This window comes from Helianthus annuus, chromosome 5 (genome assembly GCF_002127325.2).
Source record: "Helianthus annuus cultivar XRQ/B chromosome 5, HanXRQr2.0-SUNRISE, whole genome shotgun sequence".
NCBI lineage: Eukaryota > Viridiplantae > Streptophyta > Magnoliopsida > Asterales > Asteraceae > Helianthus > Helianthus annuus.
In genome coordinates this window covers 102,128,592-102,200,680 of record NC_035437.2, presented here as the reverse complement: position 1 = coordinate 102,200,680, position 72,089 = coordinate 102,128,592, and the positions used below count along the sequence as shown (strand labels likewise).

The 72,089-nt window shown below is 41.2% G+C and overlaps 2 protein-coding genes across 2 annotated transcripts; both read left to right on the top strand.

The window, feature by feature from the left end:
• Nucleotides 1-46,534: 46,534 nt before the first annotated feature.
• On the top strand, nucleotides 46,535-48,156 carry LOC110943500 (uncharacterized mitochondrial protein AtMg00810-like). The gene is made up of 2 exons (XM_022185246.1): nucleotides 46,535-47,074; nucleotides 47,944-48,156. Exons 1-2 carry the CDS (start codon nucleotides 46,535-46,537, stop codon nucleotides 48,154-48,156), a joined length of 753 nt encoding a protein of 250 aa, XP_022040938.1.
• A 2,376-nt stretch (nucleotides 48,157-50,532) lies between these two features.
• On the top strand, nucleotides 50,533-53,064 carry LOC110941086 (annexin D2). The gene is made up of 5 exons (XM_022182701.2): nucleotides 50,533-51,207; nucleotides 51,567-51,712; nucleotides 51,803-52,021; nucleotides 52,281-52,493; nucleotides 52,563-53,064. The coding sequence occupies exons 1-5, from the start codon at nucleotides 51,132-51,134 to the stop codon at nucleotides 52,857-52,859; spliced, it is 951 nt and encodes a 316-aa protein (XP_022038393.1). The 5' UTR covers nucleotides 50,533-51,131; the 3' UTR covers nucleotides 52,860-53,064.
• The last annotated feature ends 19,025 nt before the right edge of the window (nucleotides 53,065-72,089 follow it).

Here is a 72,089-nt window from a genome sequence, read left to right as displayed (position 1 = left end):
ATTTGACCCTGAAAATACAAAAGGAAGACAAAAGCACACTTTTTCCAACATTAGTACTAAAAAAAGGTTAGTTTTATGCCACAATTGATGTAATTTGTATGTTGAATTTTGTGCACATCAAAGGTTACAAATATTTTTTTACTGTTGTTGATGATTTCTCTAGGTCTATTTGGTGTTATCTTCTTAGAAATAAAATGGAAGTGTTTGAAAATCTTAAGGTTGTTTATGAAATAATCCTAACTCAGTTTAAAAGGAAGGTAAAAGTGTTTAGGAGTGACAACGGAACTGAATTTATGAATAATCAAATTAATTTATTTTGTAAAACAAAAGATATTATTCATCAAACGACCTGTTCATATACCCCACAACAAAATGCGGTTGTTGAAAGGAAACATAGGCATCTTTTAAACATAGCCAGAGCATTAAGGTTTCAAGGTGGTCTACCACTGAGGTTTTGGAGTGATTGTGTACTAACTGTTGTTTATATTATTAACAGGCTGCCATCTTCTGTTTTAGTTGGAAAGAGTCCATATGAACTTGTCTTTGGTTTTAAGCCCTCGTTGTCCCATTTAAGAAATTTTGGGTGTCTTTGTTTTAGTACAATTTTAAATGATCCTGACAAGTTTACTTATCTTGCTGATAAGTGTGTTTTGTTAGGATATTCAAATGTGAAAAAAGGGTATAAACTTTGGAGTTTAGATGAAAAAAAGGTTTTCTTTTCTAGAGATGTAAAATTTTATGAGCATGTATACCCTTTTAAGTCTGAACAAATTAAAGAGGTTTTTGATAAAAGCTTAAATCTGCTAAATTTTTTTGATCAACATGAGACAAATACACCTGAAATTTCTTCAACTCCCGATGATGAAGAGGGTATAACTGGATCTCATGTCACTGTCAGTGATGATCAGCAGTCAGTTCCCTCTACATCTGCCACTCCTGGACCAAGTAATTCTGAGTCTAGTGTAGAAAGTAGTGTTAGGGAGGAGTCTGGCAGGGCAGAGGACACTGTTGTGTTAGATGCTGAGATCAACCCATCTGAGGGAAACCTTGTTGATCTTAGAATATCTTCAAGGAATGTTTCTATTCCAAAACGGTTTCAAGATTATGTTTTGTCTAGTAGTGTAAAATATGACATAAACAAAGTTGTTAGTTATGCTTGTTTGACTACTGATGCTATGTGCTTTATAAGTAGTTTAACTAAAGCTGTTGAGCCTAATAGTTATAGTGAAGCATCGAAAGATCCTAAGTGGGTCGAAGCGATGAATGTTGAAATGGAAGCTTTGCTTCGAAATAAAACCGGGGAACTTGTTGATTTACCTGTTGATAGAAAACCCATAGGATGTAAATGGATTTATAAGGTTAAATATAAAGCAAATGGTGAAATAGAAAGATATAAAGCAAGGCTGGTTGCTAAAGGATATAACCAGCGGGAAGGGTTAGATTTTGGTGAAACATTTCACCGGTGGTGAAAATGGTAACTGTTAGGTGTGTTTTAAGTCTAGCTATTAAAAGTGGATGGACTTTGTTTCAGCTTGATGTTAACAATGCATTCTTATATGGTTCAATATCTGAGAATGTGTACATATCTCTTCCTGAAGGTTATTATTCTAAAAATGAAACCAAGGTTTGCAAACTTGTTAAGTCGTTATATGGGTTAAAACAAGCGCCTAGAAAATGGAATGAAAAACTTACTGATGTTCTTGTTAATGTTGGTTTTATGCAAAGTTGTTGTGATCATTCTTTCTATATTTTGTCTAAAGAATCTGTGTTTATTATCCTTCTTGTATATGTTGACGATATTGTAATAACTGGAAATAATGATAGTGAAATAAGTAGAATTAAACAACTCCTACGTGATAACTTCCAGATCAAAGACTTAGGTATTCTTAGGTTTTTCTTGGGTTGGAAGTGGTTTATAATGATGAGGGTATTTACCTAAATCAAAGGAAGTACTGTTTCGAGTTGTTATCTGAGTTCGGTTACCTAGGGTATAAACCGGTTAACACTCCGATTGAATTAAGTCATGTTATAAATAAGAAGGTTAGTGAGGAAACGGATTGTTTAGAAAATATTACGTGTTCTCAAAAACTAATCGGTAAACTTATTTATTTGTCATTAACTCGTCCTGATATCAGTTACACAGTCCAGTATTTGAGTCAATTCATGCATAAACCATTGGTTATTCATCTTAAAATTGCCTTAAGACTCTTGAGGTGTTTAAAGCTGAGTCCTAGAAAAGGTGTAATGTTTAAGAAAAGTAGCAATTTAGAATTGACTTGTTATACTGATTCTGACTGGGCAAAGTGTCCAGATTCTAGAAAGTCAGTTACCGGGTTTTGCATATTTTTAGGAGACTGTCATGTTTCTTGGAAAAGCAAGAAACAAAGTACGGTTTCTCGTTCAAGAGGAGAGGCTGAATATAGAGCAATGTGCTCAGCCACCTGTGAGTTAGTTTGGAAAGTGAATGTGCTTAATGAATTACTTGTTACTTGTAAACTGCCCATTAGGCTGTTTTGTGATAGTTCTGCTGCTATATCAATAGCGGCTAATCCGATCTTTCATGAGAGGACCAAACATTTATTTTTTGAGAGAAAAGGTTGCTACTGGTTTCATAAAAACAGAAAAAGTTGATTATGAGAATCAACTGGCAGATTGGTTCACTAAAGGGTTGAGTGTTACTCAACTTGATTTTTTCTGCAACAAACTTGGATTGATCAATTTGTTTAAACCCAATGAATGAAGGGGGACTGTTGAAATTATGTATTTGGGTTATTGGGCTCGGTTCATTCATTTGGTTTTATGGGTTATAAGTTGGGCTTATTATTTTGGGCTTGTTTGTTATTCAGGTTGTTATGTTGTTACAACTGATTGTACAGGATGGAATCTTTGAGGGTGTAAAGTGTATTATTCCAGGGGTCGCGATCATCTTCAGTGATACTTTTGGGGCAAAGTGTAACTTGTGCTGCGCAATCATATAAGAGGGCTGGTTCAGCCATTTCTTCATTATTCACCCCTCAATTTCTTTTGTTACTTTCTCTGTATAGTGTTAGGGTTTCTGGGCAATTGTAGCAGCCGTTCATTGTATCGTTGGAATCTCTCATCTGTGTTGAGAGATCGTTGTAGCAGTTTGGTAGATGATCATCTGTTGATGATCATTGGGACTTTTTCTGTACTTTGTATTGTTTAGATCTTACTGTTGTAAGATCATTTGGGATATTGGGGGGTAATCGTTTTGGTTTGGGTTAATAAGAGTTTGTCACCTGATTTTTGTCGCTAAATCTTGTTTTTGTTGTTCTTATTCTCTGTGTTGGTTGTTTAGATTGATCATTATACCGTATATTTCAACAACATCAAGAATAACTCAACACACGTATTTATTCCACAAGCGAAGTAAACATCATACAATATCATCTTGACACGTTATATTCATTTGAACAAAACAACATAATCCTTGTTTAATGCGTAACCCAAATGGGTCAAATCATCCATCTACTGTCACTTAAATAAAAATTATATTTTTAGTGTTGCATTTTTGATGGGGTATGGTATTAGACCCGACCCGAGCGGTCGGATATTCCCGTTACTTATTGCTTTTATTATAATATTTATTATTATTATTGCGTACTAACCCGCGAAGCCAAGCGCGTTGTAGTTTACGCTACACTAGGTTGTGGGCTTGTAGAGATAACCCCTAACTGGGCCTGGCCCATTGAGGTTAGGGGAGACCCATATCTCCTATATAAAGAGGTGTTCACCTCATTATTAGGGCGGAGGATATGTAGCCGCCACACTTTTTGTTACTGGAAACAGGGGATTTTTTCCCCTACCGGTCATCTCTACAGCTCAACTCTCTTCTTTTCTCCATTGCAGATCTAGGTTCAAGAGGAAGAACAAGGTGTGATGTGACACCCGGCTTTTCATGCCGTACCGTACAATTGTAACATGTGTTGTGAATAGATAAAAGGCCATATTTGACTAATTATGATGTTTATATGTGAAATTTAATGAGTTGGTAAATTTAAACTTTGATAAAAAAAATTATGTTGGCAACACGGAAAAGCCTTGCTCTAAAGGAGCTTGGGGCGGTAAGATAAACGCTTATCGCGTAACGGTTAAAATGCGAAACGAACGTCGGTGACCACCTTAAAATCCTAAAAATAGTCTGTTATGATTTGAATAATAATTTTAATCCTATTCGTGAGGAAAAATAAATTAAAATGCTAAGAAACTCTATTTTTCGAGTTTAAGCACGTACCGCGCGATGCAGCGCGTATACCAACAAAATACTGTCAACACAGCCTGTCAAGACAACTGATAATCATTTTAGTAATAATTTGATGATTTTATCACCTTAGAATGATAAAAATAAATAAAAACGCTTAAATTCCTATTTTTGCGATTTTAAGCACGTACCGCGCAGCACAGCGCGCATACTGCCAAATACCGACAACGTCGCCAGCCCCGGCAAACAAAATATTGTTCAGTAATATTTTGGTGAGTTTATTTTTATAGAGTGTTAAAAATAATTTAAAACGCACTAAAACGGGTTAAAACACTAAATAAAATACCCGGTATCCAGTAAAATACTAGTTTTACTCAATATTACATATGTATATGTATATATAATCGTGTATGGGTGTGTGTGTGTGTAAGAGAGAGAAGGCTGGTTGGCAGCCATGCAACACCCATTCTCTCACCTCTCTCTTCCCCTATTGGTTCTTATGGGTGGTGCAAGATGATGGTGTTCCCTTATAGCATTCCAAGTCTTTCAAAATCCAAGAAAACTCATTCTCAAACAATCAAACTCTCTCTCTCTAAAAATTCAGCCGAAAACACCTTCATCTCTCACATAATTTCGAAATTTTCACTTGTTCATGAAGATCAAAGTTCATTTCAAGAAGGTTTTAAGGTGGTTTGAGTATCCGAAAGTGTTTTCTTGGTGAAACAAGCTTCTAACCATTCATAATTTTAGTGATGATAGAGATATTAGATAGCTTCTCTTGAACTTGGAATGAATCACAAACTTGAATCAAACAAAGAATGATGTTTTAATCAAAGTAAAAATGGGTGTGTATATGTGTGTGCACATGGCCGATTGTGTGTGTATATATGTGTGTAAGTTGTATTTTGGTTTTTGATGAAAAGTTCTTGATTTGTTTGCTTTCTTGAAAAATATAATGATTGAAGGAATTTTTGGTTATCATGCAAGAAGATTCCAAAATGATTAGAGATTTTAAAGTGATATTGAAAAAGTAATTTCTTGGAAGTATGTGTGTATATGTAATCCGTATATATGTATGCATGCATGTAAAAGTGTTGTATAACCTTAAATGTGAAAGATCTAAGTATGAATGAGCATGAATGATTTGAAGGATTTAAGTGTTATGTAAAATATTTGAAAGAAAATGGTGTTAGTGAAGTTTTGATGCATATTGAGGTCACGTTAAGTGATAAAGTTATGATATGAGTGCATTAGATGCACATACATGAACATGCATGATGATATGAAAGCATGAAATGATGATTTAAGCATGATTTGATAAAAATGAGTTTTGATCAGAAAATAAACACTAAAAATATGAGTATTTGAAGTGTTAAAATGATATAAAACTTTGTCATAAGGTTTACTAGCTTTGCATGTTATACATGAGGCTTAGAAACTTGTAAAATAAGTGAAACAATGTGATTTGAGTATGATTTAGTAAAAATCAGTTATGAGCAGATTATAAACACTGAAATAAAGTTATTTTGAAGTGTTTAATGATATATAACTTTGTCCTAATGTTTGCTAGCTTTGCATGTGGTACTTGGTGCATTAAAAGTTGTAAAATACTTGAAATCGCATGATTTATAGGAGTTACACAAAACCTACACTAATCTAATTATAACCACTATTTTAATCAGTAAATAACATGTATTGTGTTAAAATATCAAGTCGTTTCGAGTTGGGATGGTTATAGTAACGTTTAACGCAAAACTATGCGTTAAAACGGTCAAAAATCGGCTTTTCAAGTGATTTTTTTTAAAACTGATTTAGATCAGTAAATAAACTGATGTTTTTAGTTTAAAAACAAGTATTTTAACTAATTTTAAGTTTACTTGGTGTTTGGTTAGTCATACGTGACTTCCGACGCCCGAAAACGTTACCGAATCGCTAAAATACGCATTTTTCAGTACACACAAGTATGGGTAAAGTTTTGGGTAAATCTTATGTGTAAAAATGTGTTATGTGATTTGAACATAAAAATGTAAAAGTATGTTAAGTTATAATATGATATTGGAAGTTTAGACTTTGCATGAATACTTGTACGTTTTGTGCGGTAGAAACGGTAAAATTGCGTTAAATGTATAACTTGTTTGTCGAGCATGAAATTTGATACTTATGAGATGTTTTACGTATAATTGCTTTAAAAATGACAAAATAGATAAGTTAGTAATATTTTGCGTGTTTGGTATTAAATTTTATGAATGTTTATGTATATACTTTACGACGCGCGAATCATAAATATATTGCGTATAAACGGGAGAGTTCATGGATTCACACAATAATGGTCACCAATAAAATCGTTCCAGTTGAAAAAATCATAAAAATATATATATATATGTATATGGACTCATATATATATATATATATATATATATATATATATATTAATGTGCCAACGTAATCAAAAATGACAACTTTTCGAGAAAATCTCAAAGTTATGTGATAATTCTAAGAAACAGAGAAACTTAGGATTTTTGTGTTAAATGTATATTGATTTAGAATTGTTACTATATTAGGACATATATAAAAATCAATCTTTGGGATTGCGGTATTAAAATACGCACCCAAAGGTGAGTGTCACTAAACCCCTCTTTTTACTGTTTTGTATATATTTTGGGGGTAGAACACGTCGTTAAAAGGGTTTAATAATATTTTCGAAATAAAACATACCTTTTAATATAAAATATATATTTTCGCTGAAAATATATGAGATTTGATAAGTTATACGTTTCGAAGTAAAACGTTTTTGATGAATAAATGTGGGACATTGGGATGGTACGGTGTTTCTGAGGCGAAACAAACCGTAAAGTTGGGACGGATGCCGGCCTGAGTTTCGAGTGATGGAGATTCAGGGGATTCGTGCAACTACGTGTATTAAATTATCATATTAGTAGGATATATATATTGTACGTGAGGCAGACATCATATTGTTCTTCGAGAAAGAACCCTGCGCCCATGATGTCGTTTAATCAGTTAAGTATTGTACGCGAGGAATTGTTGGTAGATCTATCGGGTTGACAACCCCGTCGTGACCGGTCGCCCCATGTCAATGTCAAACGACGAATTAATATTCTGATCATTGTTTAGCTTTGATTATCCCTGCATGGTTAATATATAGTTCGTATCGTCTAGCTAACATACGAGTCTGAAAATTGACGCAATAATTTAATATACAAAACCTGGGCAATATATATTACAGTTGTCGGATCGATGAACCGGCGGATGGTCCATGGATTTTTAATAAGGAAATAAAATGGACTTTCTAAAATTTATATGGATGTTTTCAAATAAACACCTAATCAGAAAGTTTTCCTTGAAATAAAATTGGTAGTAAGTGAATACGTGAACTCACCTTCCTTTTTGTTGACACTGGATTTTAACGTGTTGTACAGGTACTTGAGTTCGGCTTCGGGAAATTATGGCGTATCTTGTGTTTGTTGATGCATGTTTTGTCACTTAAATTGTTGGACAGACTTTTAAACTTTCTGGGACTAATGTAATAAGATCCATAAGGATCAAAGCAATTTAACTATGGTGTGATTGTGACGGACTTTAAGACTTCATGTTTTAAAATCTATGTTTTAATTAAATTGAAATGTCCAACATTACGATGCATCGTTCAGCAAAATACAAATGGGCACCAGCTTCCGTCACCACTACGTTTTATATTCTGCTGCGAAGTTTTTGGGGTGTGACATGTGATTCTTGTCACACCCCTTTCTAAGGCAGAAGCACGAGGTGTGATCATGAAGGGTTCTCATTGCATACGAAAGGTAAACATACTACATGCTCGTAAAAATAACTTCAAATACCCATAACATTACGTTACCGAAAACATAGATTAAGTGCTTACATCACGAGACAACATATTGCCTGAAAGTTTACAAATTTATTTAAGGATAAACATAAACAACATCCAGGAGCATGAGTAAGACCGCGCGCACATCCACTTTAGTTACCTGAAATACATGTGAGTTTTTGGAAAAACGTCAACATAATGTTGGTGTGAATTCATGCAGTTTTTGTATTGAACGTTTGTATACTTTGTATGAAAACATGGTATGTATCTTGTATAATTCAAGTATTTCTGTATGTATCTAGGTTGTTAATGGGTTGCAAGGCCATTAACATGTGACACGACATAGGAAGCATCCAAACCATTAGCATTTTTCTAGTTGTCGATTCACGACTGAGACACAAAAGCACTACTTGGTACTAGTTTTCACCAAGAGTGTGGCTGCCCGAAAACCCATTAGATCTAACCTTTTGTTTTGTGGTCTTAGTATGTACACGATTAATGGTGCTTATGGTACCCTATTCGTGACACGATTTCTCGTATCATTCCTCAATTCTTGTATCCATCATACCATTTGTAAACATTGTAACATTTGTAACATGTATTTCACCCCCGAAGTTATAAAACTGAAAACAGTTAAAAGAAAAGGGGGAGCATGAACTCACAACTTTACGTTTTGCGCCGTAAACTTCACTGGGTTTGCTTATATAGCGTCGTGACCTATACGTGTTTTATTAACGTTAGTCACTAGACTTGTATCGCACAAGTACAAGTCACCATCTTTTATGTATTTGTTCTTTGTGTGTTAAAAATAATTTATATTTTTAACTATGTACCTTACTTATATTATTTTCTCAAAAATAATTATAAGTATCTTGTATTTTTCACCCGAATTATGTATCTTGTCCAAAAACTTCATTTCATGTTCACAACTTGTCCAAATTATTTATGCTAGCAGGTAATATATTTTCATAAATATATTCTCTTGTATTTGTCTAAGCACGTTGTATGTGTATTTTTGTATTTTCACTCCTTAGGAGTATTTCGTGCATTTTCAAGTCCTAATACACTATTACATGTAATACATACTACATACACTTAGCACAAAATTTGGTGATCAATAAATATATATATATTTTTCTCAAAAATATACATACTTAATATCAATTTTAATCTTGAAGAAATCATCATTTCTTAACACAAAAATTAGGGAAACCTTGGTAAATATTTTTAGATACATTTTTAGGGAATAAGTTTCTCAAAAACTTATATTTTTCTAAGTGTCAAAATTTATAAAATTTTGACATAGTTTCCCCTAAAAATGGAGGTTTCCCATGTTTTCAAAACATGTGTTTATTTTCTTTTAAATCACCATCAAACATCAACAACTCATTCAACACATACCGAGTGTCAAAATCAAGTAAATTTCAGTACATCATGAACTTGAAATTTTTGTAAAAACTTGTAGTAACTTACCATGTTATTTAGTAGGTTTAGTTACCCTTAAAAGTGTGTTTATTCCTTTAAAAATATCATTCTTAAAGAAACTAAGTGTTTACAACTTGTAATCACATTTTACAAAAATGTTTATTTATAGCATCTTCTTGTTTCACTAGTATCCCTACACTTGTTTTTCCACTAAAAATTAGTGTAAGTTTAAGTAAAAGCCATGATCTTTCAAATATCATATTTTGAACTTGGTTTTCTTGGAAAGTCATTTATAAATCTTGGGTCTATAAGTTTACTAGCTCACTTTGTTTATTACTTTTCAAGAAATCATTTTGTTTTCAAGTTCATGTATGTATGAGGATGATCTTCTTGTGTTAACACATAATCATCCTCAAACTTGCTAGATCAAGTGTTCAATCACAATCTAGCAAGCTCCATGTAGTGATCATCATCAATATTTCTAATAATCAACAAGCAAACATCATTCATGTACTAAACAACATCATTTCAACAAGATTTCATCATATTTCATCTTATGTTTCAAGATTCAAGTGTATGTCTTTTATGGTTCTAGTGATTTTCATCATAATATATCTTTTAACCAATCAAAATGGAAGTAAACAAGGTTAATAAGAATCTTACTACTAGCTTCAAGCTAGGGAAGAATAATGATGAAAATCGAGTGGATAAAAGCAAACGAAAGAGGTCCTTGATGATCCACAAGCTCCAAGCTTCGTTAGTGACCTTCTTACACCTCAAGATGAGCTTGAAATGCTTGAACTTGAAATGAAAACAAGGGTGGTGTGTGGGGGTGGCTACGGCCGAGAATAAGAAGGGAGAGGGAGAGAGTTGTGGTGAGTTGAAGTGTGGTGAGATGAGTGGAGTCCATGAGTTCTTATAACCATCATTTGCTATTAACCAATGGATTAAGTGTTCCTTATAGTACTAGCATGATCTTACTAAATCCAAGGAAAGATTAAGAGAATATTTTGTGTGATCTTGCAAGATTTGTAGATGTAGGGTCACATAAGTGACCATGAATTATGAGGGGGGGGGGGGGTAAATAACTTTCAATCTCTAATTACAATAATAAGTTAAGTTTCAAGTATAAAGTTTAAGGATTTAATGTGTTATTGTGTTATAAGGGGTGTTATGGTGTTCGGGGATCATAATTAGCTCAGAAATAAATAAACAATGCTTCTAGCAATATTTTGGTGTTCCGAGTAATGTCCGGTTGTTCGGTTAGATACCGGTTCATTAAAGTGCTAAATTGCACCGTTTAGTGTCCTTTAAGTATCCTTTTGTGCCCCTTTCAATTCCCGACACTTAGGAAAGTATTCAGGACCATTTAGTCATGTTTTTGCATGGCACAATCTTGTTATAATGCTGAATTTTGCTGAAATATATAAAATTCAGCATTTAAAGTGTATTTCGGGTGCTTTTCAGTGTGTATTTTAGCTTCCGGAAAGTCTATATGTTAACCCTTGTATGTACTCTTGGGTTTTAATGTATTCTTGACGTTGGACCTACACCTAGGCTCCAACTCTATTGTTTAACTGCTTTCTGCAGAATTGTTGACACAATGTGTCTTACCGGTGAGTTTACTAGTATTTCTGATGCAACGCTGTTCATTAACGCATAAAGCAATATCTTGCAGTATAAAACGTGCATGAATTCACAAGTATAGCATGTAATCAAACAATGTTGACATTTAAGCACATAATTGCAGTCATTAAATAATAATTAAAGTGTACGAAAATTACCGGTTTGGTGCCAGTTCTCACAATTCTCACCCACTCAGAGAAATCGGTCCAATCATCCCGGCGGTGATTCCGTGTTTCTTCATTGGCGCCCAACAATCTAAACTCTCCACAACAATCACATCTTTCGTTCTACGGTAAAATCTAGGATCTGTATTCTTGAGAAATCTGCACTCGAATCTGTTTCAGATATGAAACTCTATTTTTTTTAGCAATAAAACTCAAATCTGGATCTGAAACTCAAGTTTTATTCACGATAAAACTCAGATCTGATGATATGGTGTTGTTATCTTTTTTATCATAAAACACGAGATACATGGCCGGCATAGTTTTTCGTCAAATCCAGATCTCGAACCTGGAAAGGAGGTTTTTTACATCGAGATCTGTAGTGTGAACAACTATGTTTTTAAATCATATTTCACATTATTCATCTCTCATGTGGTAAAAGCAAGTTTACAAGTGGTAAGGCATGACGTACAAGTGTGGGTTGCACAGTTCTCTTCTGTTTCTCCTCGAAGCACTAAATCCCACCATGATATTGCAATTGTACACCTGCTAGCTAAAGGTACAAGTTATGATGCGTGGTGTACCTACTAGCTAAAGGTACAAGTATTGATGCGCGATGTACAAGCATTTTTTGCATTTGGGAATCACAAACATCCAACATTGGATGTATACAGTTTTAAAGTCAGGGGGTGTTGGACATCAGGGGACCACCATTTATCATATCTTCTCTCCTTCCAACTTTTCTTCTATCCAAGTTTAACGTGGCTGGCTCAAAAAACAAGAAACCAACACCCACCATTTTTTAGCATGCGTGTAAACTACAAGCGTGTAAACTACAAGCTGGGCACTCGACCTTAGACCTCTAAAGCCATGCGCAACATTTGGTCATGCCCCAACCGTCGTGCGCGACCAATCTTACTCCGCACGTCTCCGGTAGACTACCATCTTAGTCACACCACCTTACGCCTCAGCCACCATGCGCAGTGAGACATGACTCCGCCACCACGCGTAACCATCTATTTCTGCCATCTACTAGCGGACAACCAAAATGAAGCCTCGTTGGTCTGCCCAACTAGTTTCTTCGCAGCGTACACAAACAGGAGACATTTGTAAGTCCTAAATATTCTCCTCTAAATGTTGTCATGGAAGTTCTTCATGCGCGGGCACGGTCCCGCCGCGTGAGCAAGTTCTTCATGCGCGGGTGCGGTCCGCCGCCCGAGTAAGTTCTACATGCGCGGACACGCCCGCTGCGTAAGCACTTCTACATGTGCGGACACGTCCACCACGCGAGCAAGTTCTTCATGTGCGGGTACGGTCCCACCGCGTGAGCAAGTTCTACATGCGCGGACACGCCCGCTGCGTAAGCACATCTACATGCGCGGGCACGTCCACCGCGCGAGCAAGTTCTTTATGTGCGGGTACGGTCCCGCTGCGTGAGCGTGGCCGAACAAGATCCACCGCGCGGGCACGTTTCTCCCTTTACTGGACACGCTCTGCTGCGCGGACATGCTTTGTCTGCCATAACGCATTATCAAGCAAGTGTAAACCTTTTCCCGCCAGAAGGCACCACCGCATGCAAGCTAAGTCCCATGCCGCGCATGCATGCTAGTCAGCCATGTCTCGCGGGCGACTATTGCTTCACAATCTAATATACTTGTTTTAATATTCAAGTGAATTTGAGATTGTTTTCTAAAACTCTCGTTTTCTAGAAAGATGAGTAATGGAAATCATTTAATATAATGAAAGGACAATGCTAGTTCTCATGCTTTTTGACTTTAGCAAAATGCTTGTCCATCATGATGTCAGTACCTATTATCCTATACACATTTGGGTTCAAATAAAATTTAATAGTAACTATCTTAAATAAAAGACCGTTAGCAAAAAGGTCCTTTCCTTATCGGGTTTTTTATGACAAAAACGTAACAACGTGCATTATCTCTATGAATTGTGCTCATATTGGTTATGCACAACCAATATTTTAACATAATGCTACTAACATTTTATTTAGTAGCAATAAATAAAAAGCTAGCATAATGTAACACCCTTATGAGGGTCAAAATTGTTTTCACATATTACGGAATAGGGAAACATAGAACAAGCTCCTTATAAGGACAGCGTTTTGGTACAATCCTTTCCATATATCAAACCCGTTGTTACAATCTATCTTGTCAACTTATGCTAACATCAGGCGGGGCGCCTCATAATACACCCGCATTCGATAATGACATTTGCAGATTTGGCCATACATTCAATCGGGAAAACGCGGCAAGCAATCCTCACGCACACCGATGAAGGCTTAAAAAGGTGCAAGACATACGAGCACATAAGTCGCCGGCAGGAGCATGCTCTTCTACATACAAGCACGCCAGTCTCCATACGAGTCTGTTGCTCTACAAACAAGCATCCCAGCCTCTATGCGAGCCTGCTGCTCTACATATGAGCACGTAAGTCACCATCCGTGCATGCTCCTCTATATATGAGCACGTAAGTCGCCAAGCGCGTATGCTCCTTTACTTATGAGCATGTAAGCCGCCACGCGCGCATACTCCTTTACATGCGAGCACGTAAGTCGCCATACGCGCATGCTCCTTTACATATGAGCGAGCATACATGCGCTAGCTGTCGCATGCTCCTCAACATACGAGCACGTAAGTCGCCAAGCGCGCATGCTCCTTTACTTATGAGCACGTAAGCCGCCACGCGCGCATGCTCCTTTACATACGAGCACGTAACTCGCCATACGCGCATGCTCCTTTACATATGAGCGAGCATACATGCGCTAGCTGTCACATGCTCCTCTACATACGAGCACGTAAGTCGCCAAGCGCACATGCTCCTTTACATACGAGCACGTAAGTCGCCATCCGCGCATGCTCCTTTACTTATGAGCACGTAAGCCGCCACGCGTGCATGCTCCTTCACATACGAGCAGGTAAGTCGCCATACGCGCATGCTCCTTTACATACGAGCAAGCATACATGCGCTAACTGTCGCATGCTCCTCTACATATGAGCACGTAAGTCGCCATCCGTGCATGCTCCTCTATATATAAGCACGTAAGTCTCCATACGCGCATGCTCATTTACATACGAGCACGTAAGTCGGCAAGCGCATGCTCCTTTACTTACGAGTGAGCATACATGCGCTAGCTATCGCATGCTCCTCTACATACGAACACGTAAGTCGCCAAGCGCGAATGCTCCTTTACATACGAGCACGTAAGTCGCCATACACGCATGCTCCTTTACATACGAGCACGTAAGTCGCCATACGCGCATGCTCCTTTACATATGAGCGAGCATACTTGCGCTAGCTGTCGCATGCTCCTCTACATACGAGCACGTAAGCCGCCACGCGCGCATGCTCCTTTGCATACGAGCAGGTAAGTCGCCATACGCGCATGCTCCTTTACATACGAGCAAGCATACATGCGCTAGCTGTCGCATGCTCCTCTACATACGAGCACGTAAGTCGCCATCCGCGCATGCTCCTTTACTTATGAGCACGTAAGTCGCCATACGCGCATGCTCCTTTACATACGATCACGTAAGTTGCCATCCGCGCATACTCCTTTACTTATGAGCACGTAAGTCGCCATACACGCATGCTCCTTTATTTATGAGCACGTAAGTCGCTACGCACGCATGCTCCTTTACATACGAGCACGTAAGTCGCTACGCGAGCATGCTCCCTTACATACGAGCACGTAAGTCACCACGCGCGCATGCTCCTTTACATACGAGCACGTAAGTCGCCACGCGCGCATGCTCCTTTACTTACGAGCACGTAAGTGGCCATACGCGCATGCTCTTTTACATACGAGTACGTAAGTCGCCATACGCGCAGGCTCTTTTACATACGAGCACGCAAGTCGCAACGCGCGCATGCTTCTTTGCTTACGAGCGAACACACATGCACGTAAGTCGCCACGCGCGCAGGCTCTTTTACATATGAGCACGCCAGTCTCCAGGCGAGCTTGCTGCTACACATGCAAGCACGCTAATCTCCATGCGGCCCTGCTGCTTTACATACGAGCGTGTGTGTTGCCCGTGCGCGCATGCTTAGCCATATATGAAAACGCTTACAAAACGTAAACTGTGCTACAAATGCACGCACCACTTTGGGTATATGCAAAAACACATTGGCTAAAATAAAGTTTCGATTACACCTACAATTTTCAAGACAAGCCACATCTCCTTGCTTCACGCCACATTGTTGTTGTGGCACACTGGAGGATTAGCGCATGCTCGGGTTTCCACTTCATTATCCTGACGCAACTTTATGCCAATTCTCATTTGCGATAACCTGTTAAAAGTGGATTAACACGTGCAAATATTGTAGACAACAATTTACACAGATTCAAAAACTATATATATACGTATGCTTCATGGCCTAAGACACGCGCACCATGTGAAGTCACCAAAAGGTGAATATTTTAGAGTAGCCACACGACTGTGTGCTCACTGCTAAAGCTGGGCCACACTCAAAAATCATCTGAATGGAAGACACTCATCCAGTCCAGAATTCCACCCACTTGCCTTCCGCGCATGGGAGCAACATTGGACTGGGGACCTGAAGGGGTATGGTCCCAAATACTACATAAGTCATACGCACGTTGGGCCCTAACCACACTCAACCGTCAAAGCTCAGCCAGTTCCAAGACTCGTGCACAAGACCTAACCACGTACGCACACCCTTGACAAGTTCATGGCAATGCGCTAGTACAATTAGAAACTACCCGCAATCAATCAGCATGCGCCAGGTTTGCCAAACCAATTTCCACGATGAACAATTGAGGGATAGTCACTGCTCCATTATCTCTACTCACAGCTAAAGACAGACGCAACAAGCGAGGGAAGCAACTTTCCCGCACCTGGCGACAGGTAAGCCTAAAACCCAATCTTTACTTTCGAGCACTCCTAACAAGTCTAGTACTCCTCCCACGCTTGCACGCAAGAGCAGCACTAGACTGGGGGACTTGATGGGGTATGGTATTAGACCCAACCCGAGCGGTCGGATATTCCCATTACTTATTGCTTTTATTATAATATTTATTATTATTGCGTACTAACCTGCGAAGCCTAGCGCGTTGTAGTTTACACTACACTAGGTTGTGGGCTTGTAGATATAACCCCTAACTGGGCCTGACCCATTGAGGTTAGGGGAGACCCATATCTCCTATATAAAGAGGTGTTCACCTCATTATTAGGGTAGAGGATATGGAGCCGCCACACTTTTTGTTACTGGAAACAGGGGATTTTTTCCCCTACCGGTCATCTCTACAGCTCCACTCTCTTCTTTTTTCCATTGCAGATCTAGGTTCAAGAGGAAGAACAAGGTGTGATTCTCACCCACTTAGAGAAATCGGTCCAATCTTTCCGGCGATGATTCCGTGTTTTTCAATTTTCAATGCAACAACTATTCATGACACATCTTAGTCTATCTATGTTTTTTATTAGTTTTTTTGGTTCAGAGATGGATTGTAGTAGACTAAAAGAACTTTTCAATACGAGAGACACGAGTGTAGAAAACAAAGTGGGGTAAATTTTCTTAAATTGATTGTTTAAAACACTAACAATTTTAACACTTGTTTGAAACTCCATCACACAAACAAACAATAGTGATCAACAAATGCTAGTAAGTAAATAGTTTAAGTGAATGAATGACAAAAATAATTTATAGAGGTTCAATGGATGTTAACTAGTCCTATGTCCGCTCCTTGATCTTTTGGTAAAGAGCTGCTTCACTAGTCGTAGCCCTAAAACGATGGGAATAAGTGGTACACCAACCTCTAACTAAGCTAAGGTAGTGATTACCTTGTACAAACGTCTCAATCTTTCAAAGAAAGTTATTACCTTCTTCGTCTCACTAATTTCAAGTGGTAACGATCACCACTATCTATAATCACTAAACAAGCTTAGTGACATCCATTATACGGCTCCTATATGACAAGATATAATGATTATAATACGATGCTCAATACAAGAATGAATGAGAACTTATTTGTAGAAAAACTCTTCTATTTTGCTATTGATCTTTACTCTCTCTTTGAATTGGTCTTTGAATCGTAAGGAAATCACAAAACATATGATTTATAATGATATTAGAAAGAGTTTAAAGCAAAAAGGGGTGAGTTTGAATGAAATTGGGAGGTCCTATTTATAGCACAACACAAGAAACAAGAAAACAAATTATGAGGACCCAACGATCGATCAAGCGGTCAAAACCATTGGCCGTATGACACTTTGTCCTTGTTTTCATGTTGTTTTGTGTTAGTGTTTTGAACGTTATAAATAGTCTCATCCATTTTTGCAAACCCGTTTTCCCTAGATTTTTTAGTCTTAAGAAAGTCATACTTGACCTTTTGATTTTAAAACAAGTGATAAATGAAAATGGTAAGATTGCTTTTGAGATTTTGTAAATCGTTATGATGATTTCCCAAATTATTTGTCCATAAACTATCCAAAGCATTGTTGTGTTTCTATGTGGATGGGTTTTGGGATAGTGTCTTTGACTTATCGACTTCCCGAAGACTTAAAAGGGCTTCAATGTTACTTGGCATGGAGTTGTCTTTTTAGGCATGATGTAGTGTCCACTAGGAAGGTCGAGGACCATCAAATTCATCCCACTTATGTATTGCTTCGTTCTCTCATGACTCATCAAGTGTGCGCTCAACTCTTAAACACTTCATATGTGTTGTCTCGTCCTCTCATGACTCATCAAGTGTGTGCCTAGCTCTCAATTTTTCGTTTGTTTTTCCTTGGTTTTTATTTCAGATTGTTTTTCCATCTTTTTATTTTTATTTTATATGATAATTATGTTTTGATGTGATTTTTTTTCGCGTGATGAAAATATACCAATATAAAAATTATTCAAGTGGCTCTTTGACGACGGGGGTAACCCAAGGTCAAATAAAATGACTAATATGCAAGAGCTTAAAAGGTAGAAAGGTTCATCGGATAAAAAGCTGTAAAGTAAGAAAAGTGAGGAACAGTAATCAGTCACATCTGAGGACTCATCTCACCAACTCACGCCCACAAACTCAGAGCAGGTCTGCACAAGTACACTCTATTAACCAGGGGTCCAAAGCCTTCAACCCCAAAAGGGGAAACCCTCCATTGCAAACAGGTTTCGCTAGTCTTGTATATGCCATTTCAGGAGATGTCTTCCCCTATAAGAAGACAGCTCATGTTCACTTCTGGGACATTCCGAAACACAGAGATTCCTTAATCTCTGGTCATTCAAAGAGTACTTGATCACTTCTAAGTTACTCTTCATCACATTCAACACACACTCATTCTATTTGCTTTCTTTTCTGGATTCGAGCTTGCCTCGAAGAAGGAACTTCAAAGTAAATAACAATTACATACTAGTGAACCTCCTTCCACGTTTTGCAAACGTGGAGGGACCCCGCGACCTGCGTTAGGCAAAACTGAACCCTTCAGCCCTTTTGCCTAACCAACTCAGCTACCATCCTTGGTCCCGTGTTTGTTGCATCAACAAGTTGGCGCCCACCGTGGGGCTACGCCGCTGTTTCTTCTCAAAAAAGACCTAGTAGTGTAGCTCCTTTCACTCAAAACCACCATGTCAGAAAGTGGATCCCCAGGAGAGGTGAACCAGATCCCTAACACCTCCACCCCGGGTAGTGGCCTAGCTCACACAACTATAACAACACCGTTTTCAACTCCGGGGAGTACACCCGAGTTCCTTACCTTCAACACACCAACCCCATCCAGATCTGGGGCTCCATCTCCCAATGTTGGTGTGTCGGACACCCCGGCACGTGTTGAACTTACCCCTGAGGGGGTCGCTAATAACTTCCTCGAGTTAAGGTCACTTCTTAACCAGCATGTGAATAGAGAAAGGGAAAAGGGGGTAAGGATTCGTCTAGATTACGACGAACCTGAGCCAACGCTGTCTCCTGGGCCACCCCTACCACCCTTTGTTACAAGAGGTGAGGCCGGTCCCAGCAACCCTTCAAACCCTCACCCTTATCTATCCACTATGATGAATCCAACTGTTCATCCTATTCTCTCTTCCCAACCAATTGCTAGTGGCACTCCTCTGGGACACGAGTTAACACTTGATCAACTCCTACAGTCCCCGGTGACCAGCTGTCCTGCTTCTTTAACTACCACGTGGGAACAAGCTCTGTCCGTGCTCCCTTTAGCACGAAGTGCTGTTACTAGCACCCCTCTCGGGGTAAACTGCTCAGTTGGTCCAGGAAGCCTTCAGGGTTTCAATCTTATACCTAACATGATGTCTCAGTTGATGGCCAACTTCCCATGGCAACACTTCATCAACCAAGTGCTTGCCACCCAAGGGAACCATGGCAACAGCAACAATGTAGGTACAAGACCTGAAGAAGACTTGGCTAAACCTTACAAGCCAAGTAACCTTTCATGCTTTTCAAGGCAGATAGCTGATTATGATTTTCAGTCAAAGATCAAGATGCCAGCCCACATCAGAACGTATGATGGGACCGAAGATCCGGAGGATCATCTCCAGATCTTCACTGGTGCCGCTCGAATAGAAAAATGGTCAAATGCTGAATGTTGCCTAATGTTCATGCAGACTCTTGTTGGATCCGCTAGAATCTGGTTCAACGACCTACCTGCTCAAAGCATTCGAAGCTTTGATGATCTCAGTAGGGGTTTTCTGGCAAACTTCTCCCAACAAAGGCGATACGTTAAAGACGCAACTGTAATCTTCCAGATAAAACAACGTGATGATGAAAGCCTTCGGGCATTCATTGAACGGTACAAGAAAGAAGGGCTAACCTATGTAGGGGCTGACGAGAAAATGAGAGTGGCCGGTTTTATGAATGCCATAACTTCCAAATATCTCACACGAGATTTCAACAAATCTCTACCCAAAACCTTGGAAGAAGCCCTTGAAAGGGCCGAAGCTCACATTCGGGGAGAGGAAGCTGTGGATATCAAAGAACAAAGGAAAAGGGGGTCTGGTTGGCGAAGCAGTAGCCCAGCCAGAAAAAGAGGAAACTTTAACTCTTACGACAGACGCCCAAAGGGTTCAGACCCTCGAAGGGTTGAAGGACGAAACCCTTCAGGCAGAGATAAAGGCATGAGTTTCACTCCCCTCACCAAAACCCCTCAAGAAATCCTGGCAACGGAAGAAGTCAAGCAAAACTTTAGACCTCCCAGGCCTCTCCCCAAGAGTCGAAAAAATGAGAACTCCACACAGTTCTGTGAGTTCCATAAGGAAAAGGGACATCACACCAATGATTGCTTCCAACTGAAAAAGAGAATTGAAGAGGCCGTTAAGTCAGGAGAACTCGCTCATTTGGTAAAAGGGGTTCGAGACAAAATGGCTGAAGGCAAAGGGAAGGAAGTAAACATGGTGTATTCTGATGAAAAGGTTCCTTACAAGAAACGACGGTTGGAAGATTGGGAGCTTCAGTGTGTCTGCTTCCCCCCAACAAGGAAGGACCCACTTCCTGGTCCCCTTGTGGTTGAAGCCACCGTGGGCACATTACAAACGTGTAAAGCATACATAGACACGGGAGCAGCCACTGAAATCATGTTTGAGAAATTTTTTAACCAATTAAGCGATGAGGAACGTTCAAGGCTTCAACCCTCCGGAACCTCCATAAAAGGAATCGCCGATATAACCTTGAAGCCTTTGGGGCAGATAACCCTTGATGTTTGTTTTAAGGAGGGATCAAAAGAAAGAACCCGATCACTGACTTTTGTGGTTATCAACATCCCTTCCAACTATGATGTAATCATAGGGAGGCCCGGACAATGTGCATTCTACATGGCGGTGTCCATCGGCCATGGCACAGTCAAATTTCCTACTGAAAGAGGGATTGCAACCCTTCAACCATCTCAGGAAGCTTACCTGATCGAAGGTGAAAGTTCAAATGGTGAGAAAGACAAGCAAGGGTTAGTCATCAACCCTAAATACCCTGAGCAACGAATAAGGGTCAACCCCAACCTTTCCCAAGAGACTCTTTCATACCTTGAAAAGTTGCTGAAGCATCATAGTGATGTGTTCGCCTGGTCTCCTGAAGATATGACTGGGATCCCTCGAAACATTGCTGAACACGAGTTAAGGATACCACCCAATGTCAAGCCGGTGGTTCAAAAGAAAAGAAGCTTGGCACCCGAGAGAAGCCTGACAGCTTGCCAAGAGGTTGAAAAGCTTGTATCAGCCGGCATTCTCCGAGAGGTCAAGTACCAATCATGGATTGCAAATCCTGTTATGGTCAAAAAACCCGACAACTCTTGGAGAATGTGTATAGATTTTAAAGATCTTAACAAGGCTTGTCCCAAAGATTGCTACCCACTCCCGGAAATTGATCTCAAGGTTGATTCTCTCACAGGGTATCCGTTTAAATGTTTTCTCGATGCATACAAAGGTTATCACCAAATCCTCATGAAGAAGGAGGATGAAGAAAAGACAGCCTTCCACACAGACAAGGGCATTTTTTGTTACCAAAAGATGCCTTTTGGCCTCAAAAATGCAGGTGCCACCTATCAGCGACTCGTTGATAAAGCCTTTGAAGACCAAATTGGTAGAAACATGGAGGCATATGTCGATGACTTGGTGATTAAGAGCAAAACGGAGTACCAAATGCTTGATGATATCCAATAAACTTTCAAAAACCTTAGAAAGATCAACATGAAGCTCAACCCGGAAAAATGCTCGTTTGGATTCGATGAAGGAAAATTCCTGGGGCACATCGTTGGAAAGCAAAGTATCAAAGCCAACCCTAACAAGGTAAAAGCTGTCCTTGAAGCTAAACCACCGAGAACCAAGAAAGAGGTTGAAAGCTTAAACGGGAAGCTTGCAGCCTTGAAGCGTTTTACCTCAAAACTGGCCGAAAGGTCTCTACGATTCTACAAAACGCTCAAGAACTGCTCAGATAAAAAAGATTTCAGATGGACCGATGAAGCTGAAGAAGCTTTCAATCAAATGAAGCAGCACTTAGCTTCCCTACCTGATATCGCAGCACCAGAAACTGGGGAGCTCATATCGGTGTACCTTTCAGTTGCCGACGAAGCCATCAGTGCAGTTCTCACTATTGAAAGAGACAAGGCTCAGGTACCCGTTTATTTTTTCAGCAAAACTCTAAAACTAGCTGAAACCAAATATCCTCCCCTTGAAAAACTCTCTCTAGCCCTGGTTCAAACAGCCAGAAGGCTTAGAAGATACTTCCAAGCACATCCTATACAAGTGGTCACTGACCAACCTGTCAAGAATGTGCTCGAAAAACCTGAGAACTCAGGATGGTTGGCAAAATGGGCAGTGGAACTAGGTGAACATAACATCACCTACGTCCCACGAAAAGCCATTAAAGCTCAGGTCCTGGCTGACTTCCTAGTCGAAGTCCCAAGCCAAACAATTGAAGAAGTAAACACCACAACCGTTGAACCCTCCAACCATGAAGCCTGGAAATTATTCACTGACGGGGCTTCAAGCGTTGAAGGGTCAGGAGCCGGTTTAGTCCTAACCAACCCTGAGGGGCTAGAACTCACATATGCTCTCCGTTTTAATTTTCAGACCACCAATAACGAGGCTGAATATGAAGCACTGATCGCTGGTCTACGGCTGGCCAAAGAAATGAAAGTCAAAAAGCTTGAAGTGTTCACTGATTCACTACTAGTATCAAGCCAAGTTAATGACAGCTATGTCGCCAAGGAGCCCAACATGAGAAGATACAAAGAAAAATCTAAGGAGTTAATGAACACCTTCCAGGCATGCAACATCAAACAGATTCCAAGATCCCAAAACAAAAAGGCCGATGCCTTGAGCAAATTGGCATCACTCACGTTCGCCCACCTCACGAAAAAGGTGTTGGTTGAAGTGTTAAAGGCCCGGTCGATTGATGAATTAGAAGTGCAAGATGTGGTCACCGAGGAAGATCCAAATTGGATGACTCCTATCAAAAAATTCCTTCAAGACAATGAACTGCCTAATGATCAAACGGAAGCCGAAAGGGTAAAGATCAAAGCAAGACAATATGTGCTGCAAGGAGAAACTCTCTATAAAAAAGGTTACCTTGCACCATTGCTAAGATGTGTGGGCCCTGAACAAAGCAAGTATTTGGTTAAGGAAGTGCATGAAGGAATATGCGGAGCTCATTTTGGAGCTAGGTCGGTGGTTGCAAAGCTCATGAACCTGGGATACTTCTGGCCGTCAATGCATCGTGACACCGTTGAGCAATTAAAGAAATGTGATGCCTGTCAAATCCATTCCCCAATACCAAAAAGTCCCAAACATGACTTGGTCCCCATAACCTCGGCATGGCCATTCCATAAATGGGGAATGGACATTGTTGGGCCATTCCCTCCAAGCAAAGGGGGAGTAAAATTCCTATTGGTAGCAATTGACTACTTCAGCAAATGGCCAGAGGTTAAACCCCTTGCCAAGATCACAGGAAAGCAAGTCATAGACTTTGTTTGGGAAAATATCATATGCCGTTACGGGCTGCCAGGGGTAATTGTCACTGATAATGGGAAACAATTCGCCGAGAAATCCTTCAGCCTTTGGTGCAAGGAGTACAGGATCAACCAAATCTTCAGCTCAGTGGCTTACCCGCAGTCAAACGGCCAGGTTGAAAGGACCAACAGAAGCATAGTGGAAGGCATCAAAACAAGATTGGGGAGGTATGAAAGTAACTGGCTTGAAGAATTGCCTAGCGTTTTATGGGCAATTAGAACAACAGAAAAAGCAAGTCACAAGAAGACACCTTACAGCTTGGTATTTGGATCCGAGGCCGTAATCCCCGCTGAAATATGAGTTGTAACCCAACGAATTGTCAACATGGATCCCGAGGTAAACAAGCAAGAGACCATGTTGAACTTACAACTCCTAGAGGAGGCCCGAGATCAAGCAGTAATACAGGAAGCCAAATACAAGCAAAAGATGGAAAGCTACTACAACAAGAAGGTCAAGAACGAACGATTCAGGCCAGGGGATCTAGTCCTCAGAAACAACGAAGCTAGCAAAAAAGAAAATCAAGGGAAACTAGGCCCAAAATGGGAAGGTCCATACACCATCCTCGAAGCACACAAAGGAGGGTCCTACAAGCTGGGAGATCTAGAAGGCAAAAGGCTCCCAAGGCACTGGAACGGAAAAACCTTGAGAAAGTTCTATGTTTAGAAAGTTTGGTTTGTATCAAAACAAAAACCTTTTGTAAAAGCAGATATTGCTTGAATGAATGAAGCCATTTTATCAAACTTGTCTTTCTATTCTAATATCAGGTTGAGAACCTAGCAAAAAACTCCATGGCAAGGGCCATGTAAGGGGATGAGCTCCCAGGCCATATCGCTCAATAGGTTCAAGGGTTGAATGGACCTATATAAGGGGTGAGTTCCTAGATCAATGCAACTCCATGAGATTTGTTAAGAAAAAACAATAATGTCTCATAGACAGGTTTGAACAGCCTACACCAATCATTCCTTAAGTCTTAGAAACACAATTAACAAATAGACTTACGAAATCAACTAAAACTACAAAGAAATAAGGAAAAGGATAGATACTACGTCTTGATGTTAATAAACACTAAGGTAAAGTGTATGCAGCACGGAATCCTTCAAAGTGTAAAAAACATAAAGACAAAATAAACAAAGACAAGGCAAGAAAATAAAAATAACTGACAAAAATAAACAAACTTATCAACTAAACATACAAACCAAACCAGAAGCTACCCAAATTTCAAGCCAACAGAAAATAAGCTTGAAAGGTTAAAGGCTTCAACCCATTAACAACTACACAAAAAGGCTTGAAGGGTTGAAACCCCACAAGGCAAACCAAGCAAAATGAGTAAACAAACATAACACCAACAACATAGCAACCATCATACCATAGTTAGGAAGGCCATAAAAGACCTTCAGAAGGAAGTCAAAGCAAGTCCTAGTGACTTGCAAATAAAACTAGTGTTCAATGGCCATACAGGCCTAACCAACCACAGGAACCTTAAGGGTTCCTAAAAACCTAACATTGTTTAAAACATTACAGACATTAAGTGTTTGCTAAGAAAGCTACGAATAAATATCAGTTATCAGAAGGCTTGGAACCTTCAACCTTAGACTTCTTGGCTTTCTTAGCCTTCTTCGCCTTAGCACCTTCATCAACACCAACCGCAGAGGTCTCTAAACCAGCATCTTTTGAAGCATCAGGCAAACTTGAGAGGGTATCATCGCTATCCCCAGAATAAGACCTCTTCCTTGACAGGGAACCCAAAACCTCAGCACAAACTTTCTCATTCAACCCCTCAGGCTTCAATTCCTGTAAAACAGATAAAGGCTTACCAAAGCAAGATGATACTTCATGAACGTAAGGGTAGGTTAGCCTCTCCATCTGCTCAACAGAAGCCTTGAAGATATCAGAAGCCTCGGGGCGAAACATGGGTGACTTCTCCAAGGGTTGTCCGGACTCATGAAGCTTGTAGCCAGCAGTAAGGCCTTGATGTTTCCCCAGGTTCAAAAGCTTAGTGTAAACATCACCAAGGGCAGAGTTAAACTCCTTGGAATGTAAAAGATAAGTGACAACCTGCTGGAAACCATGCTCGATCAACCACTGATTGTCCGCAGTCACTTGGCCAACCGAAGCTTTCAACCCTTCCTTTTCTTCACGAAAAGCTTGCTGCTAGACAGCTAAGGCCTCTCGGTCAGCCTTTAGCTTCAACAAGTTAGCCTCAAAGCTCTTCCTCAGATCACCCATCTCAATATCATGCATCTTTTTCAAATCATTAACCTCCTTCTTCCACGCTGCTTCCTTCTCTGCAAACCCAGCTATTTCCTTCTTCATTGATGCTAGGGAGGATTTCATCTTATCCTTCTTCTTGGAGAAGTCCTCATATTCCCGCATCCTTTGGCGAAAGCGAGTAATCCCTTGGGGAAGCATAGCAGCAAGGTTACAGGTGGTTAAAACCATGCGAGACAACATAAAGTCATCGTCCATCTCAGCAATGGTTTCACGCACAGAAGGAGGAGCAAGATGACTAAGAGCATCCTCACAAACAGCAGCATCCTTGAAGGTGTCATCATTCTTCACTAGCCAAGCAGGCACATAAGTACCTTCAGGGTTCAACCCTTCAACGTCCCTGCTTGAAGATTCCTGAACTGGGACAACCTTCTTGCCTCGAACCTTCTTACCATGAACAACCAACTCCTTGTCCTGTTCAACACCCGCTTCAACTTGATCCTCCGAAACTTCAATATCATCAGTCAAATCCACTGGCTCAGTAGAAGTGGATTGAGGACCAGCTTTCAGCAAACGACGAGAAGATCGGCGAGTTGAAGACTTGGGAGCATTAGACTTCGTAAAACCCTTAACGTTGGCAACACTAGCATAACCCGTACCCTCAAACCTTTGCTCGGAAGTCCTAATCACAACATTCTCACCCGGAACAGACGGGGCATCCTCAAACACAACATCGGACGTATCGTCACTCTTGATAAAATCCAAAGCAGACATAACTGGTAAAAACAAAACAAAGGAAAATAAGGCATAAGCAAAGTAAAATAAGAAAAGGCATAAGGGAAAAAATGCATACCAATGCCATTTCTCATTAACACCGGATCCCGATCGGCTTTTCCCCAAATATTACTAACCCCTAAAAGCACTAACAAATGTTCGGGAAAGGGACGAACCCTCGAAGGGCACCCTCGAATGGCTGAAAGAAAAGCATCGTTCAACTCTGATTCAGAAGGCTCCGGATCATTAAGAACAGCATCCGGATGCCTCCACACCATTTTGAAAGGAACGATAGATTCAGAAACCCAGAAAAATCGATCTTTCCAGGACCCAAGCGTTGTAACCATGGATGAAATAAGACAAGTATCAACCTTTGATGTCTCAAAGGTGAACCAGTCACCATTTTTGGCTAAACGAAAAAACCTCCGAAAGAGCAACAAAGAGGGATCATACCCAAGAGCACGACACAACATTTCAAAGTGCAAAACCCTAGCCATCCCCTTTGGACGAACTTGCCCAAAAGAAACGCGATAATACTCAAGCAAGTTCAAAACGAAAAACGAAAAAGGGTAACGCAGATTAGACCACTGAAAATGACGACAATATAAGGCAATCGAACCAGGGTTTGGTTTGTCAACAGGCACATCGCAAGCAGGGGCAGTTGGGTTAAATTTTTTATCAATACCATACTCCAAACAAAACAAGTCTACTTCCTCTTGTGTCATTCGAGAGAATGACTTTGCTAAATCTTTAAGAGCACCCATTTTGGATGAAAGTAAAAACGAAAATAGAGAAGAAAAACTAACCTGAGGAAGGAAACTGCGAATGATTGTGAGTAAAGTGAAGAAGTTCTACAAGTATAAAATAAATATGATATTAAAGCAGGGGTAATAAAGGTAAATAAATGGTTCCTGCAAAACCGCCGCCTGACACATGTCAATCAAATCAACTGTCAAATCGTTTAAAATTCAAAATTCAAAAAGTAACTGCCTCAAGCCTTTCAAGCCTCCAAGCAACGAACCCTTGAAACCTTTAAAACATATGCATAAAAGTCAGAAGTCTTTGAGCATACTACCCCAAAAACCTCTGACTTGGGGGGCTGACGACGGGGGTAGCCCAAGGTCAAATAAAATGACTAATATGCAAGAGCTTAAAAGGTTGAAAGGTTCATCGGATAAAAAGCTGTAAAGTAAGAAAAGTGAGGAACAGTAATCAGTCACATCTGAGGACTCATCTCACCAACTCACGCCCACAAACTCAGAGCAGGTCTGCACAAGTACACTCTATTAACCAGGGGTCCAAAGCCTTCAACCCCAAAAGGGGAAACCCTCCATTGCAAACAGGTTTCGCTAGTCTTGTATATGCCATTTCAGGAGATGTCTTCCCCTATAAGAAGACAGCTCATGTTCACTTCTGGGACATTCCGAAACACAGAGATTCCTTAATCTCTGGTCATTCAAAGAGTACTTGATCACTTCTAAGTTACTCTTCATCACATTCAACACACACTCATTCTATTTGCTTTCTTTTCTGGATTCGAGCTTGCCTCGAAGAAGGAACTTCAAAGTAAATAACAATTACATACTAGTGAACCTCCTTCCACGTTTTGCAAACGTGGAGGGACCCCGCGACCTGCGTTAGGCAAAACTGAACCCTTCAGCCCTTTTGCCTAACCAACTCAGCTACCATCCTTGGTCCCGTGTGTGCCTAGCTCTCAATTTTTCGTTTGTTTTTCCTTGGTTTTTATTTCAGATTGTTTTTCCATCTTTTTATTTTTATTTTATATGATAATTATGTTTTGATGTGATTTTTTTTCGCGTGATGAAAATATACCAATATAAAAATTATTCAAGTGGCTCTTAAATATAATAACATCCCCGTTTTAATGGGCGAGTTTCAGCCATAAACATATTATATCATTGAGTAAAACACCATTTTCATTCTTGTGGTTTTGGCCAGATTTGCGACTTTTGTCTAGATGTTTGTTTTTCGCATATGGATCCAAAAGGTTTGAAATCTTGCATTTACATTCGGCTCTTTATTTCCAACCATTTTTCTCTGTTAAGTCAGGGGTATTCACGTCTTTTTTGTTAACTTAAAACGGCAAATCGAGCCTTTTCATTTTGTGTAAAAAGATCGAACACCCCTGAAAAAGACTGAATTACCCATTAAGTTAACCAAGTCCCACGTATGGTTTCTTTCCATAGACTCTGACAAACCGCCAACAAAGCAGCCTCTACATAGGTTATAAGTTCTTGGTGATCAACCTCAAGAACATTTACCTCATCATCGACATCATTACCTGTTATATAGTCACGCAAGTAACCAGGGCCGTCTTCGAAAAAGATAAAAAACTTTTGGGCCCCGTGCGAGACAAAAACTTTGGGCCCCTTTCCTATAATATAAACTCATTAATCATATATAAAAAAACCACAATACGATGATAATTATTGTAAAATAAACAAAACAAAAGTAGTGTAGCAAAATGAACAAAATTACTTACTTAAGCGAATCATGAGCCTTTTTTAGCATTTTGAAAGTAAAGTTCTAGATCAAGTATTTATAATTCATGCCATTTCTTCTCTATATTTCAATGTACCATAATTATCCATGTTCATAGAGTGAATGCTAGCATAGATTAAAAACAATAAATCCTAGTTTTATGTTACAAATAAATTAATACACATAACATTAGTTTCAACACTCTCCGGATAAGCAAAAATAACTAACACTTGAATCCTTTACGCAAAAAGAACTGTAATATGTGTAAACATATCCAAACTAATTTTGCAACACAAATCTTTTCATACAAAAAAAAATAATAAATCGAGCAAGATATTGAGTTCTTCTAAGTTTATATTGTAGATGGTTAAATAAGAAATTAGAAACCTACAAATTTAAACAAGAAAACATGTAAAGTTTATTATGTAAATGATTAAATGAGGAGGAAAAAAATTGAAGAAGTTTACAAATTTATTGAGGCCCAAATTTAAATGTCGCTATATGGGGCCTATCCGCTTGTTTTATAATCAGCCCTTAAGGCCAAAGAAAAACATAACATTACATAAGGAAAATAAGAATACAAAAGTGACAAGCGTGGGATTCGAACCCGGGATTGCCGATTCAATAGAAAGTAGCCGCATCCACTGAACCACATGGTTAATTTGTTTATACTTTCTACACTATATTTATATATTTTAAACAATTTTGGGCCTCTAGATATTTTGGGCCCTATGCGGTGGCACCTCCCGCACAGGCCCAAAACCGGCCCTGCAAGTAACTTGGTTCTCTCCTCTGTCTGCCCTCCCTAGCTGATGTAGGGCTTGGACCTGGAACATATTTAGTAACACCACCTTGCATGATAGTGGATCCACTAGTATTCACATTTGGCTCAACATAAGAATTACCTTCATTTTCTTCTGAATTCACTTCACTGTCACGCCTTTTCAGATCTTCATCAACCTTTCCAGCTTGAACTTCAATCTAATTCTACGCCTTAGTTCCTTCAAAGATCACATCTTTACTAACTATTATTATCATAGTTGAATGATTAATAAGTCTGTACCCTTTGGACCATTCACTAATTCCCATTAAGACACAAGTAATGCTTCTCCCATCCAACTTCATGCGTTTCTCTTTGAGCACGTGAACATGAGCTATGCAAACCCTCACCTGAAAGTGCCCAACTGTTGGCTTAGAACCTATGGCCGGCCCTGGGGGCGGGCGGGGAGGACCACCGGCCAGGGCCCGATATTTCGAGGGGCACATTTTTTATGAAAATAACTCGATATGTATATGTAAAATATTTTTTAATAGGGTATACCCATACAAACACCAACATAGGCCCCCTTACAAAACTATTCTTATAGTTTAGATTAGTTATTAACCCCTTTGGCATTAGGTTTAGACCTTTAGTGAGCCCAATACCTAATTTCGTTAAGGCCTAAGGGCACATTTTTTCGAGCTCGAACAGGGTACACGAATTCTCAAGGTCGGCCCTGTTAGAACCATTCCAAGATTCTTGTGGAGTGACGCTTGAAAGACTCTTGGTTGGACACCGATTTAAGACATAGAAGGCCCAAACCATTGCCCCAGCCCGAAACATATTTGGAACTTTTGTGGCAGCCAATATTGTAATCACCGCATTAAAGAATCACGCCATTTTGTCATGGAGTGAACCATGTTGTCCACTGTCGTTCAATCTCATTCTCCATGCAAAACTCATACCTGCCAGAAAGATACTCTCCTTCAGAATCCATTCTAAGACATTTAGTTTTCTTTCACGTTTTTGTTTCAACTTTACTTTTAAACAACTTGAAATACTCAAAGGCTTCAAATTTCTTACTAATCAGGTAGATTAGATTATGACTATAATCATCAATAAAACTTAAGAATACCTATTTCCACTATGAAATATAGGTAAGACTGGACCATAAATGTCCGAGTGAATGAGTTCTAACACCTTTTGCTCTTGAGTTACTAATTTTCAGAATAACCTTCTTTATTTGTTTACATGTGAGATAGTCAGTGCAACCGCAATATCAAGTGGGAATCTTGGTAGATTCCAAACCATGCTACGTTTCTGCAACAATTCTATCTTAGATGGACTTAAGTGGTTATAACTTTTGTGTCATAACCTTGGAAGATTTTCATCATTCAAATACGTGCAACTCTAACTAATAGACGACACATTTATAGAATAGATTGGATTGTATTTTTGTATTGTATTGATTATAATTATCATCTCCTAATATAGGAGATTCTGTTGTAACTATATATTGAATGATTTGTGAATAGAAGAGGCACGGTTTTATCATTATCTTACATGGTATCAACCTTAATTTGATCCTCTTATTGATCCCCGGCTTCCTTCCCTCGTTTCTTTTTCCTGTGTCACCTCCCTCCTTCTGTTTCCATGGCTGATCAAAAGCTCCACCCTGCTGTACCCGTGTCCAACATTAAGACCTTCGTTCCTATCACCTTGGATCACGAAGCCTCGGATTATAACACTTGGTCCGAATTGTTTCGCCTCCACTGCACTGCCTACCTTGTTGCTGATCACCTCTCCCCTCGGACACCACCTGCTGCCGCTGACAAAGATAAAGAAAAAGAGACCACTGGCTCTTCTTCATCTCCGGCCGACTCTTGAGAGCGGCTTGATGCCATCGTCCTTCAGTGGATGTACGGTACTATCTCCCCGGATCTTCTCAAGACGGTTATCAAGACCCGCACCACTGCTTACAATGCCTGGAAGGCCATTGAGTCTTTGTTCCAGGATAACAAAGCCACTCGTGCATTGTTTCTGAAGCAAAAGTTCGCCAACACTCGATTGGAAAAATTTTCCTCCATGGCCGCATACTGTCAAGAACTCAAGGTTCTCTCTGACCAACTGAGCAATGTCGACGCTCCTGTCGATGAACAGACTCTTGTTCTACAGACCATTGCTGGTCTCACGGAACAATATGAAACCGTCGGTACTATCCTCCAGAATACTAAACCCCTACCATCCTTCTTTGACGTCCATTCTCAACTTTGTATGAACGAGACCACCAAAGCTAATCATGCCCTTCACTCCGCCACCCAAGCCTCTACCGCTCTTCTTGCTCAAAGCCGACCCAACCACTCACCTTCCAACCCTCACCACTCTACTGTCTCCCAAAATTCTCGTGACCCCAGCCGGGGCCGAGGTCGCTCTCGCGGCCGAGGCCGGACCTCCACCTCTCAACCCCATCGCTCCCCCAACTCTCCTCAGCCTACCCACCCCTACATTATTTTCCCTAACAATTGGACCCAAAGCCAATGGGCCAATCTTCTAAACCAGGCCCAACAGTTCAACCCTTCTACTTCCTCCCCTCTCGGCCCAGCCCAGTCTACTGCACCATGCCCCTACCCCTCTACCCTCGGCCCAACAACAACCCGGGTATTCTCGGCCCACGCCCAAACCAAGCCTACACCGCCACCTATACACCGACACCTACAGACATTGCTCAAGCTCTATATACTATCTCAATGAGTCGGACAACTAATCCAGTGGGATTTATGGACACCGGTGCCACTGGCCACATGCAGCAACCAGGTAACCATTCTTCGTCTGTTTTTAATTCTAGCACTAATAAACAGATACTTGCTGGAAATGGCATGACCATTCCAGTTATTGGACAAGGCAGCCAAGCTCTCCCACCACCCTTTCCACCCTTCAAATTAAATAACGTTCTTTATGCCCCTAACCTTATTAAAAACCTAATATCGGTTCGTCGTCTCATGACGGACAACTTATTATCTATTGAATTTGACCCGTTTGGTTTTCTTGTGAAGGATCTCAAGACCAAAGCACCTATCCTACGATGCAATAGCTCGGGCGACCTCTATCCGCTCACCACCAATTTTATCTAGTCACCTACCTCACCAAATGCTCTCACTGCTATCACTCAAGATCGTTGGCACCAACGTCTTGGCCACCCGGGATCCAACCTATTGCAATCGTTAAAGTCTTGTTCTTTTATTAACTTTAGTAAACCAAACAACACGCTTTGTCAGTCATGTGTTTTTGGCAAAAGCGTCAAACTTCCCTTTTATGATTCTATCAATAAAACCCATTTGCCTTTCGATATCATTCATAGTGATTTATGGACTTCGCCAGTTTTAAGCACTGGTGAACATCGTTATTATATTTTATTTTTGGATGATTTCACTGATTTTCTTTGGACATATCCTCTCACCAATAAATCTCAAGTTTATACTATCTTTACCCAATTTAATAATTTAATAAGCACCCAATTTGAATGAAAAATTAAGCAATTCCAATGTGACAATGGCACCGAATATACTAATAACAATTTCAAACAATTTTGCCATCTCAATGGAATACACTTTCGTTTTTCGTGCCCCCACACCTCCTCCTAAAATGGCAAGGCAGAACGGACGATTCGTACTATCAATAACATGGTCCGTACACTACTTGCCCAAGCCTCTCTTCCCCCCAACCATTGGCACCATGCGCTTGAAACCGCAACTTATCTTCTTAACATCCTACCCAAAAAATCCCACAACTTTCTTACCCCTACCACCCTCTTATACAACGTCAATCCTACGTATACACATCTTCGTGTATTCGGCTGCCTATGTTATCCCATCCTCCCCTCCAACACATCCCACAAACTTACCGATCGCTCCAAACCTTGTTTTTTTATTGGATATCCGTCAAACCATCGTGGTTATAAATGCTTTGATCTTGCCTCTAATCAAACGTTTATATCCTGACATGTTATATTTGAAGAATCCATTTTCCCATACCTTATTCAATAACCACAAGCTCCCACCAATTATCATTTTCTGTCCCACAATTTATCTCCACTCCTTTGGCCCCACATTCACCACCCACCTGTTACTTCTTTCACACCTCAAATCATCCCTTCCAATTCAGCCCAACCCTCCGGCCCAAACCCTCACACTTCCGGCCCAAACCCTCACACCACCCCTTCCGCCATAGCCCAAACTCCTGGCCCAAACCCTCCCACTTACGGCTCATCCTCTCAGCCGAGCCCAACTCTTACCACCCACTCCGGCCTATAATTCCATCCGACCTCCTCCATTCCCGCCATTTCTCTTTCTGACCCACCAACATCATCCGACCCATTCCAAGCGGCCCAACCCTATAGCCATTCCATCCACCAATCTACCACATCAACTGCCCCAGTCAACCACCCCTCACCACCCACCGATACCGCTCCCATTCGTACCATGCGCACCCGCGCAATGGATGGCATCACTAAGCCAAAACAACACTTCAACCTGAATACCTCATCCATCATCCCGATACCCAAAAACCCACAGGTTGCACTATCCATACCTGAATGGAATACTGCCATGACCAATGAATTTAGTGCTTTAATTAAAAATGAGACCTGGGAATTGGTACCTCGTCGCCCCGACATGAATATTATTCGGTGCATGTGGTTATTTAAACACAAATTTCGTTCGGATGGTACTCTTGAACGATACAAGGCCAGGATGGTTTGTGATGGTCGTAGTCAGCAGGTGGGAATAGATTGTGGTGAAACATTTAGCCCAGTGGTTAAGCCAACTGTAGGTCCCTTTTTGTCGGAGGATGACGAACCTCAAACCTTGTTATACTAACCCACTAGCGAGTGCGGAATCCAAGCTAGCGAGCAAACCGGGATTAAGCAAGTATAAACACAACACACACGGGTTCACCGATTAACACAACTTGTATTAATGCAAATGAAGGTTTCGGTTACAAGCACAATGTTTACAAATCTAACATGTAAACTCTCAAAGTGTGTGTGTGAGTTCCGGACAGAATGCTCTCAAGAAACTCTCTATCTCTCGGTGTCTTTCTGTCTGTGTGTCTCTAACAAGTCTAATGAACTCAACACAATGCATGGGTATTTATACCCATACACAGCAGGTCATGTCCGAAGGATCCGATAGATGGTCCGAAGGATCATCTATCGATGACAAGATGTTCGAATGATCAGCAATGACCTCGAAGGATGATCCTTCGAGGTCTAACAATCGAAGCATATCTTTCGAGTACCTCGAAGGATCAATAGTATCCTTCGAGGAGCTATCCTTCGAGACAGACAACTACTTTCTAACTGTTTGACCAAGTCAAACCGGAGGATGGTTGACTTGGTCAACTTACAGACTTAGAACATCGTTTATATACAGACCGAATACAGACAAAGTACAGACACAGGTGCACCAACAAACTCCCCCTTGGCTGTAGCTTTGTCTTTATCTTCTATAGTTGTAGACTCGTCTCGAACTTCGACGGTCTTTGGTCTTCGAGTTCTCAAAACTCTGATGTCCTTTCAAGTCTTCATTGTCGGAGGATCTTGAAAGTCTTCACGTCTTGAAAGCCGAGAGTGTATCAACAAACTACCCGTATCATGTAGGAAGTGTGTTGACAAACTCCCCCTTAACATAAGCTTCCCCTTGAGTTATGCTCGTGAAAGGACTTTATCTTTATGAAGTGAGATCCTTGTGATGTTGATGATGACCAGCGGCAACTCGATCATCTTCATCTTTTGAGCGCCTTCTCGTCGTGTCTTCATTCCAATGCTTGTCATCGACCATGTTCTCCTAGCCTTTAGAATCTGCACATGCAAGAAATCTAAACGCGTAATGAGAACAACTGCTTGGAATAGTATAAACAAATGACACACGAATGACCATGTCATAATCAAACATCGTCCGACAGTTTGAAAGTTTAATAACTTTATCAATTTTAAATTCTAACTTTCAAAAACTGCAAATTTTGACCGTTTATGAAGATTTAGTCAGTTCGGTTTTCAGTCAGGTTTCAGGTAACGAAGACTTGAGCTCCAACATCGTACGATCGAAAATAAAGCAGAAATAAAATCTTTTTGGCTTTTATAAAGTTTATATTAAAACACGCCTAAAATCTTTTTGGTATTTTTGAAATTAAAAGACAACAATTTAAAATCCTTTGAGTGTTATCAAACGACATCACCGCTAATGCCGTGCTGATATCCACCAAATGACGAAACTGTTTAAAAGAAATAATAAAAGTTAAGCAGTAAATAAATATTTACAGACATTCTTTTTGTGAGTTTCGAGGGTAAGAGAATCATATCAGTGTACGGTCATGCCAAAACACTCTTGTTGTTCAGTTAGTTAACATTAAGATAAGCATCCTATAACAATTATCGGTATTGTTGTCCACTTAAGCTCAACTTATCAGATGTAATCATGGCGAGGGGATACGTTAAGGTATGATTTATACTTACCGACCGGTGTTCATCCACATCACGACACATTCCCGTATCAAGGTATGCACGAGGGTTCATCTTACCGGTGAGTATACCGATTATCATCTGTTTGACCGTATAAATTGTGAGATACTCACTTATTTTGATTTGAAAACAAGCCCTATGTGATATAATCACTTATTGATGAGGAACTTGATTTTCATATGCATGAGGGCACAGGTGCAAGTCCGTGAACAGGTCAGTACTTCCGTACAGCAGAGAGACGAACTTGACACCCGGATAAATGTGATATTTTATCACTTATTTGTTTGGACATGTGATTGTTTATCACTTATTGAGGTCGAATGCAGTATGTATTATGTACACGTATGTATAGTATCATGGAAGATCTAGACTTGCGTCCCCGTTATTTTTCGGTAAAAGATATAACCATGATACCCAGATGATAAGCAGCATAAAGACCGAATATCTCAGAACCTCGGCAATCTATCAAACGAAATTTCGGTACTAAGACCATATGCCAATGAATGGTTCCCACCTGGTCTTCAGTCGATTAAGATTTATATCACCCTGCACACTTTAAAATGATTGTGAGCCTACCGATACATCTTATATAGAGCTGCTTATCATTTTTCATTTAAGGTTTAAAGAGGTTTGGATAGACCACTGATGTACTATCATTTTCTCTTTTGCTCGCCAGGAAACTCATTTTTGTTTTTCTATTGTTTTTGTGTTTTTGAAATTTTTCGATGTTTTTGGATTTTCAGATTTTTGGATTTACTCCCCCTAAAATCAATAAACTAAGACAAATTTAAAACACAAAGGTATTTACAAAAATGATTTTCCGATGTTGGTTTTACTCTTGCTTGACCTTAATGCCGTTTACCAATAATAAAAAGTCAAATCTTGATTTGTCAAATGCTTTGGTAAATAAGTCGGCACGTTGGTCATCGGTGTGGACCTTAACAACATCGATTAGCCTTTTCTCAAAGCAATCACGTATGAAGTGATATTTGATTTCGATGTGTTTGGTCTTTGAGTGTTGCACAGGATTTCTAGTGATATCTAAAGCAGCAGAATTATCAACGTAAATAGGAGTAGTTAGGAATTCAAAACCGTAGTCCCGCATTTGTTGTTGGATCCAAAGAACTTGGGAGCAACAACTTGAGGCAGCAATGTATTCAGCTTCGCAGGTTGATGTAGCAACACACGTCTGCTTCTTGCACTGCCATGTGACTAGGCGATTTCCTAAAAACTGACATCCAGCCGTTGTGGATTTGCCGTCGATTTTACATCCGCCAAAATCAGAATCACTGAAAGCTACCAATTCAAAGTTATTATCCCTAGGGTACCACAGACCGGTGTCAGGGTACGCCTTCAAATAACGAAAAATCCTTTTAACAGCTGCAAGATGAGAGGCCTTCGGGTTAACTTGATATCTGGCAAGCAGGCACGTTGGGTACATTATGTCTGGCCTTGATGCTGTGAGGTACATAAGAGATCCAATCATAGCGCGGTAGTTTGAAGGGCTAACAGCTTCTCCCTTCAAGTCAGGAGTAATTCCGTGATTGGTTGGCAATGGGGTACCAATGGGCGTTGCATCAGACATCTGGAACCGGCTCAAGATGTCACCAACATATTTAGTCTGATGGATGAATATCCCAGACTCTGTTTGTTGAACTTGTAGGCCCAAGAAGAAAGTCATTTCCCCCATAGCACTCATCTCGAATTTATCCTGCATGATGCGCTCGAATTCCCTACACAAGAGATCATTAGTAGAACCAAAAATAATATCATCAACGTATACCTGTACTAGAAGAAGATCTCCATCTTGTTCTTTGATGAAAAGAGTACAGTCGATAAGACCTCTACGAAAACCGTTCTCCAGCAGATAGTGAGATAAGGTTGCATACCAAGCTCGCGGTGCTTGATGAAGACCATAGAGAGCTTTGTTGAGCAACCAAACCCGATCGGGATGGATAGGATCTTCAAAACCTGGAGGCTGTTCGACGTACACCTCTTCTTCAACCACACCATGTAAGAATGCACTTTTCACGTCCATCTGATAGACCTTGAATCCTTTGAAGGATGCATAGGCTAGAAAGATTCGAATTGCTTCGAGACGTGCCACTGGTGCATAGACTTCGTTGTAGTCGATCCCTTCAATCTGATGAAAACCTTGAACGACTAACCGTGCTTTGTTTCGGATAATAACTCCACGGTCATCCTTTTTGCATTTGAAAACCCAACGGGTACCAATCTTCTTGTATCCAGCAGGTTTCTCTACGAGTTTCCAGACACCCAGCTTCTGGAATTGTTGCAGTTCTTCCTGCATTGCTTCAACCCAAGCATTATCCTTCAAGGCTTCTTTCCACGTTCTTGGTTCTTCCTGTGAGACATAACACGCGAAGGACCAGTCGTTTTGTTGCCCGGATTCTCGAATAGCTGCATACAAGCCTGCATTGTTGTTGTTTCGCAACATGTTTCTTGTTTGAACGCCACTTTGCACATTTCCAATGATGTTTTGTTGAGGATGGGTATTATGAATCCTTGTCTCTGGATTATCTGGAACTGGAACATTTATACCCAGGTTGTTGAGGTTAAGATCAACAACCAATTCAAGGCCCGGAATTGACGAAGAGGATGATGCAGTAGCCTCAGCTGTTCTATGGGCATCCACTGGAGGAGTACCCTCTGAAGTACCATGAACTGCTGTTGTAGGAGCTTCCTGATCTGCATCTAGAAATTCATCATCCTCTGAAGATTCGTTCAATTCGTTTGCATCATGAAAATCCTCATTGTTGAGAGTATTATTGTTCACCGAAGAAGATGGTTCTTGATTAACAAGAATTGGACGAACCACCGGTGAAACTGTTGCATTGTCACTCTCGAAAAACATCCTAGCCGCAGCATTTTCTTCAACGGCTTCAACATTGATCGAATTGAAAAAGTCATCGTACTCAAACATCCAAGGTTGACCCGGATTTTTGACTGGCAAGGTGTGCCGTTGTAGTCTGACCTCAGACCATTCCTCGACCCTTTTAGTCTCTAGATTCCAGACTCGTAAGTTAGGGGTGGCATACCCAAGAAAGTATCCATCAATTGCTCTTGCCCCAAACTTTCCATTAGGATCGATGATTGTGCATGGAGCTCCAAACGGTTCTAGATAAGACAAATCTGGTTTCCGTTTTTGGAGAAGCTCAAAGCAGGTCTTGTTGTGCCTTTTGACTGTAAGGACTCTGTTCAATGTATAACATGTAGAGGCCACAGCTTCAGTCCAGAATGGAATGGGTAGCTGCGACTCTACCAACATTGTCCTAGCAGTCTCGATCAATGTGCGGTTCTTACGTTCAGCGACACCATTCTGTTGAGGAGTATAAGCTGCACTAAACTCATGAAGAATACCCTTTGAAGTGCAGAACTCCGTCATGGAAAGATTTTTAAATTCAGTACCATTGTCGCTACGTATCCGCCTAACCTTCAACTTATACAAATTCTCAATCTGAATGATCAAGTTTTTGATAATACCAAAGGTTTCACTCTTGTGTGCCATGAACGCAACCCAAGAAAATCTTGAATAATCATCAGTAACCACGAGGCAGTATTGATCACCCCGAATACTCTTGTGCTTGACAGGACCGAACAAATCCATGTGCAAACGTTCAAGAGGAACTGCCACTGTGTTGATCTTCTTTGTAGGGTGTTTCTTCTTTGTTTGCTTTCCTTTCTGGCACGAAACACAGACGTCTTGAAGATGGAAATTTTTGAGGGGAACACCATTCACCAATTCATTTGAAACCAAATGATTCATTTTTCGTAAGTGAATGTGACCCATTCGTCTGTGCCAAGAGATAGTGTCTTTTTCTGTGGCTTTGGAAACGAAACAAGTTGCTTGTGCAGACGTAGTAATAGCCTGGCTCATGTCAAGGACGTACAAATCATTTATCCTTGGAGCCGACAAGAGAATCCATTCTTTTGGAATTTTGAAGCCGGGTTTCAGCACATAACATCCATTAGCATCAAAGTGTACTGAGAACTGCTTGTCACAGATTTGAGAAACACTAAGAAGATTGTGATCAAGTTGTTGCACAAAGTTGATCTTGTCAAAGCTGACAATCCCGTTAGATATCATTCCTTCACCCGTTATATATCCACCTTTATCTCCAGCAAAAGCAACATAACCTCCTCTAATAGATTTAACGTCGTAGAGAAGCTTCATGTCGCCTGTCATGTGCCTGGATGCCCCACTATCAACAATCCAATGACTACTAATAGTTCCTCCTGGAACACCCTGCACATGAACTCAAATGAATTAGTTGGAGATGGGGACCCAAGCCATTGTGGTCTTGGGTCTTCCATTTTCATCAACGATAATAACTTCTTGTCTTTGATGGTTGGTGAATTGTGATGGTCCCCCTGATTCAGTAACCGATTTAGGTTTCCAAGTCTGTTTTGTTTTACCAGTGTCTTTCTTTAAAATTTTAACTTCTTGATTGTTTGAAGTTGTGGAATTGTCTGGTTTTACAGCAACAGATTGTTTTTGAACCACATCGATTTTAATTGCTTTTTCAATCTTTTTGACCTGTTGGCGTTTCTGTTTCTTTTCCCTTTCTTTTACAAGTCGGGGATCTTGTTTAGTGGAAACAGTTGGCTTACGGTCAGTTTTGCCACGGGGATCATCAACCTTTCCTTTTTTGTTTATGAAGATATGGACAATTACGAATAATATGTCCAATGGTTCCACATTCAAAACATGATCTTCGTTCTACAAACCCCGAAGTATCATGTGATCGCTTAGCCGATGATGTTGAGCTTTGTGAACCCGAGGTACTAGGCTTTGAACTGCTTGGTTCATTTCTTTTCTCAACAAAAGTTTTCTTGACAAAATCTAAGTTAGATTGATTTTCAAACTTTTCAATTTTGTCTGTTCCCGTCGATTTCACAAAGTTAACATTTTTCTTTTTCTTTTGGTTCGGCTTCTTTTGGACTTGAGCCAGTGATTTTCCTTTGGGTTTGGTGTGATTTTGCTGTTTTGGCACTGTTGGTAATTTCTTGTTGCCAAATTGCTTTCGGATTTCAGCTTTTGGAATAGGAGGACACTGTGTAACTGTAACACGTGGTCCTGTCTTTCCCAAAAACTTACTTGTCGAATTTTCAAAGACTTTGCAGATTAAGGATTGATTAACATTCTTAATGGGAAAATCTTTGTCTGAGTAAATTTTATCGTCACCAACTAGAGTGTACAGCAAATTCACACTCTCCGGCTCTTCTGCAGATGAAGACTCAGTTGCAACAGTCTTAGCGGGTTGTACAGGGGGATCACATAGAATGTGATTCTCAAGAGGTATGTCCTCATTTTTGACTACCGCATCAGACTTTGCTGGGACAGTATCATCAGATTCATCATCAGACGAATCAGCATCCTCAATCACAACTGGAGGATCTTGATTCTGTTCAGCACTCACAAATGTATCTGCTGACACATCTGAATCTGAGGATACTTCCTTTTGGTATCCGAGTCCTGCAGCAAACTCCTTAACATCTAGAGGCACAGAAGGTTCAAAGAATACCCTGTCCTCTTCATCAGGCATGGCATCATAATTATGTCTCACTGGTGGTGGACACTTCTTGTACCCTATGCATGTGACATCTCTCTTTTCCTTCTGAACATCAATGATGTGATCTAACACATAGCTAGAGCTCAAATAACTGTCTAGCTTGAGTTGGATCGCATCACTTTCGGTTTTCACACAAGCCATCTCTTTTTGCATAATCTCAAGGCGAGATATATACAAATTAATATCAGTTTGTTTTCTTGAAACCATTTTAGTCAATTCAGTTTTATCTTTCTTTAATGTTTCAATTACTGACTTAAATTCTTTTTCATGGTTTTCATAAAACATGTTGGCTTCTGTGCATTTAGAGAGATCCACAGTCAACTTCTGATTGTGGATGAATGTCACATCATATTTCTCTTGCAAAGCCTCATGCTTGCTTTGCAAGTCACACCAATCAGCACTCAAGGAACTATGTTTGTCTTGCAAGTCAAACAAACTAGCTTGTAAAGCATCATGTTTGGCTTGCAACTCAGACATGTTTCCTTCTAAGTCAGCACACCTAGCATGCAATCTATCACATTCATCACAGTTAATAGCAGTGGGTTCATCGACGCATACCTGACTTGATGAACCGTCGACATTAGCCATAAAGGCTGAATGGAGAGAAGACGAAGAATAAGCAGCTTGATCCACCAGAATAGATCTTCTTTGAGTTTCTGCTGCAGCTTCCTCCAAAAGTTCATCAAAGTCAACATCATCCGAAACATTAGATGTCTCACCCACATGATCATCACCAGAGTTGGATGATTCTTCATCAACACTTCTACTGTATCCAGACGAATCTTCATCTTCAGATGATTCACCACCACTGGCAGAAGATTCTCCACCACTGGTGTGAACTAACTTCTTCACAACCTGAGCAAAACATGCTGTTCCATCGGGAGCATCACCACCCAACTGGATTGACCAGTCACAACCTTCATCCACCTGAACCGCAAGTGCCCGGTTGGTTTGATTGTTGACGGGTACCAATGTACGATCATTGTTTCTGTTCTGCTGGTTGCCTTGGTTTCTGAAGGGGTTTTGATTCCCGTGCTGGGCTGGCTTTGTGCACTCCCTTTTAAAGTGACCCCGTTCACCACAGTTGAAGCACTTAACAGCTTGTTTATCGAACCCATACTTGGTGTCTCGCTTACTTTCCAAGCTGGTTCTTCCAGTACTTTCCATCCAATCCTTTGCTCTTCTCACAGCACTCGCAAAGGCCCACTTGATGTCCATCAAGTCCATCTCCTCTTTATCAATCTGCCTGTAGTCTTCTTGTGTCAGATTAATGTTGCCAATCTGACCTTCTATTAATCCACAGTACGCGCTCACTACAGTGTTAAGCAGCTCCATGTGTTCCTTAGCTACTTCTACACTGATTTTAGAGAAGCTTGACGTGTCGAGCTGTACGGTACCTGACTTTGACTGTTGACCAGCAGATGATGTTCCTCCATAACATGCACGTTGTTGTTGAGCAGGAGGAGGAGGAGGAGGTGGTTCTATTGGATTTCCATACATGTCTGTGGTGGGAGGTGGCTTAACAGGAACTTGCACCGGATTGCCATACATATCAGTGGTTGTGACAAACGCTGTTTGCAAAGGAGCATGTGGACCTGTTCTTGCAGACGAAGTATTGGAAGTTCCACAATACATTTCAGGATTTTGTGGCAATGGAACTCTCTTCGCCTTTAAGGTTTCCTCCTGATCCTTGTTTTCCAGAAGCTGCACGAAGTCGTTGATATTTGTAGTTTTCAACACTCCGTTATACTTCAGGATTTCCAAGAAGCTACTCCATTGTGGAGGCAAAGCATCAGCAAACTTTTTCACCACTTCTGCTTGAGTTGTCGTCACACCAAAATTATTCAGCTCAGTAAGCAAATGATAAAACCGACTTGTCATGTCTCCCAAAGACTCCTTATCTAAGCATGTGAAACAGTCGAATTCTTTCTTGAGCAGATCATGACGCAATTGACGTGTTGCTTCATTTCCTACTCCCCTGGTTTTCAAACCGTCCCATAGCTTCTTTGTAGTCTTGAAGCTGACAAATTGATGATAGATGTCTTTGCTTAACGCCTGAGTGAGAATGGCGTAGGCTTTCTTCTCCAGATCATATATTTTCTTCTGATCCTCTGGAAGATCGGCAAAGCTAGCAGTTGTTGAAGCGGCGACTTCGATAGCTTGATCAAAGTCTGTGGTGAAACGTATCCACAGCTCTGTATTTTGACCCAAAACATATGTACGGAAGCGATCAGCCCAACCTGGATACTCGTTTAAATGCATCAGCTTCGGAGGTCGATTCAAACTTCCTGTTTCGCTTTCGCTCAGTAAGATACTTTGGATACTAGGAGTTTGATTCGAGACTAACGCCCACTGATTTCCCTGAGAAGATGTCGATACCGGAGACTCGGCCCATGAAGGCGATAGACTTGTAGACGTGTATTTTCCACTGTCTGGCGCCGGTGTACCCCACCATGAGGGAGTGACACCAGAACTTGTATATTTGCCGCTGTCGGGGGCCGGATTCCACCAGTTCGGATTCATGATAAATGAGCAAAATAAATGCTAAGTAAGAATTCCGAAAGATCACACGGTCGAAGGATCCTGGTCGAAAGATTAGAAATCACAGAAACTTGTTAGCAATAAACTGACCACAATCGAAAGATTAACTATTGTTCGAAGGATCAACAGTACTCGAAAGATTACTGTTGAATCTCGAACAATAATTTCGAAAGATTCAAGAACTCGAAGGATTCCCTTTTGAAAGATCCTTATCTTTCGAGTTAAATCCCTATCTTTCGGACACTGTCTTTCGAATAGATTCCTTTTGGTCGAAAGATATGTTTCGGACTTCGAAGGATGGGTCGAAGGATGACAATCTTTCGAGCCTTCCTTGATCGAAAGATGGTCTTTCGAGGTCGAAAGATATCTTTCGAGAGATTCTGACACAACTGACGTTGATGTGATAGGTTGGTGAAAAGGTGATGGGTTGGTAATTCAACTTTCGGCAAAAGGGTATGGCAGGCTGACAACTTTCCCACCAACTAAGATTTTGAAAGATAATTTACCCAAAAAGGAAAACCCTATCTGCAAACCAGTCACCGGAATATTGACCGGAATATGGCCGGAAATTACCAACACACTCAAAAACAAGTTTTTAAGTTACCCAACCCAAACTTGAACACTCCCGAAGGTTTAGAACGCGTTTTTATGTAAGAAAAACCAAGAAAAGCACTAAAAAACGGGATCCAAACTAAGTGTCCAAACACACCAAAACTTGAATAACCCGGTTTTAAACAAGGTAAAGAGCCAAGCTCTGATACCACTTGTAGGTCCCTTTTTGTCGGAGGATGACGAACCTCAAACCTTGTTATACTAACCCACTAACGAGTGCGGAATCCAAGCTAGCGAGCAAACCGGGATTAAGCAAGTATAAACACAACACACACGGGTTCACCGATTAACACAACTTGTATTAATGCAAATGAAGGTTTCGGTTACAAGCACAATGTTTACAAATCTAACATGTAAACTCTCAAAGTGTGTGTGTGAGTTCCGGACAGAATGCTCTCAAGAAACTCTCTATCTCTCGGTGTCTTTCTGTCTGTGTGTCTCTAACAAGTCTAATGAACTCAACACAATGCATGGGTATTTATACCCATACACAGCAGGTCATGTCCGAAGGATCCGATAGATGGTCCGAAGGATCATCTATCGATGACAAGATGTTCGAATGATCAGCAATGACCTCGAAGGATGATCCTTCGAGGTCTAACAATCGAAGCATATCTTTCGAGTACCTCGAAGGATCAATAGTATCCTTCGAGGAGCTATCCTTCGAGACAGACAACTACTTTCTAACTGTTTGACCAAGTCAAACCGGAGGATGGTTGACTTGGTCAACTTACAGACTTAGAACATCGTTTATATACAGACCGAATACAGACAAAGTACAGACACAGGTGCACCAACACCAACTACCATTCAGACTGTTTTTACGTTGGCTCTTTCTCAGTCGTGGCCTATTCACCAATTGGATGTGACAAATGCATTTTTTCACGGGCACTTACAGGAAACTGTTTTTATGCATCAACCAATGGGATTTCGTCATCGTGACTATCCAGACCATGTCTGTCGTCTCAAAAAGTCCCTCTATGGTCTCAAACAGGCGCCTCGGGCATGGTACCAAAGGTTTACTGACTTTGTTCTTCAACAAGGATTTTATCGGTGCAAGTCTGACAACTCGATCTTTGTCTATCATCATGGTCAACATGTGGCTTACTTATTACTTTATGTTGACGATATCATTCTTACAACTTCGTCTGACTCTCTTCGCCAACAACTTATGTCCATTCTTGCAGGTGAATTCGCCATGAAAGATTTAGGGCCACTGACATATTTTCTTGGTATTTCGGTCACGCAAAACGGTGACAACTTATTCTTATCTCAGCAAGCTTATGCAAGGGACATTATTCATCGTGCAGGCATGGACTCTTGCAAGCCTGCCGGTAGACACTCAGACAAAATTGGGTGATACATCTGGCCCCCTCTTTGATGATCCCACCACCTACAAAAGTCTTGCAGGTGCTCTTCAATATCTTACATTCACTCGCCCGGATATCACCTATACGGTTCAACAAGTATGCATGCACATGCACTCTCCTGGTCTCGCTCATTGGAATGCTCTTAAACGTATTCTACGATACATTCAAGGAACTGCTGACTTCGGGCTCCATCTTCATGCATCATCTTCTCTCTCCATTCGTGCCTACACGGATGCGGATTGGGCCGGGTGCCCTGATACTCGAAGATCCACGTCTGGTTATTGTGTTTATTTAGGGGATAACCTGGTTTCCTGGTCCTCTAAGCGCCAGTCTACCATCTCCCGTTCTAGTGCTGAAGCCGAATATCGAGGGGTTGCCAACGTCGTAGCTGAAATATGTTGGCTCCTAAATCTTCTTCTTGAACTTCGATGGCCATTGTTTAAGGCTTCTTTGGTATACTGTGACAATATAAGTGCCATCTACTTGTCAGGTAACCCGGTTCAACACCAACGTACTAAACACATCGAACTCGATATACATTTTGTGCGTGATCATGTTCAGAAAGGTCTTGTCCGCATTTTACATGTACCTTCCAGATTTCAAGTTGCTGATATCTTCACGAAGGGATTGCCACGGGTTCTCTTTGATGACTTCCGATCCAGTCTACGCATTCGTTCTCCTACCGCTTCAACTGCGGGGGTGTAATAGATGACACATTTATAGAAAAGATTGGTTTGTATTTTTGTATTGTATTGATTATAATTATCATATCCTGATATAGGATATTCTGTTGTAACTATATATTGAATGATTTGCGAATAGAAGAGGTACGATTTTATCATTATCTTACACTAACCCTTGCTTTCAGCCTTAGATTCCTCACAAAATGGGGAGTGGAATGGGGAGTTGACATGACATGAAATTATTGGCTAGTGGAAAAGTTTGCCACTCCCCATTTGTGGAGCACCCCTTCCACCCTAATCGTACCTTGTTAGTCAATTGGATAAACAAGGGCTGGATGTATAATTGGTGGTGGTGAATGGAAGGTAATTAATGGCAACCTTTTTAGTGCTCATGGAAACAAAAGGGGATCATTGAGCATGGTGGAAGTATCTGCTAAGGGGGTCTATAACCGTCTTTAAGAAAAAGGGTTTGTTGAGTCAAAGTGGAAAAAGAGGGTTCGTTTTGCATAGGCGAAGCCTGGTGAAGAAGTGATTTAAGCTGAACAGGATTAGAGGTCAAAGCTAGGTTTGGGGTTTATTGATAATGGAAACACGACACATGTTCCAGTTACATTTAGAAAACTCTGTTGGGTTTTGTAGATCGATATTCCAATTGAGAAAATCTCTCTTGTGAAACACTTGTTGAATTTGGAGAGTGGTGATGGTCCTCGGTGTATCTTTGGATCCGGTGGAGTGTGCAAGCTAGTTGAGACAAAGGATGGGCTAGTAGCGTGGTTGGTTATGATTGGGTCTGATATGACTATCGGGTTGGAGCTTCAGCCAGCCTTTCAGGTACTTGATGAGAAGTGGTGATTGCAACTAAGGGGATATGAATGGAGTCGTAACCTGTTCTTAAGAACTAGAAGCTTGGAGGACTTGAATGTGAAGATTACTGATGTTACTGATGACGAGTTTACTTAAATGGACTTTGTGGACTGTAGAAAGCCTCTGAGTAGGAGATTGTTGGGTCCGTAGACTTTTGGGCAGCCGACCCTAGTTTGGCCCACTTAGTTAACTTGTTAACTAAGTAGTTAACCATAATTTAGTCTTCTAAATAACCATTATGTAATTGTAATCTTCGAGCACCTAATAAAAGTCATGCCTAGTTGCAACCCATGGACGTAGGTTACTTTGATTGAACCACGTTATATTCTTTTTTTTTTTTAATTTTTAGCTAGTGTGTGTGTTTGTTAGCTTCCATTTGAACCTACTTTGATCCGATACCTAACATATAGAATAATATGGAGTTGGTGTTGGAGATAAGGTTTGCAAGACTATACAGAGCTAGGATAACTCTAGCAATGGTGTAACACAGCCAACCATGTTAAATTCAAGGACATTACAGACAAGTGGGTATGGATTGACGATATCTTCGGTAATTTTTTTGTCCACCCTTTTCGAACAACATCTGAAAGATTAATGTTTAGTCCGGATAACTATACATAATGTTGGATAAATTGGGTCCCTTTAAGTTTTTTTGCCAAGTGACTCTAAAAAGATCCCCACTTTGGATGCATTTAACAATTAACATAAGAGGAATTCAAGTTAGATCAACATCATGTTCAATCTATGGGGCCAAGGCTTATCAGGCATCAACATATCATCTTTTTTTGCTTTATGCCCTTTTGCATCAACAACGGGGCTCCGTATTGGTACATGGATTAATATCAAGTTCAGTGCAGTACACACTACCAAAGAGATCCTAGCAGCCCCCTAATACACACTACTAAAGAGATCTTAGCAACCCCCTAAAGATTTTTTGTACAACCGCCTCATAAGAAGATCTTACAAGCAATTATCACATCTGTGTTGTGGTTTCTTTGGAGAGCTCGCAACGATAAGATGTTTAGTAGTTCAATTGTTACAGTCATGAAGATTTTAGAGGAGATTAGATATAAACACATTTGTGTGGATCAAGAACAGAGCAATATTAGTTTTGTTAGATTGTTATGGTCGTGGATAAAAAAAAAGTTATCTTTGAAAAAGCATATTTATGATTTTCTCATATATATAATTATTAAATAAGTATCTGGTAGTATCACGTGTCATAATTTAATAATTTAATAAGACCACTCTTATATATTTGTGTTCTATAGAAAGAGAATTGGATAACCTATCCAAATGACCCGATATTTTCCAGCTGTTTATATACTATTAATTTGTAACATGTGTATGCATCTTTGGTTGTATATTATGTTTAAATGTTTGTATCTTAATCAAATAGTATGCATCTTTTGTTGTAAATTATGCTTAAATGTTTGTACCTTAATCAAATAGTATGCATCTTTGGTTATAAATTATGCTTAAATGTTTGTATCTTAATCAAATAATTTGTATGCATGTTTGGTTGTAAATTGTACTTAAATGGTTGTATGTTAATCAAATAATGGTTTCATTACCTTATCAAATTCGATTTGTTTTGTATGCATGTATGGTTGTAAATTGTGCTTAAGTGGTTGTGTTCTAATCAAATAATGGTTTCATTATCTTACCATGTTCAATCAGTTTGATCCATTCAAATTTGTGTTGTTTTATTTTTAAATTATTATTATTTATAATAATCTAATTAATTTAGCCAAAATCTTATATAAATATAGTTTGCAACATATGGATGCAATGGTTGTTGTAATATATGCATTATGGTTTGTATAGTGGGAATGATATAATATATATATATATATATATATATAGATTACGATGAACCTGTCAAACGAGATAAAATAGACACGGGTTCATCGCAACGCACGAGTTCTAGATCAACTTAGTTATTTTATTTTATGTTTTACGTTTCAATTAAATTTCTTCGCATTAACACACCCTAACTTCAGTGTCGGTGATCGCTGGCAATAGTGCTCGCTCCCACCGTAACGCAGGGTGCTTAATACTAGTTTTATTTCACTTATCATCTTAACGCTAAATTTTCAGTGGTAACTATTTAATATTTTATTCATGTAAGTAGTGTAATGTAATCTAAGCTAAAATAAAACTTTTGTAAATCCGTCATGTGGATACGCGGCCGGTTCGATTGGGACGCGGATCCCGAGTGTGCGTGTAAAAGATAAAAGCGGAAGTTGAATTATTGGTAAGCCGACACCCATACCATATCCTTCCAAAATATAATAATACATGTCCCATCTTACCTTTGAGACGTGGCGAAATCAGTGGAACTTTTAATATTTGGATAATTATATGTTCATTGAATATTTCTAAATTCTAATAGTTCTTTAAACCTAACCGAAATTCAAATAATCTCTGTCGACACAGTTTTGTACAATACTATATTATAAATATAAATATAAATGTTACTATAAATATATTATAAATGTTACCGACACATAAGGAAAATCTTTATAAATAAAAGAGTTATTTACTGTTTCTATCCTTATAGTTTGTCAAAAATTACTATTTCAGTCTAATAGTTTAAAAGTTATGATTTCAGTCCCTATAGTTTCACTTTTGTAACTATTTCAGTACACCTCGTAACAATTTCAATCCATGTACTTAATAGAATAATGGATTGAAATAGTTACAAAGTGAAAACGCATGGACTGAACTAGTTACGAAAGTGTAACCACAGATACTTAAATCGCAATTTTTAAACTAATGGACCGAAATAATGATTTTTAACAAACCACATAGACCAAAACCGTAATTAAATCTAAATAAAAAAAAGTTACAATGTATTAAATAATAATAATTATTAGGAGCGTTGAATAATAAATAATTTGGTATGTTGATAAATAGAGCAAGCATTTGTAGAAGAAAAGAAATCAGTGAAGAAACAGAAAATGTCGACGATCAGCGTTCCGGCACATGATATCTCCGTCTCCGATGACGTCGAACAGCTCCGTAAAGCCTTCTCAGGTATCTCTCCTCTTCATGTCGGTTACTTCATCTTAGTTAGTGTAATGTAATCTATGGCGTTGAATCAAGTCTGATTCAGTCTTCGATCAAGTATTAATTATGATGAATCTGATCTTGAAAACGCAATCAGTACTGTGATCCGATCGTCTTCTTTTATCTTTTGTTTCAAAGTACAACAACTGTTTGTTAAAATGTCAACTCCATCTCTGTTGTTAGTCTTACTCCCCTGTTTCCTGATCTGTAATTGGGCATCATTTTTTTTAGTTATTGGATTAATCCAAGTTATAATATAAACATAGACATTGATAAGAAAAGATTAGTTTTGACCTGTATTTATTGTTTTATGATCAATCTTGAAGGATGGGGAACAAATGAGGGTTTGATCATTTCGATTTTATCCCACCGAAATGCTGCACAACGCAAGCAAATTCGCGAAACTTATACTTCAACATACAACGAGGATCTCCTTAAATCGCTCGATAAGGAGCTCTCGAATGATTTTGAGGTTTGATCTAATTTATATTTCGTAGTTAAATTTAAATCCACAACAAACAAAGATTGAGATAAATTTTATAATTTGTTTATTGTTTTTCAGCGGCTTGTTCGTCTTTGGACACTTGATCCATCTGAACGCGATGCGTATTTGGCTAACGAAGCTACAAAAAGATGGACCAAAAGCAATCAAGTTCTTGTGGAAATTGCTTGCACGAGATCCGCACATGATTTGCTTCTTGCAAAACAAGCGTATCATGCTTGCTTTAAGAAATCCATCGAAGAAGATGTTGCGTATCACACAACCGGAGACTTCAGGAAGGTACGCATAACACATACATTCTTTATAAAACCATATAGCTAGCCCAAATCAGTGGCGTCTCTGAGAATTCACGTACCCTGTTCGAGCTCGAAAAATGTGCCCATATGCTTTAACGATAAACAATATATTATAAAGCATAAAAATGTATTTGATAATGAGCCTCTATATTGGATTTGGTATGTGCGGAAGTCCTCCCCGCACACCATAAGAGCCACCCCTGCCCCAAATGAGTTAAAGCTTGAAATGTTTGTTATTGTAGTTGTTGTTGCCGTTAGTGGGAACTTACCGTTATGAAGGAAGTGAAGTGAACATGACTCTTGCAAAGACTGAAGCTAAGATACTCCATGAGAAAATAACTGATAAATGTTACAATGATGATGATCTTATCAGAATCCTTGCTACTAGGAGCAAAGTACAGATCAATGCAACCCTGAATCAATACAAAAACCAGTTTGGAAAAGATATCAATAAGGTACAAACAGAAAACACTTTCCGAATCTTGAAACATATCTGAAAACATATGTGTTGTGTATTTGTGTAGGATTTGAAGGAAGATACAAAGGATGAGTACCTTTCATTGCTAAGAGCAACCATAAAGTGCTTAACATACCCTGAGAAGTACTTCGAGAAGGTATTAAGGTTAGCAATTAACAAAACAGGAACCGACGAGGGTGCACTCACACGCGTAGTTGCAACACGCGCTGAAGTTGACATGAAAACCATAAAAGAAGAATATCAGAGGAGGAACAGTGTCCCTCTAGATAAGGCCATTGCTAAGGACACTAGAGGAGATTATGAAGACATGCTTTTGGCTCTCATTGGATGTGGAGATGCTTAGAAGTGAGGTTCTGAACATGCGCAATGGTGATCGGTATGAGGTTGTTTGTGATTTGTGTTGAGATCGTTGTGGAGACTAGTGTCGGGTGTTTTTTTTTTCGTGCTTTATGTGAACTTTTGAACTAATAAACTCGATCATCGTCTTTGTGTATCGAGTATGTGTGCCCATATATAATATATGATAATTTTGTTTGAATTGGCAACCATGTTTGATGTTCAAAAATCTATTGTCTTGGTTTATAAATAGAATCACACTTATTTTTATACCTAAAATTGTGTCATTTGTATAACAAGCTACGGTGGTTAACTAACAACGTTTGTTTTATTTATGATGTTATTTCTAAATAATAGTTAATTACCATCTATGTACCTATGTTGTCGAATACCCAACACCCGGATGACGTTAGATGGATCTTCGCTGATGTTGAGAGCCTTCACCTTAGCTACTGCAAAAGAACAAACCGTTAGCCTCGCCACGGAGGACCCCGGAGGGGGGATCCGTGACCAAGCTCCGGCGTGAGAGTAAGTAAACTTGCCGGAGGAGCAGAGGAGTTCTATCCCGATGAGTGTGATCACCGGGATGTTTCCTCTATGGTGTGAATCTAATAAATGTGATGTGGGTGATAAATGCGTGGGAATATTGGTCGGGAATTAATATGGAGGTAGTAAATGAGAGTGGAGTAAATGAGATGGTTTCCTGATCATACCTCATGTCCTTCATTGTTCTCCTTATATAATGCCCAGCTCTTATCTTGCGTGTGAGATATTTTACATAAATGATCCAACGAGTCCGGCGAGTCCTCGAGGGGTGCAGACACGTGTCTGACCCCTAACGGTAAGATGATCTTCTCATTTAATGCTCTAGCCGGAAAAGCACATATGCCAGCTGAGATCCTCTTCTTGTCAACATTAAATGAAGCCTGCATTTCCTGCTCGTGGTTTTCCCGCCTTTTCCAAAGGGAAAGAAACCTTAATGGGCAAGATAACTCTATTACTTGGGCTTGCGTATAATTGGGCCCTCGTAAGGATAATCCAGAGCGGGTAAAGTGGGCCTTCCCACTGGCCCGTCGTCAAGTCATCTTTAGTCCCTGGTTCTGAGACCCGAGGCTCATGATCCGGGGCTGAGTCATAACTATTCGAAGAGAGGTTTTCTTTTTTTTTTTTTTTTGTGGGCTCTCTCCCGGTCAGTTGTAATCAACCGTCCCCACTAGCCATTATTCCGCCGGATACCTATAGCGGGAGTTATCCCCTTAGCAACACGTGCCCCTTTTTTGAATTTTGACGAGATTGATGATGGGACGGTTATCTGCATGTCAGTTGCCCCTTTTAAATATCCTATGCCCTTTCAAACTTTTCTATCTAATCTTTCAGATTCCTTTTCTTCTCCGTCACAATTCCTTTTAATCACCATTCTTTCTCCGATCGTCGTTCTTCTTCCAACTATGAGTCGCTCCGGCCGTTCTGTAATCAAGTCAGTCCTGACGGCAAAGGATTTGAGATCTTTTGTCGAGACATTTGCCATTCCTGAACAGTTTTCTCCTACCTTGCCGGATCCTGATGAACCGGCGGTGTTTACGCCGGACGTGATTCCTCTTTATACCCTGGCTTTCTCCTCTTGCGGGGTCCGATATCCACTCTCCTCTTTTAAAGTCGATTTGCTTCGCCATTTTAGGGTTCACTTCTCTCAGTTGCATCCTTTAGGGTGGATGAGAGTGGTGCACTTTGAATTATCTTGTGCTGCTATTTCCGGTGAACCTTCCATTCCTTTGTTCTGCATGTTTTACAAGCTGATCTCCGATGGAGATTGGTTTACCTTTGCCAAGAGGCAGAACAACGTGTCAAAACCCTGTTATTCTTTCATGCCGACTTCCACTTACCCAAAGGATTGGAAAAGTAGGTTTATTTTTGTCTCTGCTGCTATGATGTCAGAATCCCCTTTGCCCAGGGATGTTGATACTCCCATCGAAGATGTTGTTCCTTCTTTATCGGCGAACGAGACTGTTCAGTGGAAACGTATGTATGAGCATCCTACCAGGGCTTTCACTTTTTCCGAGGGTATTTTGGCTATGGGTGGATTGAGTCCCTCTTACCCTGTTCGTCCTAAGGCTTTCTTTGGTAAAAAAGGTATTTTTCCGTCTTGGGTCTGCATTTGTTTGTTTTTGTTTCTTTGTCTCCGTGTAGTCATCTTTAGTGTCTTTCTTCTGCAGAGTTGACTTTATGGAGGTTGCTTCAGGGAGACTCCAAGGATGTGCAGTTTGTGGTTGATGGTGAAGTTGTTCCGAGTCTGAGCCGGAGTGGAGTAGCGTTGGTTACAGGGGATCTGCCCAGGTTGGGGGTTCTGTCACCGTGGGAGGTGATAAGGGGAACCCCTCTGACGAGGAGGAAAGTTCCCCCGACCTTCCCCCTGTCCAACATGCTGATCAAAGCGATGATGAAGATTTAGTTCGCAAGAGAAAATCTGTAAGTCCTCAGCCAGCCCCCGCTCCTCGTAATATCCGACAAAGACTTCGAAGTGCCAGTGGTCAGAAGCCCCCTCCTTCGTCGAAGGCTGTTTCTGATCTTCCCCCTGTTGGGGTCAAAGGCTCTTTGTCTAAACACTTGAGGTCTTCGAATCTTGTGAGTATGCCTTTGCTGGTGGGTCTTTTCATCCTCTCGTTCTCTTTTCTCTGCCTTTGTCTTGTTTTTGATATCCTTTTCCTTGTTTTGCAGGGGAGTTCTCAGGATCCCATAGAGATTCCTACTGGCCCCTCTTCTTCCCGTGTTCGGGATAAGGCTTCTGAGGTGGGCGTAGCCCGTTTTTCCTCAGCTTTTGAGCTTTCACCTTCTCATGCTACTGGGACCAGTAAACCCCCTCCCCTTGAAGGTCCCGCTAATCGATCCCCTCTCGCTCCTCTGTTTGCTGATGCTATCCCCCTCACCTACGTCCCCAAATGGAAGGTGACTAGTTCCTCGGTGATAGGGACTCCAGAAGCTGCTAGGGACTTCCTGAACCATGCTGTTCCTCCCTCACATAAATTCGTGAATTCTGCTATGAGGGACGACCTTTTCGAGGAACAATACAGCATGTCCCTTTGTGAGAGCTTTTTTAGGGGTGCTGGTATGTTGCAGAGGGTTAACGATCTGAGGAGGGCCAACGAGGGACTCAAGGCTGAGCTTAAAGCTTCCCAATCTGTTGCTGCCGGACTTAGGTGCCGGGTGGTTGAAGCTGAGAGGAAGTTACAGGAGGAGAAGGTGTACAATCCTTCCTCCTTCCCCTCCCTCTTTTTTTTACATACATATACTGACTCTTTTTTTTTGTTCAGGGGGCTGGAGCCATGCTGGAGAAGAACAAGCGAGCCTGGGAGCAGGAGATGGCGGTGCTGGTGGGAGAGAAGGAAGAATTGGCTGCTGAGCTGAAGTATCTGAAGGAGGTTGGCTCCGTTTCCCAGGAGCAACTTAACACCATGTATGCGGACTACGGGGTAACCTCTGATGATAATCAGCGGTTGGCAAAGGAGAAGCATTGGCTAATCACTGAAGGTTTTGGAGCTTTCCTTACTGCCATTGCTCAGTCAGAGGACTTTAAGAGTGGTTTAGAGGAGATATACAGGGCTTACCGGGATGTTGGCTACCAGGCGGTCTGAAGGATGGATATGCTTACTCTGCTCAGAGTTTGGGTAGGAAAGAGACTCCGTTGTAGAATTCCAAAGCTAAGAAGAAGCTGTCCAAGTTGGACGAGGAGTTTGGAAGCAAGACCCCTGCTATCCTGAAGAAGATCCTGGAGCATCCCTTAATATCAATTGACGAGTTAAAAGCCCTATTTTCCTCTGCTGGCCCTTCCTCTCCACCATTTTTGTCTGGGGGTGCCCCCGAATGACTTCTGAACATTTATTTCCTTCGATATGGTTGTAACTTTAACTACTTGCCTTGGGATACTTTTAAACTTTTGGTGTTTGGGGGCCTTTGTGTGGGGGCCCTCCCTGGTAGCTAATCATGCAGTTTATGCTTCTTGTGTTGTTGCCCTGCCATTTGTATGTTGTTTGTTATGTTTGTTGTTTTGCAGGGGCTTTTTCTTGGGATCAAGATGGTGTTCTTCCTGGGGACTTTTGGACCATTTTATAAGAGGTTGAGCTTTGGTTCCTTTGGTTGAACTTGTAGTGCTTCGTTGTTTTGTTTTTTGGCCAAAGTTATTGAGGCTTTTCTTTGTACATTTGTTTTGTAAATGAACGAAACACGGTTTCTTTTTGTAGTTTGGTTTACAAAGACATATTGTGTTTGTGGTTTGTTTAGTAAACATGGATTGTCTGTTCGAGGCCAATTACTGGACAAGTTTATAATGTGAGATTATGTTTATAGTTTACATTTTTGTCCGTTTTCTTTGGGTTAGCTAGACCCTTTTTGCCCCACAGCCGGGCCTTTGGCATGTTTGATATGCTCTGTACACGTGTTTTTACCTGTTAAGTAGGTTTTATGGTGTTTCTAGGCACGTCTGCCTAGGTATAATACCCGTTATTTTGTCAAAAGAGGACATGTTGACTGTTCGTTTTTCATTCACTTCTTTGGGGTTATACTTCTCAGCGTAAATTGTTACAAAAGACCTGTCCTTGGGGAAACCCCATATTAGTAGTTAAATGTTACAAAAGTGGCTCTTTGGCCATTTTCCCTGGGGGCAGACCCCTCACATATAATATTTCCTAAACTGCATGAGATTCCAGGTCCTGGGGACCTCCTTGCCTTCGAGTGTTTCCAACTTACAACTCCCTTTGCCATTTGCCCATACAACTTGGTAAGGCCCCTCCCAGTTGGGACCTAGCTTTCAGGTGCTTTCTTGCAGGCTGGCTTCATTTGCTCTGAGGACTAGATCCCCTGGGACGAGGTTGAGCTTCTTCATCCTGGCGTTGTAGTAACTTTCCAGCTGCTTCTTGTATTTGGCCTCCCTGACTGCTGCTATTTCTCTTCTTTCTTCCAAGAGATTCAAGTTCATCCTGAGGTCTTGCTCATTTTCCTCCTCCCGGAGCCTCATTCGGGCAGTTGGGGATCCTATCTCAGCTCGGATGACAGCTTCTGTCCCGTAGGTTAGGCTGAAAGGGGTCTCCCCATTGCAACTTTTAGGAGTGGTCCTGTATGCCCATAACACGAATGATAGTTCTTCCAGCCATCCTTTTTGTTTTCTCCCGAGTCTTCTCTTTATTCCCTTGATGACACTTTGATTAGCTCTTTCTACCAATCCGTTGCTCTGGGCATGGGTGACGGATGTAAACACTTGCTGAATCTGCATCTGCTCGCACCATGGCTTGAAAGGTCTTCCAGCAAATTGGACACCATTATCACTCGCCAGCTCCTTTGGTACCCCATATCTGCAGATGATGCTGTGTAACACGAACCTCCTCATCTGTTCCCCAGTGATTTTTGCCAGGGGCTTCGCCTCGATCCACTTGGTGAAGTAGTCGATGGCCACTACCACATACTTGACCCCTCATGGACCCTCCGGGAATGGCCCGATTATGTCGATAGCCCACTTTTGGAAGGGCCAGGACGTTGAGACGGGTATCATGGGGTGTTTGTGTTGGTGGGTCATTTGGTGCATGCACCTGACAATTATCACACCTCTTGATCTCCTCGGATGTTATTTCATACATTCGTGGCCAATAGAACCCCGCATTCATTGCCCTTGTTACTATCGTCCTTGGCCTCAAATGCATTCCATAAATCCCCTCATGCATTTCCCTAATCACATACTCGGCTTCTTCCGCATCGACACATTTCAGGGATGGGCCTAGGTATGATCTTCTATACAACTCCCCGTTAATCAGCTCATACTGCAGGGCCTTGACCCTTACCTTTCTGGCTGCCCAGTCTCCCTCGGGCAACGTTCCGTCTTTGAGGAACTTTATGATTGGTGTCATCCATGTTTCTTGCACATTCCCGATAGCGGTTACCTCCTTCATGTTGAGGGAGGGGGCGGTCAGGACTTCCACTTTGACTTCTCTTGCCAGGTGGTCGAATGCCACCAAGGCCAATTTACTGAGGGCATCGGATTTTCTGTTCCTTCCCCGGGGGATGTATTCTAGTTTGAAAGTTTTGAATGCCTTGGATGTTTCTTTTACTTTCTCCACGTATTGAGCCATGATGTTGTCTTTGGCTTCATACTCTCCTTGGTATTGTTTTACTACCAGTTGCGAATCAGTGCTAGCTTCCACATGCCCTGCTTTCATTTTTTGCGCCAGCCTCATTCCTGCCAAGAGGATCTCATATTCTGCAGTGTTGTTGGTGTTCTCGAAGTCTAGTCTTATGGCGTATGTCATCTCAATCCCTTCGGGGCTTATTAGTGTGATGCCTGCCCCACTCCCTTCTTCACTAGAGGCTCCGTCGGTGAGTAACCTCCACACAGCCTCGTCCTCCTTTTCTTTTTCCTCTTTTTCCAAGACTTCCCATTTTAAAAGTTCTCTTTCTTCATCCTCAGGGACTTCTGCTAAAAAATCGGCCAGTATCTGCCCTTTCACGGCAAACCGGGGCTTAAACTCCAAAGAGTGTTCTCCCAGCTCCACAGCCCATTTAGCCAACCGTCCTGACAGCTCCGGCCTCCTAAGTACCTTTTGGAGAGGTTGATCAGTCATTAGGACAATCTTGTGCCCTTGTAAGTACCTCCTGAGTCTTCGGGATGCGAAAACAAGGGCTAATGCCAGCTTCTCCAGGGGCATGTAGCGTTCCTAGGGGCCCTTGAGTGTTCTGCTGATGAAATATATGGGGATCTGCTTCCCTTCCCGTTCCACCATCATGACTGCACTTATGGTCGTTTTCGAGGCGGACAAGTATAGGAGCAGGAGCTCCCCGGGCACTGGGGTGGCCAATGTTGGGATCTTGCAGATGTAAGTTTTCATTTCTTGGAAGGCAGCCTCAGCTTCTGGGGTCCATTTGAACTTGTTTGTTTGGAGGCAGTCCTTCAACACCTTCATGAAGGGGAGGGTCCTGTCGGCTACCTTTGATAAGAAACGGTTTAATGCTATTAATCTCCCGTTCAGTTGTTGAATGTCCTTCAGGGACCTGGGAAATCGCATCTCAGCCACGCCTTGGGTTTTCTCCGGGTTTGCTTTGATTCCTCCTTTAGTGACTACTACTCCCAAGAAACTCCCCTCCTCTACCCCAAAACAGCACTTCCCAGGGTTTAACTTCATGTTCACATCTTGCATAGTGTTGAGAGTCTCAGCTATATCATCTATCATGGCCATCTCCGTCAAGCTTTTGACAACAATGTCATCAACGTATACTTCTAGGTTCCTTCCCCGTTGTTGTCACACCCCAACCGATGGCGGAATCATCGGGGTGCGGCACTAGGCGAATCAGATTGCTCAAGAGAATCCATAACAACTATATTGCGATAATATTTATTACATTTGTCATCCCATACTAACAAACAATACAATCACATAAGTTATCACAGATTTCTTGTCCTCTCGAACAATTCAAATCCGACAACCTATAATTTAGATGAGTTTCTAGACTTCCTAGCTTGATTTGATGTAAACTTCGGCTAAACCTGCAACATACGTTAAAACTTTGTCAATACAAAAGTATTGGCGAGTATACAGGTTTGATATGTGTAGTATGATAGATTAAAAGTGCTGCGAATTTCCACATGCATAAACGTAATACACGACATATATACTCACAAAACTGATACTACCAGCTAAGTCCTCGATGCTCGACTCTGGCATAACTAGACCCCGTCGGGCGAAATAGTACTATACTAGTCTTGGTGGGACGTCACGAGTATAAGTCCTAGCATACATGCAACTAGCATCACGTATATCTATGCAAACAGTTATTCGCAAGTGATAAATAGTCCAATTGAATCATTCGTTTGATAAGTTTGGTTTTTATGGAATGTATGTTACACCCAAAATTCGATAAAAGGGGTCAAGTATACTCACAGTGCGTAATCGGTTGGATTGATGGATCGGTGCCTGAGAATGTCCTGATTTCAGACATTTTACGTGAGTATTGGATTACGTGTTAAACGGTGTCGAATTGCGTGAAATTGGGCGAAAATTGGGTTGAAATTGGATAAAAATTGAAATTGGGCTGGCCCAGTCGAACAGGCCACTCGATCGAGTGGGCCTGGTCGATCGGACTGCCCTGCTCGATCGAGTGGGCCTAGTCGATCGGACAGCCCTGCTCGATCGAGTGGGCCACTCGATCGACTGGTCCAGTCGATCGATTGGGCTGCTCGATCGATTGGGCTGCTCGATCGGCTGGGCCACTCGATCGACTGGTCCAGTCGATCGATTGGGCCGCTCGATCGGCCATCCTGTCCAACCGTTTTTGATGGTTTTCGCGCGTTTTTCGGTGTTTTTGGTCGAGGCGTTATGGCGACGTGTTAAACAACTGAAATCCCATCAGTTCCGGCCTGTTTTAACGGCCGAGAATCACCTCGTTCATCAGAACCGGCCGTTCCTGACGGTTTTTCCGCGTTTAACCCGAATTTGGTTGTCTCTTTGGTAAGAATCAGATCTTTGACCAACACGACACTAAGAAATGAGTAGAAGGTCGGTCTAAGCTCTGGTTTTACCATTTTTATGTATAGATCTGATGTGAAAACCTTGATTTTTCTTGAGGAATTCCTTAGATCTGAGTTGTTCTTGGTGATATGAGGTCAACACCTGAAGTTCATAAGAACTTTGTGATGAAATCAACCAGAACATCTCAAATCCATGGCCTCTTGATTAGAAAACATTGATTTGGGTGAGATTCATGAAGAATCGTATGGAAATCATTCGGATCTAAGTTGTTCTTCATGGGATGACATCACCTTTGAAGAACTTTATGGTGACATCACCTTAGAACACCCAAAATCCGTTGATTTCACGGTTAAAAACTGAGATTTGAAAGGTAGAAAGATGAAGGATTGCATAAGGATCAAAGAAGTACAAGATTCGGGTTGAAAACTTACACGAATTGGGAGAAATCGAGAGGTTTAGGGTCTGGAACGTCTTGGTCGAGTAGTGGCAGCAACAACAAGTGTTGGAGGGTGGATGAGGGGTATTTATAGGCAAGGAAGGAGAAAAAGGAGGAAAACAGCAACTGGATCGGCTGGCCCAGTCGATCGAACAGCCCAGTCGATCGAGCAGCCTGCTCGATCGATCGGCCTGTTCGATCGATCAGCCCAGTCGATCGAGCAGCCTGCTCGATCGATCGGCCTGTTCGATCGATCGGCCCAGTCGATCGATCAGCCCAGTCGATCGATCGGACTGGCCCATCTGATTGGGCTGGTCTGATCGATTGGACTGGTCTGATTGATTGGACTGGTCCGTTCGGAAGCCTTTCGATCCCGTTTTTGGTGCGATTTCGATTGTTTTGGCCATATTTTCATATATTTATATAATTATTTAATTAATTACTATAATTGATCACAAAAGGGCCGTATATACGTATTTATGTATCCAATTCTCAGTGCGGTGATCGAGTTACGCGTGCCTTCGAGTGCGTTCTTCGATGTGATGTGCCACAATGATTATCGGGGCACCACTTACTCATATTGCCATCATCGTCATGACGGTTAGAGTCATAGTACTCACCCGATAACCCTCGTTAGCGTTGTTTACTCACATTTTGACACCTCACGCTCATCGAGAAGGGTAGTTTAGGCCCATATTCGACATCATCGTGAGTGTTATGCAAAAATAGGTTTGTAATAGCGATAGAATATGCGTAATTATTCGATTATACTTCGATTTAGCGATAAAATTGGTATGATTACATTATGATCCGAATCTCCGGTGCTAGGCGTAACGAGTGTGTCGAGTAGTAACAACGCACGAAGGTGCGGGTTGTTACAGTATCCCCTCCTTTAGGAAATTTCGTCCCGAAATTAATCCAATAGTAGGGTCGTGAGGGTTGATGCGATTGATGGAAGGGGTTAATAGCGTCTAGACAACGAGCGATTGATTACGATTCAACAAGCGAAGACAGAGGGAAATATACGATTCGGTTACTTAGAAGTGATAACACACATATAAAAGCAATCCCATAGCGTTTTAAACTTACCAATACTCGATTAATCTCCGAAGTAAACTAAGAAAAATCTCCTCACGGCGCGGTGTTGACCGTTTTCGATGTCCACGCCAGCGCTATGGGGAGGGTTTTGTTAATTGATAATAGGTTTTGAGTTTTACATTTTAAAAGAATCAGGTGGCAAAATAAGTTTTAAGAAAACTTTCCTACAACGTGGGTTCGAGCGGAACTCGACTGCCGAACCCTCGTTCTCGGGAAGATTCCTGTCGGTCATTGCAAAGGTTTTTAAGAAAAGAATTGGACTTATGAAATTTTCATTGGGCACGGAGCCAAACTGATTCAATGTTTTCTCCATGTTGTAAGGAATTTCATTTGTCCAACGGTTTTAGTAAAAATTTTATAAAAATAGGTTTTCCTTAATACTATGGAAAAATAACTTACATCGGGCCCCACGTGGCACCTTTCCACAAAAGTTCGTTAATATGGTTAAAACACTTATATATAGGAAGTACCAGCGGCGTATCCACCATGCTTTACCCATATTAACTCTGTTTCATGAGGCAGTGTCATGCGTGCCGATAAGACACAGATAGAATTTCGATTCCCTTGATCCTAGCGATGAGGTGCTAGACCGAGTTTTGAATAGAAATAAGTTGGATGCAAACCAAGCGTAGGCAGCGGGTGCGAGTAGTTTGGTCACACAAACGCTGATATGGTATGCTTGGTTGGACAACGAATGACACGATTTTGATTCGAGTAAATGAGATTTCGATTTGATTCCACACAAGGTTCGCATGGCACGTTTCCACAAGACTTGCTAATACGTCAAACGCCACGTTTTCCATATTAGTTTTATCTTGTGAAGCAATGTCATGCACCCTAACATTACACCACCTGCGATGACTTCCAAGTAACATTCGAACATCGATAGACAATAGATTTCAACAGATTGATAAGCGACGATTGTTGCGTTGCGAGTGATAGACGATTGATTGAACTGATTACACCACGAATAGTACTAAGGCTAGCCCACACGGCCTTTTTCCACAAAGTCAACTAATATGGTCAAAACATCACCATGTTTCAACCTTGTTAGTTTCGTCTCGTGAAGCGAGGTCTTGTGCGCTAACATGACACGTAGAATGCGTGCATTGATAAGTAATAGCGAACCATGATAAGAGTATCGAGTTGGTGGATTAGGTGCGAGGCGCGTTAAGAGTGGAAGGCGGCGAGTGATTCTCGATACTCGTCTAGCGAATCCACAATAGACGATCCACACCAGCTGATAGAAGTTCACACAATTGACAATAACTAGTGTTAGAGATTTCGAGACAAACACATGATACGATTGCGATTCCGAGCCATATATCGATTGATTTGATTGCGAGATAGATCCAGCAAAACTGCGTTTGAGTTGCGTTCTAGACTTTACGACCAGTCTCGCGTTGCTCCAATTGCTCTTCGGGGTGAACTTACCTAAGTCCATCGATGTGGCAATTGCGTTGCGCACGCGGACTTACGAGAAGCCCCGCAGTGATGCGATTTGGTTTTGTTACGCCTTGTGATTGATGGTAGAGTGTCAAATTAACCATAATAGTATAATAGGTCTAATAACGTCCAACTCCACATGGCACTTTCTTCACGAAGTTTCGGTAGTATGGTAAAGCGTACCCCCGCGTCACCCCTACTACTTATGCCCCGTGCTTTGGTGTCACACTTTGTTGACACGGCCTTGACCGTGCTTTTAAACGTTATGGCACTATTAGAACTTCACTACGATCTCCGTGCACTGACCAAGGTAATCCCGTGTGCACCCGTGATTAGTTGTCCCTTGCACGTATACCGTACCTCATTCTAAGAGTGTTATAGGGATAAAATACATAATATAGTACATAGTGCTAGCGTTTAGATAGTGCTCGATTGTAAGAGAAATAGAATCCACACACGATGATATATGAAATAAGTTCCAGAAATGATAGCGATAAGTCGTATTATTACAACAACATTAGAATCAAAATAACTTTGTTGTGGGAAACACTTGCGGAGACTGCAGTTGTTGTTGACTTCCTTCAAGATCACGGTCCTGCACGGCACTGCGACGTATAATGGCCATACCAGTTGCAATTTGCGCAATAGCGACATTCTGCTTCTAGTGGGTGATGATACGTGCATGTGAAACACAGGGGATGTGATCCATTGTAGGCACGCTTTGATTGAACTGGGACTGATCGGAGAGGTTCAGGTTGCGGCAGTCCAGTTGTTGAAGAGTCTGGGCTCACTGTCTTTCGTTTGCGGCTCGGTTGAGCTTCCTGAGTTGATACAGTGTCGTCTTCGGATTCGCCTGACGATCTGACGGAGGCATTGTCGGAACAATCCGTAGAAGAATCCTCCGAGGAGCTGTCAGATGAACCATCGACCGATTCTCCAGAGGAATCGTCGGATGAATGGATGATGATCGCTTGATGAGCTCGTTTGACAGGCTTCTTGGAGAAGAATCCGTCCAGGACTCGATTGCTGTTGATCTCTGCGGCTAAACGGTAGGCTTCTTCGATGGTAGTAGGTTTTGCAGCTTCGACGAAATCACCCACACACTCCGGTAAGCCACGTATGTACTTCGCAATGGCTTTCTTTGGAGTGTCAACTTGATTCGGGCAGACTACGCTAAGCTGTTTGAACCTTGTTGTATAGCTCGCATTGTCACCTTCGGTTTGTTTGATTTCCCAAAATTCGTTTTCTAGCTTCTGAACTTCGTGAGGAGGACAGTATTCTTTCTTCATGAGTTCCTTCAGCTCACCCCATGAGAGGGCGTAAGCTGCGGAGATCCCACGTTTTTTGCGTTCGGCGGTCCACCAATCAAGTGCTCGTGATTGGAATACTCCGGTGGCACAAGTAGTTTGAAGATCCTCGGGGCACCCACTCTGACGAAGGGTAACCTCGATGGCATCGAACCACTGGAGTAATTGAGAGACATCTCCTTCACCCGTGAAAGTCATTGGATCACAGGCTTTGAAGTGTTTGTAGAGGAATGCGGATCCCGTCTTGGCGTCTTCTGGGGCTCGAGAGTTGCTTAGAGAGTGCACTTGAGCGACAATTTGAGGAACGAGCTTGACCACTTCCTTGGTCACAATCGAGGCAATCCTCTTATCGGCGCGTCGTTGGGCTCTTCTCCTAGCTACTTGTCTCGAGATCGAGTGGTTGGAAGGCATCTAGACAGAAGGATTCGGAATGAGATTCGATCATAATGATTTTTTTTTTTTTTTTTTTTTGAGTCTTTGATGCGATTTGACTCGATCAAAACTTGATATAGAATTAATTAAACATATAGGAGCCACATAGGAAAACACTAGATTCCTAATCTCTCACATAATTGATTCGTTTTGTATTTAATACATATATAGATATAGTTGTAGGTTATACATAGATATTGATTCAGAATTTGTGAGGACGTGACAAGAGAAATAGCGTAAGCGAATTCGAGTACTTAGGCGTTTGTTTTGTTGCGATCATTCGGTCTTTGTTTTAGATTGCGATGGCTGTGCAGGTTGTGCGCTTTGTAAATCGAGGTTCGTAAATTCGATAAATCGAGAAATCGGTAAATCATAAAGCTTAAATTTGAAAACTCATAGACGTAAACCATACACGTAGGATTTAGATGGAATGCCTTGGGTGTTTAGGCGTTGACTACCCAAGTAACCCGACTATACCCAACAAGTTCGGGCATACGCGTTGACCTAGGGGACTCATGCTTCCACTGGGATGCAGCTCCTGACATTCGTCTCTCTAGTCTTCGCGTAGCCTGAGTCGTTGTTATGGTCGTGACCTTGGTGAGAGCTTTTGTAAACCATTTTATGGAGTGGAACAGTTGATTAAGGTATGGGTTTCACCCCTGGCTTAACAACTTCGTTCCCATTTGTGGTTGTGCTCATCGAATAAATCCGAGAGTTCCACCAGAATTTCGAAATGGAGACCTTTTGTCGAGATGTGGATGTCACTCCTAGCTCAACAAAGAGTTCTCGTGCTAGAAAAATACGCTGAGTGAGTGATCCTATCGAGAGTTATTGGTTTTCACACCTGGTCTCGACTAGATCACTCGGTTTTGTTATGCGAGTAGTTTTGAAAACATGTGTATTGTGTCAGCCTTAGGAAAGGCTAAGTAACCTTCTAGCCTTAGGAAAGGCTCTTTGTGTGAAGCTGTAGTATGCGGTGTTCACACAATAGTTGTAACTTTTCAACAAATTCGATCGAGAGTAGCGAGTTGGCCCAAACAAACCCTAACGAGTTCGTAAGAGTCGGCCTGTTGGTACTTAGACTATAGACTAGGTCACTTTCATAAGACATCGACCCGGACTAGGTCGAGTCTCAAACTTTGCCTAATTCCCTATAGTTATGGCTCTGATACCAATCTGTCACACCCCAACCGATGGCGGAATCATCGGGGTGCGGCACTAGGCGAATCAGATTGCTCAAGAGAATCCATAACAACTATATTGCGATAATATTTATTACATTTGTCATCCCATACTAACAAACAATACAATCACATAAGTTATCACAGATTTCTTGTCCTCTCGAACAATTCAAATCCGACAACCTATAATTTAGATGAGTTTCTAGACTTCCTAGCTTGATTTGATGTAAACTTCGGCTAAACCTGCAACATACGTTAAAACTTTGTCAATACAAAAGTATTGGCGAGTATACAGGTTTGATATGTGTAGTATGATAGATTAAAAGTGCTGCGAATTTCCACATGCATAAACGTAATACACGACATATATACTCACAAAACTGATACTACCAGCTAAGTCCTCGATGCTCGACTCTGGCATAACTAGACCCCGTCGGGCGAAATAGTACTATACTAGTCTTGGTGGGACGTCACGAGTATAAGTCCTAGCATACATGCAACTAGCATCACGTATATCTATGCAAACAGTTATTCGCAAGTGATAAATAGTCCAATTGAATCATTCGTTTGATAAGTTTGGTTTTTATGGAACGTATGTTACACCCAAAATTCGATAAAAGGGGTCAAGTATACTCACAGTGCGTAATCGGTTGGATTGATGGATCGGTGCCTGAGAATGTCCTGATTTCAGACATTTTACGTGAGTATTGGATTACGTGTTAAACGGTGTCGAATTGCGTGAAATTGGGCGAAAATTGGGTTGAAATTGGATAAAAATTGAAATTGGGCTGGCCCAGTCGAACAGGCCACTCGATCGAGTGGGCCTGGTCGATCGGACTGCCCTGCTCGATCGAGTGGGCCTAGTCGATCGGACAGCCCTGCTCGATCGAGTGGGCCACTCGATCGACTGGTCCAGTCGATCGATTGGGCTGCTCGATCGATTGGGCTGCTCGATCGGCTGGGCCACTCGATCGACTGGTCCAGTCGATCGATTGGGCCGCTCGATCGGCCATCCTGTCCAACCGTTTTTGATGGTTTTCGCGCGTTTTTCGGTGTTTTTGGTCGAGGCGTTATGGCGACGTGTTAAACAACTGAAATCCCATCAGTTCCGGCCTGTTTTAACGGCCGAGAATCACCTCGTTCATCAGAACCGGCCGTTCCTGACGGTTTTTCCGCGTTTAACCCGAATTTGGTTGTCTCTTTGGTAAGAATCAGATCTTTGACCAACACGACACTAAGAAATGAGTAGAAGGTCGGTCTAAGCTCTGGTTTTACCATTTTTATGTATAGATCTGATGTGAAAACCTTGATTTTTCTTGAGGAATTCCTTAGATCTGAGTTGTTCTTGGTGATATGAGGTCAACACCTGAAGTTCATAAGAACTTTGTGATGAAATCAACCAGAACATCTCAAATCCATGGCCTCTTGATTAGAAAACATTGATTTGGGTGAGATTCATGAAGAATCGTATGGAAATCATTCGGATCTAAGTTGTTCTTCATGGGATGACATCACCTTTGAAGAACTTTATGGTGACATCACCTTAGAACACCCAAAATCCGTTGATTTCACGGTTAAAAACTGAGATTTGAAAGGTAGAAAGATGAAGGATTGCATAAGGATCAAAGAAGTACAAGATTCGGGTTGAAAACTTACACGAATTGGGAGAAATCGAGAGGTTTAGGGTCTGGAACGTCTTGGTCGAGTAGTGGCAGCAACAACAAGTGTTGGAGGGTGGATGAGGGGTATTTATAGGCAAGGAAGGAGAAAAAGGAGGAAAACAGCAACTGGATCGGCTGGCCCAGTCGATCGAACAGCCCAGTCGATCGAGCAGCCTGCTCGATCGATCGGCCTGTTCGATCGATCAGCCCAGTCGATCGAGCAGCCTGCTCGATCGATCGGCCTGTTCGATCGATCGGCCCAGTCGATCGATCAGCCCAGTCGATCGATCGGACTGGCCCATCTGATTGGGCTGGTCTGATCGATTGGACTGGTCTGATTGATTGGACTGGTCCGTTCGGAAGCCTTTCGATCCCGTTTTTGGTGCGATTTCGATTGTTTTGGCCATATTTTCATATATTTATATAATTATTTAATTAATTACTATAATTGATCACAAAAGGGCCGTATATACGTATTTATGTATCCAATTCTCAGTGCGGTGATCGAGTTACGCGTGCCTTCGAGTGCGTTCTTCGATGTGATGTGCCACAATGATTATCGGGGCACCACTTACTCATATTGCCATCATCGTCATGACGGTTAGAGTCATAGTACTCACCCGATAACCCTCGTTAGCGTTGTTTACTCACATTTTGACACCTCACGCTCATCGAGAAGGGTAGTTTAGGCCCATATTCGACATCATCGTGAGTGTTATGCAAAAATAGGTTTGTAATAGCGATAGAATATGCGTAATTATTCGATTATACTTCGATTTAGCGATAAAATTGGTATGATTACATTATGATCCGAATCTCCGGTGCTAGGCGTAACGAGTGTGTCGAGTAGTAACAACGCACGAAGGTGCGGGTTGTTACAGTTGTTCTCTGAACAGGGCGTTCATGAATCTCTGATATGTGGCCCCAGCATTTTTAAGACCGAAGGGCATCTTGGTATAACAGAATGTCCCTTCGTCTGTGATGAATGCGGTTTTCTCTTCGTCCTCTATTGACATCTGGATCTGATGGTATCCCTTGTAGGCATCCAGGAAGCATTTCAAGGGGTACTGAGACAAAGAGTCTACCTGGACGTCTATTTCTGGGAGGGGATAACAGTCCTTAGGACATGCTTTGTTAAGATCTTGGAAGTCGATGCACATCCTCCATCCCCCGTCTTTCTTTTGAACCATGACCGGATTGGCGATCCAGGACGGATACTTCACTTCTCTAACTATTCCTGCCTTGAGCAGTTTTCTGGTTTCCTCACAAGCGGCTCTTCTTTTGTTGGGTCCCATGCTTCGCTTCTTCTGTCTTACAGGTTTTGCCCATGTGTAAGTGTTGAGCCGGTGTTCGGTTAGGCTCCTGGGGATTCCCGTCATGTCTCCATGTGGGAATGCAAACACATCTATATTGAGGAGAAGCAGCTCCTTCAGGGCACTCTTGCATTTGTCGCTCAGGTGACTTCTGTAGCAACTCTCGATAAAAGTCCTATTTATTATGTTAATTAGCTATTAAGGAAACCCTAATTAAGATCCCCAGGTGATTCTACACAAACCCTGAAAGTTTCAAAACAATCAGAATTAGGATCAGCGCCCCTAAAACTCAAGGGGGATAAAACCTAGCTAATAATTATCCTCAAAACTCGTTGTTTAACTTTGATTGGTGGAAATTTTCAAGTCAGCAAGCCTAGTCCCGAACTTAGCCGCCTTATAATTAGACTGCTTCCCTTACGGACCTTAAGGGATATGGCATACGGTCCGTAAGCAAGACCAAAATTCGGCTATAAATAGCAGGCCTTGAGACTTGCCTGAGGAAGTTACAACGACGCACAAACTCTCTGTGTACGTCGAATTATAGAGGAAACAGTCCAAAAACACACACAATCACGAAATGCTGCTACGATTCAGGGTATTAATTCGATCGCTATTACGATTCAACGTCCGATCGATTGAAACTATCCAACGATTGTTTGAGTGCTGCTCAAATTGAGTTTATACTTTGTTATTCGTCGTGATTTCGACTTGAATATTTGAGTATTATCCAATTTCGGACTATGCTCTGTTATTCGTTGTGAATCCGCTGAATTGTTAAGTATTGCACTTTGTCATTCGTTGTGAGGGTTTAATCTCGTGAATTGTCGTAAATGCTGTATTGGTTACTTACCTAATTTCGTGTGCAATAGATTATTAGGCTTATCAGTGGGCTAAACTATATCCCATACCCTTACAATCAAAGAAGATAAGCAAACCGAGCAAAGCAAAAGCAAAGGTGAGTTCACAAACTTTCTACAAGGCACGGCCATCCTCCAGAGGTAGGATGCCACTCCACTAATCTTCGCACACATGCCTGTAGGGCCGCGACACGATGCGATACGATACGATACGATACGATACGATATGAATACTAACCTTTGCACACATGTCTGGGAGACCGCGATACGGGCTAGTAAGCCAGTGAACCAACTGTGAATTTACTCAACTTTGTTGTTGACTCGTTGTTACATGCCTTGCAGGTCATTAGGTCCCTAGCTTAAGGAGCTTGCACTGGGAGGCGTGGTCGTTGTGGGAAAACTTATATTAAACCTATGTTTTGCTTCCGCTGTAAACTCAAGCTATGTTTTGACACCAATTGTATTGTGGTTGGATTTTATAAATAAACTACATGCTTGTTCAATATAATTGGTGGCTATGATCCTGGGCATGTCACGCCTCCAAGGCGGGGTGGGGTCTTGGAGGGGTGTGACAGAGTGGTATCAGAGCCATTGGTTATAGTGAACTTGGTTTTAAAAAAGGAAAAGCTTTTTGATAAAACCAGACTATAACCTGTACAGTAATCCGCAACGATGCTTCGCTCCAAGTGCAAGACTCAATACTTTAATGTGTTCTATAATATTCATTTTAAGTGTTATGGCTAAGGTTAAGTCTTCCCTAAGTATTTCATATATCCAACTTTAAGAAATATCTATCTGACGAATAGCTGATAGTACCTCTTCAAGACATATAAGTGAATGAAAAATTTAAAGATTGTTGAAGAAACCACTTTAGATAAAAGACAGGTTAAGTTTCTCGAGCATAAAAGATTAGTACTAGTAACCTTACTTATTCGAGTAAATCTCGAGGACGAGATTTCTATAAGGAGGGGAGAATGTAGCAACTCTCGATAAAAGTCCTAT

What these genes read in the sequence shown, in the direction of transcription:
- LOC110943500 (XM_022185246.1), top strand. Translation starts at nt 46,535, where the DNA reads ATGCAAGGGACATTATTCATCGTGCAGGCATGGACTCTTGCAAGCCTG. An exon ending in CATTGTTTAAGGCTTCTTTG is followed by an intron (nt 47,075 to 47,943) that starts GTATACTGTGAC and finishes TGGGTTTTGTAG; the next exon opens with ATCGATATTCCAATTGAGAA.
- LOC110941086 (XM_022182701.2), top strand. Translation starts at nt 51,132, where the DNA reads ATGTCGACGATCAGCGTTCCGGCACATGATATCTCCGTCTCCGATGAC. An exon ending in AGCTCTCGAATGATTTTGAG is followed by an intron (nt 51,713 to 51,802) that starts GTTTGATCTAAT and finishes ATTGTTTTTCAG; the next exon opens with CGGCTTGTTCGTCTTTGGAC. An exon ending in CAACCGGAGACTTCAGGAAG is followed by an intron (nt 52,022 to 52,280) that starts GTACGCATAACA and finishes TTGTTATTGTAG; the next exon opens with TTGTTGTTGCCGTTAGTGGG.